The 67,423-nt window shown below is 37.4% G+C and overlaps 2 protein-coding genes and 2 pseudogenes across 2 annotated transcripts; all 4 read left to right on the top strand.

Moving 5' to 3' along the window:
- The first annotated feature begins 8,827 nt into the window (after positions 1-8,827).
- On the top strand, positions 8,828-14,837 carry LOC117904017 (annotated as a pseudogene).
- Positions 14,838-17,846: 3,009 nt separating this feature from the next.
- LOC117904016 lies at positions 17,847-19,214 on the top strand. The gene is made up of 2 exons (XM_034816542.1): positions 17,847-18,692; positions 18,756-19,214. Exons 1-2 carry the CDS (start codon positions 17,847-17,849, stop codon positions 19,212-19,214), a joined length of 1,305 nt encoding a protein of 434 aa, XP_034672433.1.
- Positions 19,215-19,719: 505 nt separating this feature from the next.
- LOC117904015 lies at positions 19,720-28,932 on the top strand (annotated as a pseudogene).
- A 177-nt stretch (positions 28,933-29,109) lies between these two features.
- Positions 29,110-29,807, top strand: LOC117934407 (ubiquitin-40S ribosomal protein S27a-like). The gene has a single exon (XM_034856072.1). It carries the CDS (start codon positions 29,161-29,163, stop codon positions 29,629-29,631), a length of 471 nt encoding a protein of 156 aa, XP_034711963.1. The 5' UTR covers positions 29,110-29,160; the 3' UTR covers positions 29,632-29,807.
- The last annotated feature ends 37,616 nt before the right edge of the window (positions 29,808-67,423 follow it).

The following is a 67,423-nucleotide window of genomic DNA, read 5'->3' as shown; positions in this document are numbered from 1 at the left end:
TATCTACAAGGTTCTTATCCTTAGAACTTAATGTTGTTTCTTTATTCCTTTGTTTTTTTTTTTTTAATCCTATAAAATGAAATGTATGACTTCATATATAATTATTTTTCTTGATAAAATAAGTTTTGATTATTACCAAGAAACTATTAATGAAAATTGAAAAAAAAAAAAAAAGAACAAACGCATACCTGGATGAGATGAGTAGTAAGACTGACCATTTGGGTAGGCCACAAAACTTGATACCCAAGAACCTCTTCGATAGTTGTAATTTGGTTAGGAATGGGCATGGGAAGTGGTGCATTTGGCTCATAAGAAACATCCACAACAACTAAGAAGTTAACACCACATTCAAGTATAATTGTACCAACTGCAACTACATTATCCTTTGCCCCTATAGCCAATTGGCATTTCTAAATGTGAAAAACTAGTGCCATGTTCTATAAGAAAAGTTTTTTCCATAGCTCATTCATCATGTAGGTGGGACAAACCTAGACAATTAAAAGCTAAATTTAAACTCTATAAGTTTCATTCTTAAAGGATGGAAATATCTCTCAATGAGTTGGCATTTGAATAGTTTCAACTAGATGAATGAATTGAAATTTCTAACTTTATGTGTTATTACATAGGAATTATATAACATAATATTAATCACAACATACCTTGTTGGTCATCAACTTGATGTTGTGATTGCTCAACAACTTGAGGCAGGACAATTTGTGTTTTGCTTAATGTTAGAGTTGCTAACATCATATTAAGGTGTGTTAGGCATCATTTGAGAAAGTTAGGCTAAAATGTTTGCCTCAAACTTAGATTGTCACTCTTGAGATTCTTTCACAAATTCCCGCATAGCACGATCCACCATGGAATGGAAATATTGGCTCGGATTTTCCTTTAGCCCGTACTCGACCATTGTATTCAGGAGTGCCCAATGCTTCTGTAAGTATGTCATTATTGCCTCTAAAAATCCAGCCACTCTCTCGTGACTCTTTCAACATCTTGTCCTAAAACACAATAATGTTATTAACTTCAATGTCATATTGGTTAATATAAATAAGGTAAAAATAAATTAAATATATGTTAGAAAATGTATACTTACAATCTTCTCCACCACTGGTATGACAACTTCATTATAAGTGTCATCTTTTTTCTCCATTGTTTTCTTCGATAATATGCTTCTATCAATGATTTTTGTATAGCCAATTGCTACTATCTATTAAGATATTAGAATATACTATAATGAGTCTTTAATCAATTCATGCATAAAATAAAAGAAAACAAGAAACTATCATTAACCTACCTTCTCATCCTCAAGACTAGCATATTCCTTCATACTAAGATGATGATTGTAAATATGCTTCTTCCTTCTTTCTTTTTGAACTTCTTTAAAATCCTACAAATTTTAATTCGTATTTAGTAAATGTGAATATGAGCATAAGTCATGCAGATGAGTTTAAGTTGACCTGAAATTTTTTAGACAATCTTTCCTTCACAAACATAGTCCAATCTTCATCTTTAATAAAATTATATTCAATTGGTGGTTTCTTAAGGACGTTCAGTTGGTCTTTAAAAGGAATAGCATACTTGATAGTCAACATTTTCTTGAATGATCGAAAACATTTGTCCATCGTTAGCATACAATTCCTCCTACTTTTACTATCCAATGTAAAAAAAAGCCTATAAATCATTAACATAGTTATTAGTAATTAAAAATGTTCTGTAAACAGAATTTGAAAAAAGTTATACATTGAAAAAACAATTTTACCTCAATGGTGTCCCATAGGCTATCCTTCAATTGTATAGGTACATATCTCCAACTGTTATATCTAATTGGCATCATAGTACGTTCCAATATGCCTAAAAGAATGGTTAGATGCACAGAAGTTTGTCCAACATAAATACCATTAGGATTGCATGTCATCACAAGCTTTACTCTTTTACTTCAGTTCTTGATAATCATGGACTTTCTAGTTATCTCTCTATACCTCCTTTTTGTAAGTGTTTTTTCTCATTGCTCTTAATCCATAGCTATAATAAAGATAATTATAAACTTTAAAAGTAAGTTAATACAATATCTATAAATCCAAACAATTTTTTTATGAAATATCTAACTAAAATTTTAAGTATGAAAACTTCAATTGCATAAGGCATTGCCTAATGAATTGATATGTATAGAACACAATATTGAAAATAGATTTGTCAATGTTTTTCTGAAGCCAATCTAACATTAACTACAACTGAAACGAGGCAAATGAAGTAATAAGCATAAGGTTTACCTTATAGAAAACTATAGTAGCATATCAATTCACCACACCAGAATGAACAACAAGTACTTAGACAAGTACATGTTGTAATAAAAACTAAAATGCATTTTGAAACAAAATAAAAATTTGATCACATCATTATAACAAGGCTTCAATTCAGTTACATATAAGATTTGTTCTCAACCCAAATCCTCTCACGGTTACCTCGTATACAAATTGCATCAGAGTCATCCATAACATCAAATGATTCAACTTGTGGAAAAAAAAGAAAAAGAAATGATTGGATAGTGTTTAGTAGAGTTGCCCATGAGATCATCACCCTCGTCCCTTTCCAAGAAGCCTTGTTGAGGAGTTGATAAAACAACCGACCATCTTATACATAGAAAACTTGCTTAGCCTAGGAGGTTAAAATGAAAGGATTTGATTTATGAGCTATTTTGTTGAAGTCAACTAAGGTAAACCTAAGATCATCAACTTTGATTCCATTCTTACTATCAATCCAATCACACTTGAAGACTGGAATCCTGAACATGGTATAATCAAGGTCTCAAATCTTAGTAATAACCCCATAGAAACAAAGCTCACCAAATACTGGATTTTTATCCTCGACACTAGAAATTTGCATTGTTGTAGCTACAATGTTGACTCCACTATTCTGGGTAGCTCGAAAATCATCACGCTCCTTGATATGGTAGTGACACCCATTAATGACATAGCTATGATACTTAAACACATAGTAGCTAGGACCATGAGCTATCCATTGAAGTGTTTTAGATACAAGTTCTTTATTACCAATGGCAACTTCAACTTGTATAGATAAGTTATATTTATTATTAACATAGTTAACCATGAGTGCAAAGAATACAATAAAATTAACCACCACTTTAGTACATTTTGTTGCAACCAATAAGTAAAAGTACGCATATGCTCATCCTGTAGCCATTTTTGTCTTTTAGCTTGACATGGATATTTCATTTTCAACCATTTCATGTGATCACTATGAAGTCATGTATCTTAATTTTCTAGTTAGTATCCTATATTTATTATAAGTATGATAAATAAATAAAGAAACAAAAGTGTGTCCTACTTACTCAACATAAGTTTGGATGATTGTTGTATTCTCCAACACATAATGATGTGTTTGTAACCATAACTTGGAATCAACCTTCAAGGTGTGACCTCCAAACATAAGTGGCCCAACTTTTTGGTCAATGTTTGAAGTACTAGGAATCCCAATTGCATCTTCATTTGATAAGTACTCTGTACAAAACTTGATGCCTTCCTCTACAATATAACATTCAACGATGCAACCTTCGGGTCGATTACAGTCTCGTACATAGCCTTTTAACACTTTCATGAACCTTTCCAATGGGTACATTCACCTAAGGTAGATTGGTCCACAAAGTCTCACCTCTCTTACAAGATGCACAGTAAGATGCACCATGATATCAAAGAATGAAGGTGGAAAATACTTTTCAAATAAGCACAATGTCACCACAACCTCATTTTGTAATTCATCTAATGTAGAAATATCAACCACTTTACAACAGAGAACATTGAAAAAGGAACTCAATCTACAAATGGAATTCCTCGCATGCGTTGGAAAAATAGATCATAATGAAACTGACAATAATTGTTGCATTAATGTATGGTAGTCATGGGATTTCAAGCCATAAAGCTTCAAGTCTTCCATTGATACAAGGTTTCGAAGGTTAGAGAAGTATCTATTAACCCAAGCATTCTTCTAATCGTGTTTTGATAATAAAAAAAACCATGGTTAAGTTGCTAATTGGTTTGAATTATAAAGAATTTCAGGTTTTAGTTTGGAAATTCAAAAGGATATCCGAGAAATTCATCAAAGAACCCAATGGATGCAAGATAAAAAAAAAATGGAAGACCCTTTAATCATAAGAAACATATGTAAGATGAATGCATGGGTGCACTTAGGATTTTCATATCTTTTCATGCATCTTTAAAAACTTGGTTTATGCATTAAAGTTACATTTCCATTAAAACTCGAGTTTTATCAAATGAACCTTAGGCAAATCATTTCAAAATTGGCAAACTCATTGACCTAAAGACCTTGCCTAAGTGTTAGAAGTGAAAAAAAGAAAAAAAAGAAAATGATAGGTTTTCATGACAAAACTAGTGAACCAATTGAGGCACTAGTCAACCGGCTCAACTGGTTAGTGTACCGGTTGAGGTCCAGTTAAGAGATGCAATAAATATTCTCTCTCTCTTCCATTAGCCTTGCATTCTAGTTCGATGGCTATGCCTTCTTGGCTGAGGTCTGGTTGAGGCCTAACGATCACTTAGCATGCATTTATTGCCCAACGGCTAGTTAATTGATCGACCCTAGCTCGATCGATTGAGATTGTTTTTTGGCATTTTGGCTCCTGAGGCTAGAAATCTATAAATTGAGAGCTCTACTTCATTTATGAGCATAAGAACACCTGTATTTATTTATTTACCTATTTGTTCTTTCCTTAAAAGCCTTCATTCTTTCCTTGGTGCTTTAAACCTCCATTTGCATATTCCTTAGTGCACCTTTGTTATTCATCCTAGCATTTGAGCTGTATTTGAGCTCATGTTGAGCTAGGTTGAGAGATTTAAATTTATTATTTGAGTGTTAGAAGCTTCAAGTGTGTAGAGACTTGAAGAAATTATGTAAGAGCCCATTGGAGTTGGAATCCAAGTGTAAAGGTGTTAGAAGCTTGGTTGAAGCTTCAAGTATAGTGAAACCCTCACTTGATTAGGAGCTTGAGGAGAATGGACGTAGGTAAAGGGTTTCAAACCATTATGAAATCTAAGTTTGCTCTCTCTAACCTTATATCTTTATATTTGTCCTTCTTTTGCTTGAATTTATTGTGTTTGAAAAACATAATTTAAAACCCAATTCATCCCCCCCCCCCCCCCCCCCCCTGGGTGTTTTCCCTATTAAGATTAGCCTTTATTTTCTCAGCTTCAATTGTGAACGAGTTTGGCAAAATACCTTTTTTCCCATTTTGGAAAGTGTATAACATGTAGGAGGGAGATATGTTCTCTTTGATTCAAACCTTGGTGCCAATTCACTCCTTAAACCCATGTCTACAATATCTAAATGACAATTAAGTCCATCCTTTATCTTACCTAGAATGTTGAGTAAGGTACCAATGATGCTTTCACAAATATTTTTCTCAATATGCATTACATCCACATTATGACGAACATGAAGATATTTCCAGTACTCAAGATCAAAGAATATGGACTTCTTCTTCCAACAATTTGCATTGCTAACTTTGGATTTACCACGATTAACTTTTTTTTTCCCCATGAATTAAAAATGACATTAATTTTTCTGAGAATATCCTCTCCGCTTAATATTCGTGGAGGAGGCCTAAACTCTTGTTCACCATCGAATGCTTTCTTTTGTTTCCTAAATGGATGGTTACATGGACAAAATCGTTTATGTCTTGCATATAAGTTCTTTTTTCCATGTTTCAATATAAGAGAATGTGTTTCTTACCCGTATATTGGACAACCAAAATATCTTTTAACTATGCACCCGGACAAGTTTCCATATGTAGGGAAATCATTGGTTGTCCTCAATAGAATAGCTCTTAATGTGAAGAACTCTTGTTGATGTGCATCGTAAGCTTGGACTCCGACCTCCCACAATGTTTTAAGATTTTTTATCAACGGTGCTAAATAGATGTTAATGTCATTACCAGGTTGTCGTGGACCCGAAATTAACAAAAAGCAACATCATAAATTTTCTCTTCATGTACAACCATGGAGGAAGGTTATAAATTATCATGAGAACATGCCAACAACTATGTTTGCTACTTAATGAACTGTGAGGATTTATCCCATCTGTGAAATAGCAAGTCTTAGGTTTCTAGGTTCTGAGGAAAACTCAGGCCATCTATGGTCAACCAGCTTTCATGATGGTAAGTCTAATGACACATTTTCCCATCAAAATCTCTTTCTTCGGCATGCCATATGAGCTCTTTTGCGATTTTTTATTATTGAAACATTCTTCTAAATCTTGGAACTGGAGGGAAATACCACATTACTTTTGCAAGAACTCCTTTCTTTTTTTTAGTTCTTATCTTATTTGTCTTTTACCTTGAAGTTCTACAAGTAAGACATGAGGATGCATCTTTCTACTCATTCCTATAAAGTATACTATCACAAGGACATGCATGTATTTTCTCATATTCTATTCCCAATGTATTTAATGTTTTTTTTTTGTTTCGTACATCGACAAAGGGAACTCATTATTTACAGACAACATATTTCCAAGCATTTCTAAAAGCTCTTATCAGACCACCCATGTTGTAGTATGTGGCTCATATTGAGGGAAAGACATATATGGAGAAAAATGGGCAAATTCCAGAGTGGAGTGAAGTGGGAACAACGACATTTGCCATTCAAGCTTGTATTTTTATTATTAAGGGCGAACGATAAGTTGGGGGGTACGGGGGGCAATGCCCCCCCGTAGTACCGTTCAGGGGTATTTTTGGAATTTCATTACCTGAGGGTTAGTATAAATACCCTTTTATGTAACCTAATTTGACATATAGTGAAAGTCTTCTTCCTTGTTCCTATGGACTTAGGCAATCTGCCGAACCATGTTAAATCTGTGTTTTTTTTTCGTTTTTTTCTCTAATTTTTCACCAGGAATCATTGCACGAAAATCAACAATTGGTATCAAAGCGCCAAGTTTGATGTCTAGGATTTCTTTTGCGAAGTTCAACATAGTCATGTTCGATGGATTTAGAAATTTCGGTCTATGGCAAAGGAGGGTTAAAGATCTGTTAGTGCAGCAAGGTATGGTGAAGGCATTATACGGAAAACAACCAGAAGGAATGAACGACATGGATTGGAAGGATTTGGAAGCGAAGGTTGCGACAACTATCAGGCTTTGTTTGGATGATGACATGATATACCATGTCATGGATGAGGAATCACCGACGACAAATTGGTTGAAATTGGAAAGTCGGTATATGTCGAAGTCATTGATGAACAAGTTGTATCTTAAGCAGAAACTGTATGGTCTTAAGATGGTAGAGGGCTCAAATCTAAGCCAACATATCAATGTGTTCAATCAGATCATTAGTGATTTGAAGCGAATTGATGTGAAGTTTGAAGACGAAGACAAGGCATTGATGTTACTGAATTCCCTACCTGCTTCTTCTACGTATGAAAATCTGGTTACAACTCTGATGTGGGGGAAAGAAACCCTTGATTTGGAGGAGATCACAAGTGCTCTTTTAGGTTTCAATTAGAGGAAGAAAGCCAATGATGAGAGTTCTCAGGGTGAAGGGCTTGTGGCAAAGAGTAATCAGGAATGTGGGAGAAACAAGTTCTGGAGCGAATCGAATAACAATAAATCTCAATCTAAATCCAAGAAGAGAAAGGACATACAATGTTATAAGTGTGGAAAAAAGGGGCACATGAAACGAGATTGTCTAGAGAAAAAGAAAGGGGGCTCGATATCGGAAAATAAAGAGGGTTCATCAAAGTCTACGAATACAGTGGCAGAAGAAGACTCAGAGAGTGGTGATGGTGATATGTTATCGGTTTCATCTAGCTCAGATCATCTTATAAATTCTTAGATTTTGGATTCAGCATGCTCTTATCATATGACGCCCAATAAAAGATTGGTTTAACACATACAGGTCAGTAAATTATGGTTTTGTTCTGATGAGTAATGATGTTTCATGTAAATTTGCTAGAATAGGGAATATCATAATTAAAATGTTTGATGGTGTTGTTAGAACGTTGGTGATGTTAGACATGTACCTGATTTAAGGAAGAATCTAATTTCTTTGGGGACTTTAAACTGTAACAGGTTTAGTTACAAGTCTACAAGTGGAATAATGAAGGTGAATGTGTTATGACAGTGATGAAAGGGAAGAAGCTAGTGAGAAATATTTATAAATTGTTAGGTACCATAGTTGTAGGTGGAGTTTCAACATCAAAGTCTGAGTCAGACAGTACAGTCTTATGGCATATGTAGTTAGGGCATATAGGTGAGTGTGGGATGATGGAGCTTCATAAGAGAAATTTGTTAAAGGGAATCAAAATATGTAAACTTGATTTATGCAAGTATTGTGTTTTTGGGAAACAGAATAAAGTGTAGTTCAAGACAGTTACACATAAAACAAAGGGTTTTCTTGACTATGTCCATACAGATGTTTGGGGACAAATGAGGGTAGTATCATTGGGAGGAAATATGTATTTTGTGAGTTTTATTGACGATTACTCGCGAAAGGTTTGGGTGTACTTCATGCGACACAAGTTAGATACGTTTGCCAAGTTTAAGTTGTGGAAAACTGAAGTAGAAAACCAGACAGAGAGAAAGATAAAAATGCCTCAGGTCAAATAATGGTACTGAGTATATAGATTCAAAGTTCACAGAATTGTGTGAGCAACATGGGATTAAGAGACACTTCACAGTACGCAAGACACCATAACAGAATGGTGTAGTAGAAATGATGAACATAACAATAGCTATAAGAGCTTAGTGTCTTAGATTGAATGCAGGGCTTGAAAATAAATTCTGAGCAAAAGCAGTGAACATGGCATGTTACTTGATCAACAAGTCACCAAGGGCAACATTAGATGTGAAAGTAGTAGAGGAGGTATGGACAAGCAGTCTGGTAGACTACTCTGGTTTGAGAGTATTTGGGTGCCCAACCTATGTACACATTCCTAATGAGGAGAGATTGAAGCTTGGTGCAAAGTCTAGACAGTGTATTTTTCTAGGGTATCAAGAAGGAGTGAAAGACTTCAAGCTTTAGGATCCAAAGGCAAACAAGGTGGTGATTAGTAGAAATGTGGTTTTTGATGAGAAATCCATGTTACAGTGTACTCCAAAAGAAAAGAAACATGAGCTAAAGAATTGCAGTAGAAATGAGTAGTTGATACAGGTGGAATTAAAGACCCATGATATAGAGGATTGTGCTCAGAATGCAGGGAAGTCTAGTTCAGAATATCAACAACATCACAGTATAGCCATAGACAGACATAGACGCACTATCAAGCCACCCACCAGGTATGGTTTTGAAGATTTGGTTTCTTATGCACTAATTACTAGTAGCGGGGATCCTACTACCTTTCAAGAGGCAGTACACAACCAAGAGAAAAGTAGATGGATGGGGGCTATGGTGGAGGAGATTCAATCTTTGCATAAGAACCAGACATGGGAGTTGGTGGAGCTTTTAGAGGAGAAGAGAGCAATAGGATGTAAATGAGTATACAAGAAGAAAGAAACAGTTTCAGAAAAAGATGGTGAAAAGTTCAAAGCTCATTTAGTAGCAAAGGGTTACTCATAGAGAAAAGGGGTTGACTATGATGAGATTTTTTTTCCCCCGTGGTTAGACACACTTCCATCAGGATAGTGTTGGGTTTGGTAGCACATTTTGACATGCAGTTAGAGCAAATGGATGTAAAGACAACTTTTCTTCATGGTGATTTGGAGGAGTTGGTCTACATGAACAGGAGCACTTGGTCTCTAAATTGAGGAAATCACTTTATGGGTTAAAGCAATCCTCAAGGCAGCGGTACAAGTGATTTGATTCTTACATGATCATGATTGACTACAAAAGATGCGAGTATGATTGTTGTGTTTATGTAAAGAGCTCAGATGATGATTCATTTATTTTTTTTATTACTCTATATGGATGACATGTTAATTGTTGCAAAGAGTATGATTGAGGTCAATAAGTTGAAGTCTTTGTTGAGTAAGGAGTTTGACATGAAGGATTTAGGTGCGGCTAAGAAGATTCTTGGGATGGAGATTCACATGGATAGAGCTTTAAGGAGATTATGGTTATCTCAACATAGCTATGTTAAGAGAGTGTTGGAAAGGTTCAACATGGATAATGCAAAACTAGTAAGTACACCTTTGGCGAATCATTTTATATTGTCTACTAATCAGTTTCCAAAGACAGATGATGAATTGAAAAACATGTCAAAGGTTCCATATGCAAGTGCAGTAGGATGCTTGATGTATGCTATGGTTTGTACAAGACCAGATTTGGCACATGCTGTTAGTGTGGTGAGTAAGTTTCTATCAAATCTGGGAAGATTGCATTTGGATGTAGTCAAGTGGATTTTTAGATACTTAAGGGGTACTAAAGACTATGGCATCATGTCTAGCAGACAACAGAGTGATCCTTTAGTTAAGGGGTATGTTGATGCAGACTATGCATGAGACTTGGATGACAAGAGGTCTACCACAGGTTATGTATTCACCCTTGGTGGGGGACCTATTTGTTGGAAGTCTATGATACAGTCTCTAGTTGCACTATCTACTACTAAGTCAGAATATATAGCAATAGTTGAGGCTACAAAGGAATCATTGTGGCTTACAGGTTTGGTTAAAGAGTTGGGTATTCAACAAGGTGGAGTTCAATTATATTGTAACAATTAGAGTGCCATTTATTTGGCAAAGAACCAAGTGTATCATGCAAGGACCAAACACATAGATGTGAGGTTTCACAAGATCGGGGAATTGGTTTCTTCTGGTGAATTGTTACTTCAGAAGGTTCACACCTCTGAGAATGTAGCAAACATGTTGACAAAGCCAGTTACCACAGAAAAGTTCAAGCATTGCTTGAACTTGATTAATGTCTCTAGATGTTAGATAGTAGATGCCCCAACCTATTGTCCTAGGTGGAGTTACAAGCTATGTTTCTCACTTCCTAAGGGGGTGAATATTCGCCAAGGTAGAGATTTGTTGTAGTATATGGCTCATATTGAGGGAAAGACATATATGGAGAAAAATGGGCAAATGCCGGAGTGGAACAGTAACATTTGCCATTCAAGCTCGTATTTTTATTATTAAGGTTGAACGATAGGTTGGGGGGTGTTGGGGGGGGGGAGGGTACAGTTCAAGGATATTTTTGGAATTTCATTACATGAGGGTTAGTATAAATACCCTTTTATGTAACCCTAATTTGACATATAGTGAAAGTCTTCTTCCTTGTTCCCGTGGATGTAGGTAATCTGCCGAACCACATTAAATTTGTGTGTTTTATTTTCATTTTTCTCTAATTTTTCACTAGAAATCGTTGCACAAAAATCAACAACCCAAAGCGTACTTTCAAGTTGTACAATTTTATCAATGCAGACAACTTTGTAAAGTTTCTACATCCAGGATATAAAGGTTTTTTTTTTTTTTTTGCATCTTTAAGTAATCTTTGAAATGATTCTGGTTCATTTTTACAATCCTCCTATGTAGTTTGAACCATTTCTATTGTACCATGCACATCATCAAATTGAACTCTATCATAATGTTATGCTCTTGTTGTTGGTGGTCCACTTGGAGCTACCTCATAAGGAATTTCAAGCAGATTTGAGGCTCATACCTTTGGGTGGATGCGATATGGTATTGGGAATTCAATGGATAGTTGAATTGGGACCCATACTGCTGGATCTCAAGAATTTGAGAATGGAATTTATTATTGATGGAAGGAAATTCATATTGAGAGGTGTGACTATAGGTCGCAAAAAGTTAGTTTCAACAGATCAAATTCAAAAGGATTCAAGGCATATGTCTCAAGCATCTACGATTCAAAATTTCTCTATACAAGGGGATGAGGAAAATAAAGTTGAAAAGGAACAATAAAGCAATTGTCCAACTCATTTCCAAAAGGTGGAACATGGGAAGATGCTTACAAGATTCAAAAAAGTTTCCACAATTTTAGCCTTGAGGACAAGGCTTCTTTTGATGGGAAAAGGAATGTTACAACCCAAATAAAGGATCCCTAGGATCCCTCAATCTTTGGTTTTTATCCCTTAATCTTTGGTTTCTATTCCTAATTAGTTTGGAGAACAAAAGATCCTTAAGATTAATTTCTATTTTATTTAGTTTTTATTCCTAATTAGTTTCTATTTTAGTTCAAGGAGTAAAGGGTCCTTAGGATTAGTTTTTATTTTATTTAGTTTCTACTTTATTTAGTTCCTATTTCTATTTAGTAGCTTGTATAAAATAGGGAGTGTAATGGGAAAGGCATGGAAAAATAATCTCAATAAGAATAATTTGTTCTCTCAATTTTGCATCTTCTCCTTAGGTCATAAGAAAATATAACTAAAATTTTGTAAAATTTATATGTAATGTTATAAGATGTATTATTATAATGGATAATATTGTTTGTTTTATAATAATATATAATGTGATATTATGTAATAATAATAATAATAACCTATGTTATATTGTTATATATTATTATATTATTATATTATATTTTGTATAACTCAATGTTATGTTGCATTTGCTCATTATTTTCTAATTTTTTATTTTAAAATATTTGAATAAAATATTCTAGTATATTTATAATTAACCAACTAAATTATTTTAATATGAAAATATATTCATTTATAATAATCTAGTCTAATAAATAAACACAAATATTTATAAAGTATATAATATTTACTTTCAAATATATATTAAATAATATTTTAAATTTAGGCATACTTCAAATAATTAGTCTAATAAATAAGTTTTAAAGAACATGTTTATGCCCTACTACACTTTGTAAATATTGGGGAACTATTGTAAATTAATTAAAATAATATAATGATTTATTGTAATTTTAAAATTAGAAAATATATTAATATCACTATAGACCCCCACTTTGGGAGGTAATTGTTGCAGCTCTTTTTGCCAGGTGGAGGGCTCTTAAAGAGCCACGTGTCGTCTCATGCTTGGTGGACAGAGAACCAGGTAGTGGAATCAAGGAGCAAATGAAACTTCGACACGTGTCTGAGGAATCTGCAAAAAGCTGCTTGGTCTCTCTTTCCAGGCCGTTAGGAGATATTTTGAGGAGGAGACATTTTTAGCTGGCAGCTGCTAGGGAGGACACTGGGGGGAGAAAACAGAAAGAAAAAGAAATCCGAGAAGATGAAGGTGGCAGAGATCCTTTAGGGGGGAGCTTTTTGTTTGGTTATTTTTGGTGAGAAAACTGGTGGGAGAGAGGATAGGCCTCTAGGGACAACTGTGAGAGAGGGGGGGTGCTTTTGAGAGAGGAAAAGAGGAGCAAAGCTGCAGGTGAGGGGGTGCTTTTCGGAGAAGGAAGCTGGCTGGAGAGAGGGGTGAGGAAGAAGAAGGGTGTTTTGCTGGGTTCTGGTGGATCTGGTTGGAGACAATCATTTTCAGAAAGAGAGGCGAAATCTGCAGAATGAAGTTTTGGCTGCTTTGTTTATCACTTCTGAGAAGCCTGAGGAGTTGCCTGCAAGAACAGCTAAACCCAGGCCAATGAGAAAATCTGGAGTTGCTGGAAATCTGGTGCAGTCCCATCCACTTACATCTTGTAGCAAGGCAAGGGTTTGTTCGCTTCCCTTGAACTCAATGACGGGTCCTATCCGGCGAACCTTCAGGTCATAGTTGACGCCACCGTAGCGCCTCTGGGCCAGCTCATGCAGATCAGCACGTGCATGCACGTGGAGAGCTCGCTCAAGGTTCTTCCTGAGGGGACGAAGCAGAGGGTGGAGTTTAGGGTTGAGAAGGTCCATCACGTTGGTCCTGTGGATCCAGCCAAGTATTCGTTGCCTAAGACCAGGCTAACCCTCAAGTTTCTAAGAGATTTTGTTCACTTTCGGTCAAGAACCCACATGATTTCCGTGGTTGCTAGAATCCGTAATGCATTGGCTTAGGCTACCCACACATTCTTCCAAAATCATGGTTTTCTCCATGCGCACGCTCTAATTATCACCACTAGTGATTGTGAGGGTGCTGGTGAAATGTTTCAAGTTACAACCTTAATTAGTGACGTGGAAAAGGTGAAAAGGAACTTATTAAGAATCCTTCTCCATCAGAAGCTGACATCGAAGCTGCCAAGGCACTTGTTAAGGAGAAAGGAGAGGTTGTTGCCCAACTCAAATCTGCTAGAGCAAGGTTTATACATTTGGGCCAGCTCTCCGAACTGCACACTCTCACACATCAAGGCATTTGGCAGAATTCTGGATGGTGGAGCCTGAAATAGCATTTGCAGATCTTAAGGATGATATGAATTGCGCGGAAGCCTATGTGAAACTTCTTTGCCAGTGGTCACTTGACAATTGTATTGATGATATGGAATTCATGGCTAAAAAATTTTGATAAAGGCTCCATTGATCATCTAAGAATGGTTGCATCAATGCCCTTTGAGCGAATTTCATACGCAGAGGCAATCATACTTCTGGAGGAAGCAGTCCAGAAAGAAAAGAAATCTGAGAATAAAGTGGGAATGGGGGATTGATTTAGTATCTGAGCATGAAAGGTTCTCGACAGAGGTATTATTTAAGAAGCTTGTTATTGTTCATGACTACCCAAAAGGAATTAAGGCATTCTACATGAGGCTTAATGATGACATGAAGACTGTAGTAGCTGATAAGCCACTGAGGCAGGAAGTGAATATACCTTACAATAGCAACAGGGGCAACGACAGTGGCAATAATAGCACAGAGGAGAGCTCCAGCCCCACTGACTTTGACCTCCATGAAAGCTTGAAGCCCATCCTCCTTAATCAAGCCTCATTGGTGAAAGCTTTGCACGGCCATCTTTGGGCCATGGTGCCATTTCCCATTTCACCTTCTCTAATTTGAAAAATATTCTTTTAAATCCATCTCTTCAAATAATTTTCTAGATCTTGGTTTGTTTTAAAATAATTTCAAACTCATCCATTTTTCATCCTTAGAGTCTTTAGGTCTTAAAAATCTCATTTTCCAATAAAATTTTGGCGCCATTTTTCTTCATGGCGAGCAACTTTCACATTTTCTTTATTTTTAAAAGGTTTTTAAATAAGCAAGAATCAAATTTTGTAATTCCTAATGATGGAATTTACGGATTTGATTCATGCAAAATAAACGGGCTTTGGTGGGGGCCCTACATATGAGATTTCATGATTGATTGATTATTTGGTTGACTTGTTTGCCATGCATGACTAACTTATTTCTATTCCTTGACATGCGCATAAATTATATATATTCCTTGTTCACTAACCTTGCCTCATGATAGCGCATTTGTCACTGGAGATCTAGGTACGCATCCACTTCCACCTCGGTTATCCTCTATTATATATTCTGATTCTCATACATGCATGATTGATGTGAGTATTCATTGATTTTATTCATCCATTGCCATGTCAGCTTCATTTTATTAGTAGAGACCCGATTTTAGGGACTTAGAGGGGTGCTACGGTCTTTATCGTACCTTCCCGATAAGTAACCTGACCCCCGAACCCGATCCGGTTTTTCGTAGATCACCTTTTTCGAAATAAGGAGTCGTACTTAGGGTTTTCTTTCTTATTTTGTTTACCCTTTAAAAATAAAACAAAAATAAGTGGCGACTCCAAGTCATTTTCAAATAATAAATAAAAATCATTTTTTTCAAATAAAAATCGAGCTCGTCATCTAGTGGGAAACGCATTGAGCCAAAATGCGGGGTCCACAAAATGGCGACTCCGCTGGGGATAATTTAGAGGGTCAAGCTTGAACTTAAAGTGAAGCAAATGTGGCGTTTGGTGAGTCGATCAGTGAGTACTCATCTCTTGATTGCACATTGAGATTTCCCGAGTTTTCACTTGGGACATTGACATGTTGATCGTATTGGTCGATTATTTTGATTAGGGATTTTGATATAGCCAGTTTCTTCACGCTTCATTGATATATTTGTTTGAGATATTTGACATGCTGGTTATGATGATTGATTCTTCTTGATTGAGGATCCCGAGATAGCTATTTTCTCTGTGCTTCATTGTCATCATTGTTGAAGATATTGACATGCTGATTGTATTGATTGCCTATCTTATTTCGCTTAGTATAGTGATTCTGGTATTTGCCATGATTATTCTGATCGCCTTGCATGTATAGATTCATTGTTGGTTTGATTTGACATGTCGATTCTCTGGCTTATATATCATCTTGATCGTCTTTGAGCATGGTGTTCTTATCACTATTCATCCTGATTCTCATAACTTGTATGTATACATGAGTGATATATCCTGTACTCTGCTTGACTGCATGTCGCATGACCTACCTTCTTCTGCATGATTGCATGTTGCTTGCCTATGTGGGCCGCACTTCTATCCCCTTACCTCCAAATCTCTTGGTTTCGGTCATTTCCTTCATTTCGGTTCTCACTTTTGCAAGTGTGAGGCCTTTTGTGTGCTTGTTCTCTGACCGAGCCAGAGATTAGGAGTAGGGTCTAGCGAAGGGCTATATCGATGTACGGGAGCATTCTGGAGGAAACCGACATATCGATGCTGATTGGAGTCTGATCATTGAAGACCTATATAGCCCCGAGCTAGGTTTCATGGATAGTTGTGCGACCAGTGTGTTTCCTCTTCTGCTCTAGATTCATAGGGTTTTCGGATGCACCCACACCATCACTGTGCACTCTAGTTGACTATTGAGCGTTGAGAGTTTGAGAGGTTTCACCATAGGAAACCCCCTGGGATGTCGAGGTAGTGCATGTGTGGAGGTGATGACCACCTTGCATGGAAGCGCCCCGTCTCTTCGGAGGCGTGCAGAGGGTTGCGTACCGCCGGAGGGTATGATCGCTTCTGCTAGGGATCTTTTAAAGTCCACCCATATCCATTTAGAGCCACCTTCACCTCGTAGGTTGAGCCGTAGATCCTTCGATTAGGACTCCCTCCCTACACGTGGGTGCATCTGAGGGCTTTCAGAGCCTCTGAGGTTACACTTCGGATTTGACACTCCCTCTTTTAGTCTCCAGTTGAGAGTGTTCGGAGATCAGTATGAGTTTGAGTATCGGTTGGATCACATTTCGTCTTGTCGCCTTAGTTTGTGCTTTTCACTTGATGAGTTTGGCATGTTTTCTCCTTAGGGCTTTCGTTCTCATTTCTTGGCTCGACACACCTCTTCACTTTGTTGTCACTCACTCGATACTTTGGGATATGTTCATGATCATCTTTTTACACTGTACACCTATCACGGGCTCAGTACCTCATCATTTGTTTGATCCATGGTTCGATTTTCGACTCGATGCTCATATTTTCATTACAGAAAGGTGAAAGGCACATTTTCATATTCACACATTTTTCGAGAGATTTGCCTTGATCACCTTATCATTTTTTCTCTTATGGAGCTCGAGTTGAAGGTTGAATCAAAGATATTTTGGTCTAGATTAAGTATCGATCTCGTGATAGTGTTGTTCTTCACACCCCATTCACTTCCTTCACACCTCGATCATTTTCTGGATCATCAATAGAAATTCTTTAGTCATATTTGTGGTTATCTCACACTAGACACTCATGTGACTCTAGAGATTCTATCGTATATCCAGATTTCTGATTGTCACCATATGATTGTGTATCGCACCCTGTCATGTATTGGGTTGTGTTGTATCATGCACTAGTCATTGTTCGTTGCATCCCATGTCATTGCATGAGTCGTGTTTGAGTCGTTTTATTTGGTTCTTTTGTAGGGGTCTATTTGTAGTCCCAGTCTTGGTTCAGTGCCCTGGGTTGAGTGGGAGAGAGGTTGATTCGTATTGTTGAGCTGCTATAGACGGATTCATAGTCAGTTTCGATTGGTTAGCTTATCGCTTCTGTGGTTTCGATTCAGAGAGCGTTGATCAGTTTGAGTTAGAGGATGGATACTCAGCAGAGTAGGCATGTAGTGCTCGAGGACACGCCATCTGATTTAGTGACACCACCTGTTCTACCTGTTCAGATGCTAGCTACACCGACTTTGCATACTATTTCACATGATCAGGCTGTTGTCATTCCACCCATTGTCACACCAGTTACCATTATTGAGGATCCTCGTTCTCGTATGGACAGACTCGAGCGGAGGATTAGACAAGTGAGAGATCCTGATGAGATGATTTCGTGGGATGACCCTGACGACGTGCCAGTGGCCACTTTGCCAGTCAGTTTCAGGATGCCTGATATAAAGAGATATGCGGGTGTTGGATGTCCTCGCATTCATCTCAGACTTTATAGCACAGTTATGAGGGCCCTTGGTCTAGATGAGGCACAGTTGCTCACTTTGTTCCCATTGTCATTGAGCGGCATGACACAGAGATGGTACGCTTCATTAGAGTCATCTCGTCGGAGAACTTGGGAGGACTTAGCACAGGAGTTTCTGAGACAGTATTCATTCAGTAGTGACACGAGCGTTACACGTAGAGAGCTTGAGTTTCTTAGACAGGGATCAGATGAGTCTGTTTCTTCTTTTATCTCCCGCTGGAGGGAGAAGGCTGCGGAGATGATTGAGAGACCTACCGAAAGAGATCAGATGAGCATGTTTTTGAGGAGTTTGCATCCTAGGTTCGCTCGACATCTGACAGGAGTCCCATTCCAGGATTTCAGATCATTGGTTCAGGCTTTGTTCGATGTAGATGATGGCATATCTAGAGGATTATGGTCAGATATTATTCCTTCCCCAGATACTGAGGGGAAGGGAGTTGGTGGATCATCTGAGAGCTATGGAGATGTATGTTCTGTGGACTTTCATCATCGATGACCTGGTTATCATCCCTATACGAGATCATTGCAGATACCCAGGAGTGATTTCCCACCCTTACAGCATCGTCATCCTCAGTCAGTTCAACATTGTCCTTCTGTGCATCCTCATACTACCACGGTGCGACCTTCATTCCAGTTTCAGCATCCACATACTAGTATCCCACGGCATGAGCAGTCTCGTCCCTATCGGCGACATCAGAGGACTTATTCTGATTTGGGGATGCCTTTGGATAGAGCTTTTGAGCGACTCAGAGCTACTGGTTTTTTAGCACCATTGGCCCCTAGGCCACCCCCGAGTACTTTACCTCCGCGTTTTCGTGCTCATGAGTTCTGTGCATTTCACCAGATGGCAGGCCACCGTACTGACTATCGTGCTTCTCTACGTCATGCCATACAGGATCTTATTGACAGTGGTGCGGTTAGCTTCCCTTTATCGACCACAGCTATTGATCTTGGTCCAGATATGACTACTGATTCCTTTCCAGCCTAGTCCACACATGCAGTTCCTCCTCCTTCGGGCTTATACCATCGCGTTTGGACACCCAGGGCACTAATATTCACAGGACACTTTGCAGACCTTGTTGGTGTATTTTGGGACTACTTTGTTAGTTGGTCATTTGGGTTTTTGTTCTCTTTTATTTTATATTTGAGTCTTGTGTTATAGATAGTGAGTCGGGTTCGTACCCTATGTTTTGAGAGTAGACCTTATTGTCTTATTATTTTGCATGATGTACTCTCATTTCACTTAGTGATATTGTTGTTTTCTTGGGTATGTGTTTCTGTCTTCTTTTTATTATTATCATTGTTTCGTATCATGCATTTTGTGTTGTTATTTTGAGTAGCACTGTGTGTTGTTTTGCTTTGTCTCTTGCATGTGTTTGTTTTAGAGTCTTGGACAGTTTTAGTGTCGTGACTGGTCCTTGAGCAGATATTGATGGTATGATGGTTGTGATACAGAGCACATTGAGATTAGACTTCTTCAGTTGAGGTTCACCATGTCGGACGATATCGCACCCATTACTCTTACTACTCTTTACGGGATGATGGTGGATTTGACACGGAGGGTTGAGAGGATTGAGTTTATTTTGTCGGAGTATCCATCGTCATCGAGAGGAGTTCCAGGAGTAGCGATGCCTTCATTGCCACATTTGACTCCATCGATGTTTGCTACTTTGGGTGCCTCACATCCACGACCTCGCCCACATTCAGTGCTCCAGCAGCATTCCTCATCCATTTCATTGGCTACGTCGACACGACCTCCATCCCAGGTTTGCGGCCCTCCGGTCGTTACAGTTCCTCAGGGGCAACCTCACCCTCATCGACGATGTCGGAGACACTTTTCAGATTTGAGCATACCCCTGAGTAGAGCTTTTGAGACGTTCCAGGCCATGGGATTTTTGGCTCCTTTGGCTCCTAGGGCACTTCCGGATCCTGTGCCTTCACAGTTTCGACTTGATTTATATTGTGCGTACCATCAGTCAGTAGGACATCACACTGATCGTTGCACTGCTCTACGACATGCCATACAGGACATTATTGATTCTGGGACATTTGGGCATCCTCAGTCCGACATGTTTCCTATTCCTACCTTAGCTCAGGCCATGCATGCAGACGCTCCTTCACCAGCAGTCCCTAATTTTATTGACTTGGGCGATTGACTCATGATTGGCTTACCTTGGTACACTGGTGCTCAGATTTTGTTCCCTCTGTGGCCAGAGATGTGATGACAGGACCAGTCACTGTTTTTGTTTTTGTTTGTTTAGTCTTGTTTTACTTTTGACTTTTGGATACTATAACTCGATTCTTGAGTATTGTCTTTATTATCCTTCTTTTGCATGATGTACTCATCGGTTTATCCCATTGGATGCATTTTCCTTTATGGACATGTGTTTGTGTTTTGTGATATGTGTTGTACTTTTGACTTGAGGCATCTCTTCACTTGCACATTGTGATCTTGAGGTTTGACCTATCATGGAGGATATTGAGCCTATTAGCCTAGGATCAGGGATTTGACCTAAAGAGTTCGAGACTGTGATCCATCTTCTTATGATCAGACCAATACCTTGCTCACTTCCCACACCTTGACTCTGTTTTGACTTACATCCATTCCTTGTGAGCTTTGCACAGCATTACCCTTGAGACCATTATATGACCTTTTCATCATCGGCTTTTCTAGCTTTTCACATCCCCTCTCCGATTCGGTCGGGTAGAGTGTGAGGAGTTTGAGCCTAGGGTTGATCTTGCATGGAGAGGGTTATCTTATGATCTTTGGGTGGCTTACGATGAGAGGATTGGTCGATTGCTTGATGAGATTGTTACTTATTTGGCTGTGAGTATAGAGATTGATATTGTATGATGAGAGTTTGGCTTGTGATGGGCAGTCGCGCCTGATGAGATCACCGTTTACTTTGCCTTGAGAGGATCATCTTTGAGATTATTATAGAGCATTTGGAGTACAATTGGTGCATGATTCCAGAGGGTTGATGTGGTTATATTGGATAGACATCGATCTCTAGTATTGATCATTTGAGGGCTTGATAGCACGATGTTTGAGACCATGGTCGTAGGATGGGTGGCCTTCATTTCAGTTAGCTCACACCCTATTACCTCTATTGACATCTAGACCATTGCTAGCCCTTTTGAGCCTCGCATGAGCATCATAGCCTTTTATTTCTTATAGCCTTGCTCACCTTCTACACCGGGATAGGGGCCTTTCAGTGTATTCATGCATTGTTTAGGGGTTTCATGAGCCTTGGACCTAGGGGCACATTCTTCTCATTATCTGTTCTCATCACTGCATCATTGGATTTCATCTCATCTTACTGTTCGTGTTATTCATTTCATCCCCCTCATCCTATCCAGTGTTCGTTTCACATCATTTTCTTTCATCCCGAGGGGTGACCATCTTCAATTCATTACATGAGGGGTAGTCATGTCATTTCCACTATTTATCCCACGGACACTGATCCAAGGATCCTTAGCTTGAGTGGGTCACCTCATTAGAGAGAGTTTATGGTACATTGACATTTGAGAGTATGTTTATTTGTTTTGATCCCGTATTTGGGTCTTCTTTGTATGCGTTCAGAGCATGTACAGTTTATATATATGTAAAAAAAAAGAAAAAAAAAAAAAGAAAAAAAAGGAAGCCAGGTGTGTATTGTTATCAATCACTGAGTGTATGTATTGATATTCGAGGGTCACTTGATCAAGTATGTTTGTTGACGGGAGTTCGTATGTGAGCTTCCCGGGATCCCTCAGGCTTTGTATTCATTTTGTCATATATCTTGTGAGCGAGATGAGTGACTTTCTCTTAGGAGCTCTGGGTCATTGTCCATTCCATCATTGTGTTCGTAGTTGATGTGACTTCACTCCATGTCTAATCTGAGTCGATCATTACTCCTTTTGGTATTATTTGCTTCATCATCATCCCCGTTTTCACTTCTGATTCATCATTTTTATTTCACCTCTTATTCTGTTCTTACAGTGACCTCATTTTCGGGTTTGGTACTCTCTTCACACCATCATTATACATCTCGTCATCAGTTCGGTTTTTCTTCATTGCATCATCATTTGTTACCATGCTCACAGTAGGCATCTTCAGGTCCATGGCTCACGATATTTTCTATATATGTTGCATTTTATACATGAGGGCATGGGTTTTGATCATTGGGTATTTGGGCCTAGTTTCCCTTCATTTCTATCACCCTATCACCTAGCCTTCATTACGTCCTGAGTCTTAAGACCACCCTGAGGTCATGACATCACACATTGTGTTTGATAGCTCTTATGTGAGCGATACTTGGGATTGATTCGGGAGCATTCTGTTTGTGATGGACCAGGAGTTATGGTATGACCCTACACTGGGGCATAGCCATCTCAGAGAGTTCTATTATCGGATGACCATTATGTCGAGCCATATTCTTCTCAGTTGATGACAGATTTTTGAGCCATGTCCATTCCTTGGAGGATATCAGACGTCATTTTTCCGCATTGGAGCATGAGACATGATTGGCATATTTCATATGGTGTACTTTACACAGGGGCATACCCCTTTCGGTTGATGATGGTTTTTTTTAGACATAGTTGTTCCTTGGAGGCGATCAGATTCCTTTCACATCGGAGTACGAGATATGATTAGGTGATTTCTTTGATGTGATCACATGAGCATAGCCTTCTCATCATTGTTGACGTATTTTTGAGACGATTGGATCAGGACACGGACACTTATGAGAGCATGCAGCAGAGTTTAGTCATTTCAGGGTTTGCCCTATACTGGGGCATAACCCTTTCATTGGAGGTTGATCTTAGAGACACCAGTTTACATTGGGACATGCTCTTTCTTTAAAGGAGGTCAGATACTCTCTTCACATTACCACGATGACTTTGAGGAGCAGAGATTCATTTTGATCAGATGATGTATGATTGGTTGTACTCTTCTCATGGATGTTTGATTCGGAGATGCTTACACTGGGGCATAGCCCACTCATCGATGATGATTTTGTGAGATGACAGTTTATGGCAGACACATGCTTCCCAGAGTTTATCTTGCACTGAGAGCTTACCCATTTTGAGATGATACATTCATACCGGGGCATAGCCACCTTGTTGATTTTGACATTGAGACTCCACCTCCTATTTATGATTGCTGCTTTCGATGGATCATAGAGTCATTGACACCCTGGGCTCAGTCTTCTCAGCATACCTAGTTTGATTGGGATATTCACTTACCTTTGTTACACATCCATACATCCTACATTAGACATCGTTATACTTGCATCCATCTTATCAGAGCCTTACATCTTTTGAGCCCACACATTTCATCGTCTTACATGACCTTATCCTTTTCTCTTGATCAGAGAAAGACACAGACTAGTCTTGAGCTTTCAGGTTGAGTTTTCACATGCCTTTGGGCATTAGGTTCAACATCTTTCGTGATGGTAGGGCCTGTTAGATTGTTGATGCATTTGGGATGATGTGCTCATATTGATAGTTGAGACGTCACGTCTTGATTTGCTTACATTTTAGACCTAAAGTTTTGGTCAGCATTTGTTTGATCCATTATTTTAGTTTTGCTTCGTCAGCATAGTTTCGGTGATGCTTGGACTTGTTTTAGCATTTGTTCATTGAGGCTCTGTATGTGTTTTCTTCATTGCATCATCATTGAGCATATCCCAAAGTGTCTTGTTTGGTGACATTCTATGTCTTATGTTGGTTACTATCTCACACTGGGGCATACCCCCATCCTTCAGTTCATTAGATATTTTGCGGACTTTCTCACTGCTCAGTCTATTTCTTGACCTTTGTGAGTTGTCATACCGGGGTATACCCCTACCCTTGAGTCCACCAGACCTTTTGTGATTTTTCTCATCCCTTGATCCACTTCTTGATCTTTGTGAGTCATCATACTGGGGCATACCCCCTTTAGCGCTTTTCTACTGGGGCATACCCCCTCTCTTTGGGTTTGCCATGTCTCGTGTTGATTTCATGATTGTCAGACCCATTTGCCGATCTTTATGAGTTATCACCTAGGGCATCCCCCTACCATCAGCTTGTTTAGGGCATCCCCCTACCGTCAGTTTGTTTAGGGCATCCCCCTTTGTTTCAGATTTCACCATCATAGATTTTCATCTATGAGCATTTGTTTCAGATTCACCACCAGGGATTTTCATCCTTGGGCTTTGATCAGTTATATCACCACCATAGATCGGATATCTATGGGCATTTCAGATTTATCACCACCATAGATCAGACATCTATGGGCATTTCAGATTTCACCACCATGGATTTTCATCCTTGGGCTTTTGAGATTATCACCACCAGGGATTTTCATCCTTGGGCTTTCGAGATTATCACCACCATAGATCGGATATCTATGGGCATTTCAGATTTATCACCACCATAGATCGGGCATCTATGGGCATTTCAAATTTCACCACCATGGATTTTCATCCTTAGGCTTTTGAGATTATCACCACCAGGGATTTTCATCCTTGGGCTTTCGAGATTATCACCACCATAGATCGGGCATCTATGGGCATTTCAGATTTCACCACCAGGGATTTTCATCCTTGGGCTTTCGAGATTATCACCACCATAGATCAGACATCTATGGGCATTTCAGATTTCACTACCATGGATTTTCATCCTTGGGCTTTCGAGATTATCACCACCAGGGATTTTCATCCTTGGGCTTTCGAGATTATCACCACCATAGATCGGGCATTATGGGCATTTCAGTTATTTCACCACCATGGATTTTCATCCTTGGGCTTTCGAGATTATCACCACCATAGATTTTTATCTGTGGGCATTTGAGAGTTTCACCACCATAGATCAGGCATCTATGGACATTTTTATTATATCACCACCATAGGTCTTCACCTATGGGCCTTCTAGTTTAGCGTTTAGAGTTAGCTTTTTGGTTTGGCTTCCAGAGCTATTATTTTCTCAGTTTGGTGTTTAGAGTCAGTCTCATCATTCAGAGTCACAGCTCCTAACATTCATATTCTTTGGCATTGCACGTCTCACCTTCATGGATTTGCATTTATTCTCACTCTCCTCACCTCATTACCCGGTGCTTATTGCCTATTCATCTCGTAGTCCACATAGAGCAGTCTCCTTTAGACACATTCTTGTTCATACTCCAGGGTGGTTTGACCGTTACTCAGCTTTAGCATTGGTTCTTCGAGTCACTTTTGGAGACGTTTTAGAGGGAGCCTGGATCCTTAGTGTAGCTTCAGAGGCACTTTGAGATATGTTTTCTTTTAGGATTAGAGCCTTTGTGTTCGTCTACTAGCCTGGGTGACTTTGCGTTTCACCAGTGTCCCTATGGGGGTCTCTTTGATTCTTCGGTAGAGTTCACTTCATTCCACTCACTATTCACACTTTCTTTTCACTCCATTGTTCATGATCCTTACACTCGTGAACTCTACCGAAGAGGGGCATATTTGTAGACCCCCACTTTGGGAGGTAATTGTTGCAGCTCTTTTTGCCAGGTGGAGGGCTCTTAAAGAGCCACGTGTCGTCTCATGCTTGGTGGACAGAGAACCAGGTAGTGGAATCAAGGAGCAAATGAAACTTCGACACGTGTCTGAGGAATCTGCAAAAAGCTGCTTGGTCTCTCTTTCCAGGCCGTTAGGAGATATTTTGAGGGGGAGACATTTTTAGCTGGCAGCTGCTAGGGAGGACACTGGGAGGAGAAAACAGAAAGAAAAAGAAATCCGAGAAGAGGAAGGTGGCAGAGATCCTTTAGGGGGGAGCTTTTTGTGTGGTTATTTTTGGTGAGAAAACTGGTGGGAGAGAGGATAGGCCTCTAGGGACAACTGTGAGAGAGGGGGGGTGCTTTTGAGAGAGGAAAAGAGGAGCAGAGCTACAGGTGAGGGGGTGCTTTTCGGAGAAGGAAGCTGGCTGGAGAGAGGGGTGAGGAAGAAGAAGGGTGTTTTGCTGGGTTCTGGTGGATCTGGTTGGAGACAATCATTTTCAAAAAGAGAGGCGAAATCTGCAGAAGGAAGTTTTGGCTGCTTTGTTTATCACTTCTGAGAAGCCTGAGGAGTTGCCTGCAAGAACAGCTAAACCCAGGCCAATGAGAAAATTTGGAGTTGCTGGAAATCTGGTGCAGTCCCATCCACTTACATCTTGTAGCAAGGCAAGGGTTTGTTCGCTTCCCTTGAACTCAATGACGGGTCCTATCCGGCGAACCTTCAGGTCATAGTTGACGCCGCCGTAGCGCCTCTAGGCCAGCTCGTGCAGATCAGCACGTGCGTGCACGTGGAGAGCTCGCTCAAGGTTCTTCCTGAGGGGACGAAGCAGAGGGTGGAGTTTAGGGTTGAGAAGGTCCATCACGTTGGTCCTGTGGATCCAGCCAAGTATTCGTTGCCTAAGACCAGGCTAACCCTCGAGTTTCTAAGAGATTTTGTTCACTTTCGGTCAAGAACCCACATGATTTCCGTGGTTGCTAGAATCCGTAATGCATTGGCTTAGGCTACCCACACATTTTTCCAAAATCATGGTTTTCTCCATGTGCACGCTCCAATTATCACCACTAGTGATTGTGAGGGTGCTGGTGAAATGTTTCAAGTTACAACCTTAATTAGTGATGCGGAAAAGGTGAAAAGGAACTTATTAAGAATCCTTCTCCATCAGAAGCTGACATCGAAGCTGCTAAGGCACTTGTTAAGGAGAAAGGAGAGGTTGTTGCCCAACTCAAATCTGCTAGAGCAAGGTTTATACATTTGGGCCAGCTCTCCGAGCTGCACACTCTCACACATCAAGGCATTTGGCAGAATTCTGGATGGTGGAGCCTGAAATAGCATTTGCAGATCTTAAGGATGATATGAATTGTGCGGAAGCCTATGTGAAACTTCTTTGCCAGTGGTCACTTGACAATTGTATTGATGATATGGAATTCATGGCTAAAATTTTTTGATAAAGGCTCCATTGATCATCTAAGAATGGTTGCATCAATGCCCTTTGAGCGAATTTCATACGCAGAGGCAATCATACTTCTGAGGAAGCAGTCCAGAAAGAAAAGAAATCTGAGAATAAAGTGGAATGGGGGATTGATTTAGTATCTGAGCATGAAAGGTTCTCGACAGAGGTATTATTTAAGAAGCTTGTTATTGTTCATGACTACCCAAAAGGAATTAAGGCATTCTACATGAGGCTTAATGATGACATGAAGACTGTAGCAGCTGATAAGCCACTGAGGCAGGAAGTGAATATACCTTACAATAGCAACAGGGGCAACGACAGTGGCAATAATAGCACAGAGGAGAGCTCCAGCCCCACTGACTTTGACCTCCATGAAAGCTTGAAGCCCATCCTCCTTAATCAAGCCTCATTGGTGAAAGCTTTGCACGGCCATCTTTGGGCCATGGTGCAATTTCCCATTTCACCTTCTCTAATTTTGAAAAATATTCTTTTAAATCCCTCTCTTCAAATAATTTTCTAGATCTTGGTTTGTTTTAAAATAATTTCAAACTCATCCATTTTTCATCCTTAGAGTTTTTAGGTCTTAAAAATCTCATTTTCCAATAAAATTTTGGCGCCATTTTTCTTCATGGCGAGCAACTTTCACATTTTCTTTATTTTTAAAAGGTTTTTAAATAAGCAAGAATCAAATTTTGTAATTCCTAATGATGGAATTTACGGATTTGATTCATGCAAAATAAACGGGCTTTGGTGGGGGCCCTACATATGAGATTTCATGATTGATTGATTATTTGGTTGACTTGTTTGCCATGCATGACTAACTTATTTTTGTTCCTTGACATGCGCATAAATTATATATATTCCTTGTTCACTAACCTTGCCTCATGATAGCGCATTTGTCACTGGAGATCCAGGTACGCATCCACTTCCACCTCGGTTATCCTCTATTATATATTCTGATTCTCATACATGCATGATTGATGTGAGTATTCATTGATTTTATTCATCCATTGCCATGTCAGCTTCATTTTATTAGTAGAGACTCGATTTTAGGGACTTAGAGAGGTGCTACGGTCTTTACCGTACCTTCCCGATAAGTAACCTGACCCCCGAACCCGATCCGGTTTTTCGTAGATCACCTTTTTCGAAATAAGGAGTCGTACTTAAGGTTTTCTTTCTTATTTTGTTTACCCTTTAAAAATAAAACAAAAATAAGTGGCGACTCCAAGTCATTTTCAAATAATAAATAAAAATCATTTTTTTCAAATAAAAATCGAGCTCGTCATCGAGTGGGAAACGCATTAAGCCGAAATGCGGGGTCCACAATCACTTATACCATAAATCATCTAATTTTATTTATTTTTACTTGTGTCATGGCCTTGATTGCCTCATGTTCTCCCTACAATGGTGACCTTTTTTAAAAAATAAAAAATAAAAATTACTTTAATGTTACATTTTCAATTCCTAGATGTTTCTAAATTAATATTTCATTTTTGAAAAACAAAAAGAAAAGAAAAAAACCATTTAAAAATTTAGGCATTCAAATTATAGAATGTGAAGCCAAGTCTTTTTCAACAAATTATGGGTTATATATATGTTTGGAAAACTTTAAAATTTTAAGAAAACTATTTAAAGAAAAAAATATAAGATTTATTTTCATTAAAACGTGTTCTTAACTTAGTCTCTATTTAGATTCATTTTTGAAGTTTTAAAAGTTTTATTTTTTAACTCAATGAGAGTTTTTATATTTGTAACTAATTTTGCTCCAGGAATCCTAACATGGAGGAGGAAAAGGGTGTTTGAAAATTTAGAATATATTTTTAAAAACGATGTCGTTTTTATCATCCGACGTGTCTAAAGCCCGCATCCGCATTAACTCACGTAGACCCGCATCGACCCACGTTATAACCCTAACCCTACGCACTCTCTACTATATAAACGCAAAGATAAAGCGCCGAAGCCCTTCTAGGGGCGACTGCGGGGAAGAGAAAAGGAGAGGAGCGAAGATGCAGATTTTCGTGAAGACCCTAACGGGGAAGACGATAACCCTAGAGGTTGAATCATCTGACACGATCGATAATGTCAAGGCCAAGATCCAAGACAAGGAAGGCATCCCGCCGGACCAGCAGCGCCTCATCTTCGCTGGCAAACAGCTGGAGGACGGCCGAACCCTAGCCGACTACAATATCCAGAAGGAGTCAACCCTCCACCTGGTGCTTCGCCTCCGTGGTGGCGCCAAGAAGCGCAAGAAGAAGACCTACACCAAGCCCAAGAAGATCAAGCACAAAAAGAAGAAGGTCAAGCTCGCGGTTTTGCAGTTCTACAAGGTTGATGATTCCGGAAAGGTTCAGAGGTTGAGAAAGGAGTGCCCTAATTCTGAGTGCGGTGCGGGTACCTTCATGGCCAATCATTTTGATAGGCACTATTGTGGCAAGTGCGGCCTCACCTATGTTTACCAGAAGGCTGGCGGAGATTAGGGTTTATAACTTGAACTACTTCTTCTAGTTTCTGTTTTGTAGAATTTCAGAGTTCATAATTTTGAATCGAATGGATTGGAATTTGACTTTGAATTTGAATGATTTGCATGTTTAATCATGAATTTTGCTCCGTATAAGGGGCTTATGATGTTCTAAATCTTTTTATTTTGATCTTATTTGTTTATTATATTTATATATCCTTTGGTTATTCGTTGATTTGTTGAATGGCCGAGGGAGTGTTTTATTCTGTTATTGCTTGGTTATGCCAGTGTGTTCTATAACATCCTTTTTGCTGTTGCCGTATCAGGATGGCATGAATCTACTACTGTCAAGCACATCGTCATTTTGTTGAAATGCAATGATTGTATTTTTATTTTTATTTTTCCTTTTTACATGCTTTTAGAAACCAATATATAAGCTTAAATCACCATCTTGTAATATTCTCAAGCATTGAAAATGGGGTTAACTTATTTCTGTGGTATTTTTGTGTCCCATTCTTGTAGGATCTAATTTATGTCTTATGATTTGCTGACTTATGTTCTCTTCTTGGCTTGGAAGAGAAATGAACAGCCCCTCCAAACTAGAATATCAAGATCTTTTTCTTAGTCCATGAGTTATGTATTTGGCTTCCCCAATTCTTGTCTCCCTCAAATTAATTGAATTGGCCTGATCACCCGGATAATCCTAGAAAAAATTGCAGTTTGCCCAATCTCTCCTCACTAGCCTCATGTGTTAAAGACAATGATCCTTCCAAAGTGTCCTCTAAAACAGGAAAAGCACTGTCTCTCTGTTTGGACAAGAACAACCAACAGGAAAGATTCTTTGTTTTCCTGCTATCCACAAATGGATCCTGTAATTAGTGGGTTGTCCATTTTTTCTTTTTACCATCTTGTTGATTTGGTTATATCTAATATCGATGTAGGGCTTACAGACTTGGCCCAAAATGATGTTCGAATATAAAGGCAGCTTTCCTGCTAAGGAGCTCTTCTACCGTTCAAAGAGTTGCTTCTCTTGTTACCAGTTGATCCAGAAAGGTTCATGATTTGCTTGAAAATATTCAGCACCTTGCTCGAGATAACAAGTTCATAATGTATTTGATTAACAATAAAACCTCAAATAATCATGTCATTATCTGACTTCTCCCAACCTTATCCCTGAAGTCATAATGTCTCTGTAAAAGGATTCCTAATTTATGCGCATAATGGTTTGCTTCTTTTGGAACTTTTGTTTAGTAGTCTGTAGTATAAGATGCCCAGCTTTAGAAGATTCTTTTGTGTGGGGAAGCACATGGAGTTTCAATGGATCTAAGGACTAGCACTGGCTAGTGTATAAGCCTCGACTTGATCTTCCTACAAATAAAAATATTGAAAGCATTGGGTTCTAAAGTTTGCGTGTTTTAATACTCTTAAGGGTTAAAGATTCCTGCATGTCATGGTCCCAACAATTTGTCATGTTATGTTCTCTTCAAAGAAGTCCTTTTAAGAATGGCTTCATCTTCTGGTGGATAGGAAATATAGGCTATCTCTCTCTCTCTCTCTCTCTCTCTCTCTCTCTCTCTCTGAGAGTAGTCTTTGTTTAATATATGGTACAACATTCAGCAATTTAGCACTAGTAAGGTAATTCCCCGCTGCGATGTGGGTGGAAGAGCATGGTTCACTCGTGTAAGAACTCTCCGCGCTCATATTCTGGATTGACAGATTCCTTGGAAGGCCCTGGCTGATTTAGAATTCCCTCAATGTTTTCATAACTTCCAACATTAAGAAAACGAAAACGCCCTTATAAATAACTATCACAAGTAATCAAGTATTATGACTCTCAAGTTTCCTAAGTAATTTAAATAAGGTGGAATTATGTAAAGATGTTGTATTTAGGAATTAAAGAAGAAAACATAAACCAAAAAGGGCTCTTTCATGTATAGTACATTTTTGTCCAAAAAAAGGGAAACTTGTGTTTTTGGCATTTGATGTGGAAAATATATGGTTTTGAAAACCCAAATATATGAAATATGAGATCAAACTATTAATAGGTAAAATAATATCCAAAACGTGCACTATGTCCTGTTTACTTTTCCTCTTCCTAGATTGCCCCTAAATTTCTCCATGTCATCAGCAAATCCTTCCCATGTTAGCATAACAATTTGAAACTTGAACTAATTCTCAAATCTGAAACACAAAGAAATCCGACACGATAACCAAAAGTAGGGAAACTCTCTCACTTCTGGTCATTTTGCCCTAACCCCATCTCAGGAAATTCCCAAATTCGAAGATGGGCGAATTGTGTCTTGACGTCCCGACCAGCTGACGGATATCCATCTTCAAACCTTCATCCTCTTATTTTAGCCTAACCGAATTTCCCCTTATTTCTTCTCCATTATCTCAGCAAGCAAGTGGGGCAATTGATCGCAAGAACATTGAGTAACCAGCTTGCTTCAAGAGGCATAGGTGTGAGTGTGATTCTGCAGCAGCAGAGCGGAGCCGAAGGGAATGCTCATCTTCCCACTCAAGACCCATCCGAACAGAAAGTTTCAAAAAAATATCTAAGGGTTTGAAATCTAAGAGCCATCTTCCTTAAATCTTCAAACAAGAAGGGAAGTTGATAGAATTATGGTACATGGACTCCTTTTGCAAGGCTTGTCGGCCTGGATGCTTCACAATCTATTATTGCAATCGGTTATATTCAAAAGTATGTTAAGAACTTGGCGTTGGCTTATTTTGGTTCCGAGGCCCTGAACCATATTATTCCCAAATAACCATATGGTCCACAAGTTGTATTGAATCCAAATGGAACTTACAACATATCTGGTTGTAAGTCGCATTGTTATTTTGGGGATTGTATCATAGGTACTACCTTAATAGCCCTTAAGTACCACCTTAATCTACCTTGGGTACTACCTTAAGGGACCTTAGGTACTACCTTAGTTAAAGTTGGGTTCTATTTATCGCAAGCCTCAGACCTTCCTTTGTGACCCTTAGATCATGCCATTATGTGATTCTCTTATGGGGGCAAGTGGTTTACCTTTGGTTTTTTGCATACTGTACCTTAGGTACTACCTTAGTTAAAGTTGGGTTCTACCTATCCCAAGTCTCGGACCTTCCTTTGTGAGCCTTAAAGCATGCCATTATGTGATTATTTTGTGTGGTTAAGTGGTTCACCTTTGGTTTTTTGTGGATTGTACCTTAGGTATTACCTTAAGTAACCTTAGGTACTACCCTAGTTAAAGTTGGATTCTATATAGCCCAAGCTTCGGGCCTTCCTTTGTGACCCTTAGACCATGCCATTATGTGATTCTTTTCTATGACCAAGGGGTTCATCTTTGGTTTTTTGAGGACTATACCTTAGGTAATACCTTAATAGTCCTTAAGTACTACCTTAATCTACCTTAGGTACTACCTTAGTTAAAGTTGGGTTCTACCTATCCTAAGCCTCGAGCCTTCCTTTGTGATCCTTAGACAATGCGATTATGTGATTCTTTTCTGTGGCCAAATGGTTCACCCTTGGTTTTTTGAGGACTGTATCCTAGTTACTACCTTAATAGCCCTTAGGTACTACTTTAATCTACCTTAGGTACTACCTTAGTTAAAGCTGGGTTTTACCTATCCAAAGTCTCGGACTTTCCTTTGTGACCCTTAGACCATGTCATTATGTAATTCTTATATGTGGGCAAGTGGTTCACCTTTGGTTTTTTTAGGATTGTACCTTAGGTACTACCTTAATAGCCTTTTTGTACCACCTTAATCTACCTTAGGTACTACCTTAAGGGACCTTAGGTACTACCTTAGTTAAAGTTGGGTTCTACCTATCCCAAGCCTCGGAACTTCAATCCCAGACATTACTTGTTATATTTTAAAATCTGTAGTTTATCATTACTAATACTTTGTATTTTGAAATATGATATTATTTTAAATTGAACATGTTTTTTTTTTAGAATTTCCCTTAATTTCTCTAAAACATATTATTAAGTAAATAAATTTTTAATCAAATTATTAATTTTTAAAAATAATTTGAAATTCAAATTTAAGGTACTTTTTTATTTGAATAACATAGAAAATCATGGAATTCAACAACATAATATTAAAAAAAAAAATCATAAATTAAAATTCATTTTGAATGACTTCACTAGTTTCTTCTTTATATATAATTATATTTTTGTAAATTTTTTTATTTGGAAAATAAACTTTAAATCAAGCAAGACTTTGTGGATTGGATTCTTTAACGGATCTAGTAATTTTTAAAAATAAGTTAAACTCAAATAGTGATCAAATTAATATAAGAAATCTATGAACAAAAATTAATAACTTTATTGTTTATTTTCTATATAAAATCAAATATGTATTTTTTAAAAATTTTGTTTACTAAAAAAATAAGCTTCAAATTAAATAAATTTTAATGTGTTGGATTTATTAACAAGTCTGAGTAATTTTAAAAAATAATTTAAAAATCAAATTGTAAACCAATTAATACCATAAAATTTTGGATAAAAACTGATCTATTCTTTTATTTATTTATGAACATAGTTATATTTTTATAATTTTTTTCACTAGAAAAATAAACTTCAAATCAAACAATATTTTGTGTTGAATTTATTTATTTTAAATAATACTATTAATCATTCTTATTTTTATAATAATATTATTAATTTTTAATAAAAAAATCAATTATTATTTTACAAAGATGTCAATATCCATATTTCTATAATAAAGAGTAAAATAGTATAATAAATTCATTTTAAATAATATTATTAATAATTATTATTTTTAAAACATTGTTATTAATTTTTAATTAAAAAAAACAATTATGCTTTTACAAAGATGTCAATATCCATATTTCCATAATAAAGGGTAAAAGGGTAAAACTTTTATAAAAAAAATATATAATTTTGTGATTGTAATATAATATTACCAATTCCTATTTTACTAAAGACTATTTATTGTTTAATTACAAAACTAATTTTATTTTCAATAAGAATTTTATTAAATTTAATTAATATTATATATTGAATTTTTATTAAAATTTAATTAATATTATATAAATTTAATTTACAATGTTTTTACAAAATCAAAATAAAAAATAATAATTTTAAAAAACAATGCATCCAAATAAGTTTTTTATCTTTAAATTAAAAAATAACTTACCAAATACCCCTATTTTTATGAAATACTAAAAAACTTATTTCAATATATAATATATATATATATATATATATATATATATATATATATATATATATACAAATGGACAATTTTGAACCCATGCTACCCTTCACTAAAATGAGAGCAAAGAGGGACAGTTTGCCATACGAATCCCTCTCTACCTAATAAGAATCAGGAATGGATTGAGCTTTGTATGGAATCATTAACAGCATCTAATAAAATCTAAATCATTGTATAGTGATACAAAAGTATCAAAGTATATAAGGAATATGACTAAAAACAAATGATAGAACCAAAAACAAACAATAGAACCAAAATGCATTCTCTGTCTCTCTCTCTCTCTCTATAATATACATATATTTGTGACCTTCAATCATAGATTGGGGTTTTTACAATTTTTTCTTACTTTTGTCTGATTTCCTTTTGAATACATATGATAAACCAACAACCCCTCTTAGAGGGCATGCAAAAGTGAGATTGATTGTTTTTGTTTCAATGTATGCAGTCTTTTGTGTCTTTAGGAATGACTTGCCATCATTAGGCTTCAATTGAAGTTGAATTTGGAATGCCTATGCTTAGAACAACTGCTATGATAATGCAAAAGAGACATTGAAACAACATTTTATGATAACATTTCATATTTACACAACCAAATTTAAAAGATTCCAAGGAAAAACAAAGAACAAAATGTTTTGAAATAACATCAATTATTCTATCCTCTCCTGAGATTGGTGTCTTAAAAGACGAGGACCAAAGTATAGTGCCACTCAGACCAACCAACTCCAAAACCAGTATTACACTACACACCACATTCCCCATCAATCTCTCAATCTCTTCACTGCACTACAATACAAGCCAGTGGGTAATTTGAAACCATATAGAAAATTGTTCTCCAGAGAAATTCCATCCCAGTTAACATCTTTTCAATTGTTTGGAACACAGAAAACAGAAATTTGAAATTGAAGATTTCATATGTTTCCATACTTGGTGAGACTTTTAAGGAAAGAAGCAGATCTTAATGAAGAGTGCCAGACCCATTTGCAAAACAAATGAAGCAACAATCACCAGACTTATGTCGTTACCTTGTATGTAGGACCTTAGGTTCAAGGCAACAAAGCAAGTTGATGTGCCACCTTCAAGGATTATGATGAGCCATCGTAGAAACTCAACCAGAATAACTAACAGGACCTAAAAATATTCCAGGAGAACACATTAGATGTTCACAAGACTACTGCTTAGAAACCCAGAAACTGAAAATTACATTGTTAAGCTTCTATGTACACACACACACAAACATAATAACATTACTTCTTTTCTTTCCCACATAAATTCCTCTCCAAAACCATAGAGAGCTATTTCTTCGATCAAGGCAAAACACAAGAAACACAAGACAAGGAAAAAAACTAAAGACTGAAGAGGCTGGTCTACCATAATCGTCATCCTTTTGCATAAACAACACCAATTAACAATAGTACAACCCCTACAAAAATGCCACTTAGTCAAATGGGAGAGCCTGCTAACCTCAACTCCACCCCACATATAACCCTTTCAAACTATAGGTAAATTTAAGTTATAGGTATGTAACACTTTCATTAACCTTCCAAATTAATTAATTTTGTCAAATTCAAACATCAAGTATCTAACAAGTTCTCAAATCAACCTTTTTTTTCTTTAATATATTTTCATTTACTCAAATCTAATTGTTATAAACAAAAAAAAAAAAAAAAAATACAATGATAATCCTAAGCACAATCAAATTGGAAACTTATGCATCTTAGTAAATTTTTTAATTGCATTTCCACATAGCTAATGAATCAAGAATATAGAAGATGTTCCTTGTTAACAATCATAGTGGTAACTAGAAAACAGTGCCACAAAAATGGAAATCACAATTCCCATCAAATTCACAATTGGAAAGAACATCATCATAAGCTAAAATAAGAAACAAATAAATATTATTTATCTTCAAAATCATTAATTTCTTCATCAATTAGTATTCACTTTCTCACAAGAATCATATACAATCCCCCCTCTCCACTTCTTATCTAGCAAATAGAAGGCTAAAAAGGACAAGTATATGATGAAATAGGAATTGAATTTGAATCATCATCAAAATTTAAAAGCAACAAAGACAAAAAAAAAAAAAAACAAAATTTATAACCTAAGAAGATCTTTTGGATTTTGGATTGATTCTGTTAGCCCAAGGGTTCTCCTAATCAGGTTTTGATGATAACAAACCATGGTTAAGTGACTAATTGTTTTAAACTGTTAAGAATCTTAGGCTTAATTTCAAAAATTCATCAAGGACCAAACGAATACGGGATCGAGATCATTTGGAAGACTTGTAATCATAGGAAATGAATGTAAGATGATAGCATGAGTGCACTTAGGATGTTCATACTTTTTCATGCATCTTAGAAAACTCGGTTTATTCTCTAAAACTTGATTTTCTTTAAAACCCGAGTTTTATCAAATATACCTTAGGCAAATTGATTCAAAATTGGCATATTAACTCACCTAAAGACTTTGCCTAAGTATTGGAAAAGAAAGAAATAAAAAAGGATAGGTTTTCGGGGCCAAAAGGCTCAACCGATTGAGGCTATGGCCAACCGACTCAACCGGTTGGGGAACCGATCGACCGGTTGCCCTTGTCCGGTCGAGGTCCGGTCGAGGGAGACACAAAATTTTCTCTCTCTCCCAGTAGCTTTCTTTTCCTGGTCGAGCCTCACCCTTGTTTGGTCGAGGTTCGGTCGAGGCAACGGTAACCTGCCATGCATTAAATGCACCAACGGCTAGTGATCCGGTCGACCCTTTGCTCGTCCGGTCGAGGCTACTTTTCTGCTGTTTTTGTCTCCTGAGCTTAGAAACCTATAAATTGAGAGCTCCTCTTCATTTATGAGCAAGATAACTATTGCATTCAAAGCCTACCTACCTGTTCTTGATCAAAAAGCTCTCCATTTCTTTCTAAGTGCATCAAACCATCACTTGCATATTCTTAGTGCACTCTTGCAATTCATCCTAGCCTTCTCTTGTACTTGAGCCATCATTAAGCTAGGTTGAGAGTTTCATCCTTGTGTAAACTGAGTGTGAAAGCCTTCAAGTGGTTCAAATCTTGAAGAGGTTGTGTAAGAGCCCATTGGAGCCGGAATCCAAGTGTAAGATGATTGAAAGCTTGATTGAAGCTTCAAGTTAGTGGAACCCTCACTCGGTTAGGAGATTGAGAAGAGTGGACGTAAGCAAGAAAGGGCCGAACCACTATAAACCTGAGTTTGAATTCTCTAACTTTATCTCTTTCCTTTATTTATTTGTGCATATATTATTGTGTGGAAAAAGATTTTGAAAAACCTAATTCACCCCCCCTTTTGGGTATTTTCCTTAATTAATTCATAGCCTTTGTTTTATCAATTGGTATCAGAGCTAGACCTCTTGCTTAAGACTTAATCGTCTAAGAGGAAAATGGCTATTCCATCAAGCTCATCTCAAACTGAAAATTGTTCAAAACATAGAGCTCCATTCTTTACGGGAACCAACTATCCCTATTGGAAATCTAGAATGACTTGGTTCTTACAATCAACTGATTTAGATGTATGGGATGTCATTGAAGATGGCTCAACTCTTCCCACTAAATTAGTTGATGGAGTTTTGGTTCCAAAACCCAAGAAAGAATGGAATGAGCTTGATAGAAGAAATTTTCAATTAAATGCTAAAGTCGTTTATACTTTGCAATGTGCTATGGATAGGAATGAATACAATAGAATATGCCAATGTAAATCTACTAAGGAAATTTGGAGATTGCTTGAAATAACTCATGAAGGAACTAATAAAGTGAAAGAGTAAAAAATTAATATACTTGTCCATAACTATGAATTGTTTTCAATGAAAGAAACTGAAACTATTGTTGAGATGATTACTAGGTTCACTGAAATTGTCAATGGCCTTGAAGCATTGGGAAGGGTCATAAATGAATCCGAAAAGGTGATGAAGATATTGAGGTCTCTCCCCTCAAAGTGGCATACAAAGGTCACCGCTATTCAAGAAGCTAAAGATTTGACCAAGCTACCTATGGAAGAACTCTTAGGGTCATTAATGACCTATGAAATAAGTTTGACAAAGCAACTACAAGAAAGTGAAGACAAAAAGAAGAAAAGCATAGCTCTCAAGTCTACAACCAAGGCAGAAGAAGATGTTGAAGAAGAAAAACCAAGTGAAGAAGATGATGATTTAACTCTCATCACAAGAAAGCTAAACAAGTACATGAGAGGTGAAAGGTTTAGAGGGAAAAAGTTTATCTCTAGAAGAAATCCCTCAAGAAGAGAATCCTCATCACATGAGGACAAGGAAAAATGGGAAGAGAAAGGAGATTTGATATGCTTCAAATGCAAAAAGCCGGGACACATTAAATATGATTGTCCTCTCTACAAAATTGAAGCCAAGAGAAGAATGAAGAAGGCAATGATGGCCACTTGGAGTGAAAGTGAAGAATCTTCCGAGGAAGAAAAGGAAAAAGAAGTGGCAAACATGTGCTTCATGGCAATAGATGATCTTGATGAGGTAAACTCTAACTCTAGTGATGAAGATATGCATGCTATTTTTGAAGAACTATATGAGGATTTTGAAAAACTTAGTTTGAAAAATAATTCTCTTAAAAAGAGAATTCAAGAACTTGAAAAAGAACTTGAGGAAGTGAAAGAAAAGTTTTCGATTGATGAAATCTCTAAAACTCATCTTGAAAAAGAGAATGAGATTTTAAGAAATGAAAATGAAATTTTGAAAAAGAAAAATGAATGGTTGACCTCCTCTCTTTCAATTTTCTCTTGTGGACAAAAGTCCTTTGAAATGATCTTAGCAAGCCAAAAATGTGTTTTTGACAAACAAGGACTAGGATTCAAATCTTCAAAGAACCAAAAGTATTTTAAAAACTATTTTGTAAAAGAATCCTCAAGTGAATGTCCTTCCACTATTTGTAACTTTTGTGGAAGAGGAGGGCACATTAGTAGTACATGTCCCTTAAGAAATGGTGCTCAAAAGAATTCAAATGCTAAGGTTAAAAAGGTTTGGGTTGAAAAATCCAAAGTCACTAACCCTCAAGGACCCAAAAAGACATGGGTACCTAAATCAACTTGAATTCTATTTTGTAGGGATCAAAGGAGGATAAATGGTTCTTGGATAGTGGGTGCTCAAGACACATGACCGGGGATGAATCCAAGTTTGCCTTCCTTACAAAGAGAAAAGGAGGATATGTCACCTTTGGAGACAATGCAAAAGGAAGAATCATTGGTCAAGGTAACATAGGTAATGGTACATCCTCCCTTATTGAAAGTGTTTTATTAGTAGATGGTTTAAAACACAATCTTTTGAGCATTAGTCAACTTTGTGACAAAGGTTTTAAAGTAATTTTTGAAGCATCTCATTGTATCATCAAGGATATTCAAAATGACAAAACCATCTTCATGGGCCATAGATGTGAAAATGTATATGCTATAAATATTTCAAAATATGATGGCCATGATAGATGTTTTTCAAGCATGCATGATCAAAGTTGGTTGTGGCATAGGAGGTTGGGACATGCTAACATGGACCTCATTTCCCAACTCAACAAAGATGAACTTGTTAGAGGCCTTCCCAAAATTAATTTTCAAAAAGACAAAATTTGTGAAGCTTGTCAAATGGGAAAGCAAATCAAAAACTCTTTTAAAAACAAAAATTTCATCTCAACATCTAGACCTCTTGAATTGCTACACATGGATTTATTTGGTCCTTCTAGGACACCTAGTCTAGGAGGAAAATATTATGCTTATGTCATTGTGGATGATTTCTCTAGATACACATGGGTCTTGTTTTTAAGTCAAAAGAGTGAAGCTTTTTATGAGTTTTCAAAATTTTGTAACAAGGTTCAAAATGAAAAAGGCTTTTCAATTACTTGCATTAGAAGTGATCATGGGAGAGAATTTGAGAATTTTGACTTTGAGGAATATTGCAATAAGCATGGTATCAATCACAATTTTTCGGCTCCTAGAACTCCTCAACAAAATGGGGTAGTTGAAAGGAAAAATAGAACTCTTCAAGAAATGGCTAGAACCATGCTAAATGAAAACAATTTGCCAAAGTATTTTTGGGCCGAAGCGGTAAACACTTCTTGCTATGTTTTAAATAGAATATTGTTGAGGCCCATTCTTAAGAAAACTCCCTATGAGCTTTGGAAAAACAAGAAACCCAACATTAGCTATTTCAAAGTCTTTGGATGCAAATGTTTTATTTAAACACCAAAGATAATCTTGGAAAATTTGATGCAAAATCCGATGTTGGAATTTTTCTTGGCTACTCAACTTCAAGTAAAGCTTTTAGAGTTTTCAATAAAAGAACCATGGTTGTAGAAGAGTCCATCCATGTCATTTTTGATGAATCTAACAATTCTCTTCAAGAAAGAGAAAGTTTTGATGATGATTTAGGATTGGAGACCTCCATGGGAAAATTGCAAATTGAAGACAAAAGACAACAAGAAGAAAGTGGAGAGGATCCTAAGAAAGAAGAATCACCTTTGGCACTACCTCCTCCTCAACAAGTGCAAGGTGAATCAAGCCAAAACCTTCCAAAAGATTGGAAGTTTGTCATCAACCATCCACAAGATCAAATCATTGGTAATCCATCAAGTGGGGTAAGAACAAGATCATCCCTTAGAAATATTTGTAATAATCTTGCATTCATCTCTCAAATTGAACCTAAAAACATAAAAGATGCTATAGTTGATGAAAATTGGATGATTGCTATGCAAGAAGAATTAAATCAATTTGAAAGAAGTGAAGTATGGGAACTAGTACCAAGACCTTCAAATCAAAGTGTAATTGGAACCAAATGGGTCTTTAGAAACAAAATGGATGAAAATGGCATCATAGTAAGAAATAAGGCAAGATTGGTAGCCCAAGGGTATAATCAAGAAGAAGGAATAGACTATGAAGAGACTTTTGCCCCCGTAGCTAGAATGGAAGCAATTAGAATGTTGCTTGCTTTTGCATGTTTCAAAAACTTTATTCTATATCAAATGGATGTGAAAAGTGCTTTTCTAAATGGTTTCATAAATGAGGAAGTATATGTTGAACAACCACCGGGTTTTCAAAGCTTTAACTTTCCAAACCATGTTTTTAAACTCAAAAAGGCACTTTATGGTTTGAAACAAGCACCTAGAGCTTGGTATGAAAGGCTTAGTAAATTTCTTTTGAAAAAGGGTTTTAAAATGGGAAAAATTGACACAACTCTTTTCATAAAAACCAAAGAAAAGGATATGCTCCTAGTTCAAATATATGTTGATGATATTATTTTTGGAGCTACTAATGACTCTCTTTGTGAAGATTTCTCTAAGTGTATGCATAGTGAATTTGAAATGAGCATGATGGGAGAACTCAATTTCTTCCTTGGACTTCAAATCAAGCAACTAAAGGAAGGAACCTTCATCAATCAAGCAAAGTATATAAAGGATCTTCTCAAGAGGTTCAACATGGAAGAAGCCAAGGTGATGAAAACTCCAATGAGCTCATCCATCAAGCTTGACATGGATGAAAAAGGTAAATCTATTGACTCAACTATGTATAGAGGCATGATAGGATCTTTGCTTTATTTGACCACTAGTAGACCCGATATCATGTATAGTGTATGCTTGTGTGCTAGATTTCAATCTTGTCCTAAAGAATCTCACTTAAGTGCCGTTAAAATAATTCTTAGATATTTGAAAGGGACAATGAATATTGGTTTGTGGTACCCTAAGGGTGATAATTTTGAATTGATTGGTTTCTCGGATGCTGATTTTGCCGGTTGTAGAGTTGAAAGAAAGAGCACTAGTGGCACTTGTCATTTCTTAGGACACTCACTTGTCTCATGGCATAGTAAGAAGCAAAATTCGGTAGCTTTGTCAACGGCGGAAGCCGAGTACATAGCAGCCGGTTTGTGTTGTGCACAAATCCTTTGGATGAAACAAACACTTAGTGATTTTAACTTGTCTTTTGAGCATGTTCGTATCAAATGTGATAACACTAGTGCCATAAATATTTCAAAAAATCCCGTGTAACACTCTAGGACCAAGCATATAGAAATTAGACATCATTTTCTTAGAGATCATGCACAAAAGGGTGACATTACACTTGAATTTGTAAGCACAAAAGATCAACTTGCCGATATTTTTACAAAACCTCTAAGTGAAGAACAATTTTCCGATATTAGAAGACAACTAGGGGTTATTTCTCTTTGATCTGATGTTTGTATAATGAATTCTTGTTGGAAATGCATTATGATTGCTCAAATTTCATCTCATACGCATCATATAGCAATCCCTTAGGAAATAGGTCAAATTTTGACCAAAAATACAAATTCCCGTGGCATTGGACATCAAAAATTGGGGATTTTAACTGAAAAGGGCAGGGGGAGGATCACAAGACAAGAAAATGCAAGAAAAATTGGAAAATGAGAACGTTGACCGTTGACCAAGTGGTCGACCGGTTGGGGAACCGGTCGACCGGTTCGTCGGGGCTGGGAATTTAAAGACCCCCGCGCATCAGTTTTTTCCACTATTCTCTGGTATTCCTTGAAGCTTCTTCATCTTCCCGCCTTTAGAGACCTGTTTGGACTGTTTCTTGGACCGATTTCGGGGTTTGGAGTGACTTTTGGAGAGATTTTGGGGCTAGGGTTCCATCTCTGGACGGATTCGGACTTCAGATCTGGACTGGCTCCTCTCTGATTGTGTGCCATCTTCTGGTTTTGCCCCTTTCCCGCGCGCCTAGGGCTGATTCGGGTTGGTCTTCTCTCTTTGCCTGCTCTCTTCATTTCTCCCAAGTTTATCTTCATTTTTGGATTTGGATGGCTCCTTGAAAGGAGACGGGTACTTCCAGGGCTCAGGGCAAGCGCCCTGCTGAGCCCTCTCGGCAGCCTGAGCAGACCGAGGCTCGTCGAAAGGCGAGGTACGACACCGCCCTCTTCGGCATTTGATGCGACTCATGGTAGCTTAGCTTTAAAGGCGTATCAACAAAATTTTATACCTTAGATACTATTACTAAAGTAGCCAAGCTACTATAGCATAGTGGTTCTAGGATCGTTCACTGGGAAGGGTTTTCGCAAACACAAGTGATATTCAAATTAGGAAAATAGGTGATTTTCTTATGGATGTTAGCTTTAAAAGAAGATGTAAATGTTTTAGAAAGATTTAAACTAATTTAAGCTAACATTAAAGACTAAAATGAAAGGGTGTAAAAACAAGTTTCTCAAAGATAAGATAGCTATGCTCTGGCTCTTATGCAAATTGGAAATCTCAGGATAGGCTCCTCGCGTTGGGGTTGCAACTATGGTGATGCTTGCTTCCCGAACCGGTATGGATTTAGCAAATCAAGTTTTAATCCTTTAAAATGGCAAAACAGATGGTAGTGAATTTCATCAATGGTTATTCACCTTAGACTTCCTTTGAATGGCTCGTAAGAGATAACTAATGGTCTAAAGCCAAAAGCTTACCAAATATTGGCAACTCAAAGTCATTCCAGGTGATAAACTCACCTTTCAATGGCCATTGAAATTGGTTCTAATGGATTAATGCAAAACTTGGAATTGAAAACCTCACCTTCCAATAGCTCGTAGGAGATAACTAATGGATAGAAATCCAAAAGCTTATCAAGTATTGGCCGTTGGAAGTTGTCTAATGGAAATAAAAACTAAACTTTGCATTAATGAACCATTAATGAAAAACGACTACCTTACCTTCCGGGTGCGAGAAATTTCCATGGGAATGCATCCAAGCCATCACATAACATCCATACTTTGAGAAACTTAAAAGGTTAGCCTCTCATCCTTGGGGATTTCATCCACCAAGGATGTTTGGCTACTAAGAAAATAAGAAAGAGAAGAGAAGGAGAAACAGAGCAAGGCTCTGTGGTATATTTCAATATATATGGGTATATTACATATCTTCCATCAACGGATGCAAAGGAGTTTATATAGAGAAGTTTTTCCAACCTTCCTAGCTAAGAAATCTTATGATTGGTGGATTACAAGGAGAAGAATGGAAATTTATACAAAAATATCTAAAAGAAAAGATCTCAAGTGGAGTCGGCAAAACAGGGGAGATTACGCACAGGGGTGCGAAATTCGCACAAGTGTGCGAAATTCGCACACCATTCAGGAGGTGTGCGAAATTTTCGCACACCTGAAGCAGTTTTCTTCCGAAGGTCATACCTTCCTCGTTTCAGCTCCAAATCGTGCACGGTTTGAAGCATTGGATTCTTGACTTCTTGAGCTTTGAAACGGTATATAGCATGTAAAAAATGGACTTCGGGAAGTGCTCCAAAAGTGCCAAAGAAGACTGCAGCTGCTGTCCTCTGTTTTCCTCCTTGCTTCTCTTTGCTTCTCTTTTGCTTTTCTTTGCTTCTCTTTGCTTTTCTTTGCTTTTCTTCTTTGGTTGGCTTGTCTAAGTAGCTCCTCCATCATTTGGCATGCTTGAATTGATTCATAAGCTGATATAAACATGTAAACTTGCCACAAAATGGTTAAAACCAATTACTAAGGACGTTAATGAATTAATTGGGTTAAATGAATATGATTACTACTCAAAGGTGCTTAAAATCATTATAATTAGGTCTATAAAATAGCACTTTTTGGTAGTAATCACACCCCCCAACCGACTCATTGCTAGTCCCTTAGCAATGGAGGAGATAAAAACTAAGTAAACACTACAAGAAAAATGGGAAACAATGACGTTTTTTAAGCGTCAAGAAAGGTACCAGATGACGCTTCTCTAAAGCGTCCTTTCCGCCTCTGTCATTGTATGTCTTAGGCAACAATGACACTTTCAGGAAACGCCATCTTTGGCTGAAAACAGCCCACCAAAATAAAGGTTCTATTTTTGGCTGAAAGATGACTTTACAAAACTCTAAATCCGATCTTCACCGTTCAAATTTAAGATTAATGACTTATGAACCTCTCCTCCAAATTTCAGCTCAATCAGACCATGAACAAAGCGGCATCGGACCTTTGATGAAATCTGGGCATGATGTAAAAAACCGTTGTTTTTCTCTCTTCTCCTCTTTCTCTCTAATGACTGTCCGAAACTCCAAATCCGATCTCCACCGTTAATATTGAAGATACATGAGCCACGAACCTCTCCTTCAAATTTCAACTCGATCGGACCACGGACGAAGCGGGATCGGACATTTGATGAAATCTGGGCATGATGAGAAAAACCTGCGTTTTTCTCTCTTCTCCTCTTTCTTTATAATGACTTTTCGAAACTCCAAATCCAATCTTCACCGTTCAGATTGAAGATAAATGAGTCACGAAACTCTCCTCCAAATTTCAGCTCAATCAGACCACAGACGAAGTGGGATCGGACCTTTGATGAAATCTGGATGAGAAAAACTTGTGTTTTTCTCTCTTCTCTTCTTTCTCACTAAAAACGGTGGCTCTCTCCCTTCTTTCTTGTCTTCCAAAAGTTAGGGTTTTCAATGGAGACTTTATAACAAATTCTAAAATACCATGCATGTCCTTTTTCAATAAATTAAAAATAGTATTCTTTATTTCATCTTTCAATAATAATTTTTATATATTGAACTCATAATGAATTTATATTGTTTAATTATTTGATATTTTAGTTTGATGTTGGTTTAATTTGAATATTGATATTTAAAAAAAAAAAAACTAATTTAATAGAATGAGCTTAATAGATTGTATTGATACAAACTATAAAAAAATTAATATAAAATAATAAAAAAATAATTTATTAGGATTTTATTTTATTTATATCCATTTTTTTAAAAAAACCTTAATGTAGCAACTTTATGTCATTAATATTAATGTCAATTTACCATAATTAATTTATAGAATAAAATTCTAATATCAAAATTTGTATAAGTTAATTTAAAAACAAAAATTTTAAAAGTCAATACAACTATGACACTTATTAGGAGCGTCATTACATACCCATCAAATAATGATGTTTATAATAAGTATCAAGGTAAATAATAAAACTATGATGCTTCTTATAAGCGTCATTATATACACAGTTATAAGGAAAAAGATGACATCAAATAATGACACTTATAATAAGTATCAAGATAAATAATACAACTATGACACTTCTCATAAGCGTTATTGTATACCCTCAATAATGACGCTTTTAGAAAGCATCATAAAATAAAGCGTTATTAATTTCAATTTTTGTAGTAGTGAAACTATAATATACATAAAAGGGATCATGCAAATCACTCCAAAAAATGATATGAGTGGCATGATTGGATCAAACTCTCACATGGCAAGTCAAGGATATAAAACTCAATCATCAACAAGAGTCATCAAATAACTTACCTATCACAACATGCAAAGAGCGGGCATTATGCAAATTTGAGTATCAAAATAATTTCCACTCCCAAAGGACCAACACTTAATCTTCCACAAAAATCTATGTGTTATTTATTAGTTTCCGAATATAGTATGTCAAACTAATCTCTCCCCTCAACCTAGTTCTTTTCAAAGCTTAGCAAACTAATCAACCTCCAATAGGCTAAGAACGCACCTCTTTTCTTTCACAATTTTTTTCTTGTAGGAGTGCAAAGCTTAAAGGCATTCTTTTCTAAATTGTCCATGTAACGGGGGTCCATCGACGACTCCCAACCAATCAAGGTTTAGGGCATCAAGCTTTAAGGATTTTTCAACCACTAACTCCTCGGATTTTACCCCGGACTTTTGAGAATAAATTTTTAAATACCCAAGCACCTACAGTATGTTAAACTCCACCTATCCACCCTTGTAACGAGCATTGAGGTCGGTGACTCCCAACCAATGAAGGCTTAGGGCACCAGGTTTTAAAGATTTTCACCATATACCCCTAGGACCTTGCTCGGGTTTCAAGGCAAGCAAACATTTTTCTTTCTTTTTCTTTATTTTCTTCAAAGACTCATTGGCCTTTTACAAGGTGTCCCAACATTATTAAATGAGGTCAAAGGTACCAAGTTTAAAATTTTCCTAAGTCAAGAGGGAAATAGTTCTTCATCTTATAATCGGAACCTATTGTGTTTAGTGTGTGGATAGCTTAAAGTGGAAGAACTAAGCTTGAATTCAAAAGAAATTTCAACAATTCATCAACTTTAGTAAGCATAATACAAACTCTAAGACTATGGCAATAAGATAAGAATTTAATTTATCCCATTTACTTTTGAGAATTTTTCCTTAATAACCATGGAGAGTAGAATAAAAACTTAAAAAATTTTAAAATTAAGCAAAAAGCAACTAAATTACCAAAATAACTTAGCATTAATAACAATACTTCCTTCCTCAACTCTCCCCCCAACCAAGCTGAACATTGTCCTCAATGTGAAAAGCGATTTAAAAAATAGGGAGGAAGTGGTACCTCCTGAGTGATATGAAGTATGAGTCATGTAGGAGAAACCACATGTTTCAAAGAAAACATAAGAGTTAGTGAGTAGAGGAAATAGAAAAATGCTAAGTTTTAAACAAAAAATGATGTCTATATATGATGTATCATCAGTAATACATCCAATATAAAGCATCAAAACATGGAATTATCTATACTAATATAATATGTAAAAACAAAAAGTAAAGAGATGATCAAATAATGGAAGGGTCCTGTGGAGTTGATGCATCTGTGGTGGCCTTCTGAGTAGGTTGGATCAAGACTTTGGCCTCTGTTCTGGTATTCTCCTTGGATGGCATAGTCTCCTCAACTGGAGCTCTCAGTTGGAGCTATGGGCTTTGATGGTTTAAGGAGGTAAGAAATGGAGTGAGAGGCTTCATGTGTGTGATCCCAGGGTACGCGGGGCTCTTTGACTGCTCTGGGGAGCTGTGGTATAGCCTCTTCGGGTCTTAGGCATAATGGAGCAAAGAAATGAGGCTTAGAGGCTTAGGATTGGGAGGGTAGGGATGAAGAAACTGAAATTTTCGCACAGGGGGGGGGGGGAATTTCGCACACCTCAAAAGGGGTGTGCGAAATTTTTGCATAGGGCACTATTCACCCGCGCAAATGCAAAATGGTGGCTCCTTCAAATGGCCATAACTTCTTTGTTTCAAATCCAAATCGCACACCGTTTGAACCACTAGACTCCTGACTTCCTAAGCTTCAAAACGACATATGGAATGCATAATTTGAGCTCCAAAAAGTGCTCCAAAAACGTGTCCAACAGTAGTAAAAATGGGTGCGGCTGCAACATTTCCGTTTAAGCTTTGCACAGTCATCTTCAAACGGCCATAACTTCTTCGTTTCAACTCCAAATCGAGCACCGTTTGAAGCTATAGACTCCTGACTTCCCAAGCTTTGAAACAAGATATAGTACGCATGAAATGAATTTCGGGAAGTTTTTCGCACAGGGGAGGGGGGGTGTGCGAATTTCGCACACCTCAAAGGGGGTGTGCGAAATTTTCGCATTCCTGTGGTTCTCCAAGACAGAGAGCATGGTTTTGAAAATTGGCACAAAAAACGAATTCGCACAAGGTTCGCACAAGGTTCGCATTCCTGTGAAATTCGCACTGAGATTTTGGGAAGGGACCGAGAGCATGCATTTTTTTTTTAAATTGGTGAAAAAGCAAATTCGCACAGGGTAAGTGGTGTGCGAAATTTTCGCACAAGGAAAAATGGTGTGCGAATTTTGCTGAGTCTTGCCTTTTCTCCCCTGTTTTCTCTTGTTTTCACCAAGACTTCATTCTTCAAGCCTTCCTACCTACATGAACACTTCAAAACTCATCTCAAAAACATATTAAAACTAAATAAAAGCTAAGAATTCAAACTAAAACATGCATAAATTTAAAGAAAGCATAGAATTTAAATGAAGCTAATAGCATGTACCCCAAAAAGGAGATGAACTATTTAGCTCATCCTCACTCACACACCCACGTCATGCTGAATTCCCCCTGGATCCCAAACAAAATTGGCATCCTTCGCATTTGGTCCAAGGGAATTCGTTTCTCTTCTCTTCCTTGTAGAAGTGGATGCTTTAAAGGATTCAAGTAACCCTTTATCATCTTGAACCTTATGATTTTCAATGGAAGGTTGGTCCATAGAGTTGTCATAGCAATCCCCCACCAAAGTGTCGATCTTCAACACTTTCCTTAATCTTTTTGTATTGGTTCCTTGAAGGTTATGGTGGGGTTGAGGAGAAAGCTTCCTTTTCCCCCTTGCTATGTCGAGATTGGTGAGCTTCTCAATGGAGTCTTGAACTTTTTCTATCCTTAGTGATAGATCATTATAAACCTCCTCCATTCTTACATTTATTGAACTCTCCAAATTATCAATCTTTTCATTAAGATGAGAGTTGATCTTTTGTTGCTCACCTACAAAGTCCTCCATGACTTTGCTTATCTTCAAAATGGCTTGCTCCAATGAAGATGTACTCATTGATGGTTGAGGTTGAGGTTGGGTTGTAAGGTTGGGATGGTTATTCCAACTTGAGGTGTAGGAGCTTTGGAAACCGTACATGTCTCTCATAGTTGGAATGGTAGGGCACTCCCCTACCGTATGCTCATATGAATCATCTCCATTCAAAGCATACTTACTACCCCATTGGCTTTGTTGACTTTGCCTTTTCTCTAATTCAATCCGATCCCTCATGGATAGGTATGCGAATTTGTCCTTCGGTTGATGTTGAGAGCTTTGATCACTACCCCATTGGCTTTGTTGAACTTGCCTTTTCCCCAATTCAATCCGATCCCTCATGGATAAGTATGCAAATGTGTCCTTCTCATGATCATAATGAGAGCTTTGATCTTCATGTGGAATTTCCATTTCTAAAAAAAATGATATTCAACTAAGGCTCTTTTCTTCAACTTGTACCAGGGTTCCCTCGTGGTCTCGAATCCAACAAGGAATGCACAAATTGAAATTAAAACAAAAATAAAAGAAAAGAGAATAATAAAAAAAAATTTCACTAAAGAAAAACTAAACTAAAAAAAAAAAAATTATAAGAAAACTCACCAAACTTGTGATGAAGATCACAAGTTACCTTTAATGGTTGCTTCACTGTGCTTGTGGCACCTTCCCCGGCAACGGCGCCATTTGATGCAACTCATGGTAGCTTAGCTTTAAAGGCGTATCAACAAAATTTATACCTTAGATACTATTACTAAAGTAGCCAAGCTACTATAGCATAGTGGTTCTAGGATCGTTCACTGGGAAGGGTTTTCGCAAACACAAGTGATATTCAAATTAGGAAAATAGGTGATTTTCTTATGGATGTTAGCTTTAAAAGAAGATGTAAATGTTTTAGAAAGATTTAAACTAATTTAAGCTAACATTAAAGACTAAAATGAAAGGGTGTAAAAACAAGTTTCTCAAAGATAGGATAGCTATGCTCTGGCTCTTATGCAAATTGGAAATCTCAGGATAGGCTCCTCGCGTTGGGGTTGCAACTATGGTGATGCTTGCTTCCCGAACCGGTATGGATTTAGCAAATCAAGTTTTAATCCTTTAAAATGGCAAAACAGATGGTAGTGAATTTCATCAATGGTTATTCACCTTAGACTTCCTTTGAATGGCTCGTAAGAGATAACTAATGGTCTAAAGCCAAAAGCTTACCAAATATTGGCAACTCAAAGTCATTCCAGGTGATAAACTCACCTTTCAATGGCCATTGAAATTGGTTCTAATGGATTAATGCAAAACTTGGAATTGAAAACCTCACCTTCCAATAGCTCGTAGGAGATAACTAATGGATAGAAATCCAAAAGCTTATCAAGTATTGGCCGTTGGAAGTTTTCTAATGGAAATAAAAACTAAACTTTGCATTAATGAACCATTAATGAAAAACGACTACCTTACCTTCCGGGTGCGAGAAATTTCCATGGGAATGCATCCAAGCCATCACATAACATCCATACTTTGAGAAACTTAAAAGGTTAGCCTCTCATCCTTGGGGATTTCATCCACCAAGGATGTTTGGCTACTAAGAAAATAAGAAAGAGAAGAGAAGGAGAAACAGAGCAAGGCTCTGTGGTATATTTCAATATATATGGGTATATTACATATCTTCCATCAACGGATGCAAAGGAGTTTATATAGAGAAGTTTTTCCAACCTTCCTAGCTAAGAAATCTTATGATTGGTGGATTACAAGGAGAAGAATGGAAATTTATACAAAAATATCTAAAAGAAAAGATCTCAAGTGGAGTCGGCAAAACAGGGGAGATTTCGCACAGGTGTGCGAAATTCGCACACCATTCAGGAGGTGTGCGAAATTTTCGCACACCTGAAGCAGTTTTCTTCCGAAGGTCATAACTTCCTCGTTTCAGCTCCAAATCGTGCACGGTTTGAAGCGTTGGATTCTTGACTTCTTGAGATTTGAAACGGTATACAACATGTAAAAAATGGACTTCGGGAAGTGCTCCAAAAGTGCCAAAGAAGACTGCAGCTGCTGTCCTCTGTTTTCCTCCTTGCTTCTCTTTGCTTCTCTTTTGCTTTTCTTTGCTTTTCTTTGCTTTTCTTCTTTGGTTGGCTTGTCTAAGTAGCTCCTCCATCATTTGGCATGCTTGAATTGATTCATAAGCTGATATAAACATGTAAACTTGCCACAAAATGGTTAAAACCAATTACTAAGGACCTTAATGAATTAATTGGGTTAAATGAATATGATTACTACTCAAAGGTGCTTAAAATCATTATAATTAGGTCTACAAAATAGCACTTTTTGGTAGTAATCAGCTCAGTTGAGGATTATCAGAGATACAAGACGTATTTTGCCAAGAGAAAGGTGGTTCCAGGGAGAAACATCAATTTCTCCCAACTTCAGAGCCTCGGGTTTGAGGGACTCTTCATCAGGATGGGATGGCTGCCAGTTGTGATGATTTCTGAGCCTATTTATCCGACCTTAGTGCGTGCATTCTACTCCAGGATGACCTATGGACTTGGAGGACTGATTAGGACCACTGTCCGAGGAGTTGAGATTGACTTGAGTCCAGATAGCATCTGCCGCATCCTTGACATTCCCCCTGTTGGTCTCCCAGTATATGAGGCCAAGGCATGGCCTACTATCCCAGGGTTCGAGCCTAGAGAGGCCATTCAGAGGCTGTGCGGACTTGCAGTTGCCCATGGGACGAGCAAACCTTCAGCACATAGTCTGACCGTGCTTAGCTGAATACTTCACCATATGATATGCTTCATCTTATTGCCACGTGGAGGACATCGGGATGAGGTATCCTACTATGAGGCCTTTCTTGTTGACTCACTTCTCACTGGGAGGCGGATACACGTAGGATATGTGATGATGAGGCATATGATGTCCTGCTGTGAGAGCACCACACGAGTGCTTCCCTATGGCCGCTTCCTCACTCATGTCTTCAAGGATGCGGGGGTAGACTTGAGTAGAGAGATAGAGTTTGAGGCACCCAGCATCTATGACACGTATGACGAGCATTCTCTGGGGCGCATGAAGCTTGAGAAGGCCCCCGATGGCTCCTGGGTTAGGAAAGCCGAGCGACAGGCCCGGGGACATGATCAGATACACCCCGGAGTAGAGGAGGAGGACGAGATCAGAGAGATGGAGGATGGGTTGGACCCTCAGAGGGACCTTGAGCAAAGCGGGCCCGAGCTTGACATTCCGCCTCCACATCAGTCAGAGGGCATTCATGTTGAGGCTACCTTCTCTGAGCCTATGATGACTGAGCCATCCTTCACCGCAGGCTATTCATCTCAGCCATCGTTTACCGAGCTACCATCTCAGGCTCCTCATGCTCTTGATCATCCACCTTGGATGGATTTGTCGGCACAGATCAGCTCTCTCAGGTCTCGTATGGAGGAGTTAGCAGTGGTTCATGATACTTGCTTTTATTCCATGGAGGATCACATTGATCAGTATCAGGCCGGCTTCACCTCTTAGTTTGAGCATCTCGTACAGAGGATTGAGCATCTTGAGAGCCGCCAGGAGAGTCAGCACGAGGAGATGATGGCTTACCTCCGTTCAGTGTTTCCACCACCACCTCCTCAGCCTTGATTTTGTTTGGGATCCCCCTTCGTTTCTTTTTTATGTTGCCAAAGGGGGAGATATGTTAGGATAGGGACATTAGGAGACTTTTTCATTTCCATGCATATCATACTTATGCTTTCATGTACTGTTGCTCATGCTTATATATGATATGACACTCTTATTGATTCACATTGTCTTCTCGCTTTAAATTTCTTAAATTTTGTGTTGATTATTCAATGATTGGTTTGAGGGGGAGATTTCTTTGTCTCCTAGATAACCAAGGTTTGTCATCATCAAAAAGGGGGAGATTGTTAGCCCAAGGGTTCTCCTAATCAGGTTTTGATGATAACAAACCATGGTTAAGTAACTAATTGTTTTAAACTGTTAAGAATCTTAGGCTTAATCTCAAAAATTCATCAAAGACCAAACAAATACGGGATCGAGATCATTTGGAAGACTTGTAATCATAGGAAATGAATGTAAGATGATAGCATGAGTGCACTTAGGATGTTCATACTTTTTCATGCATCTTAGAAAACTCGGTTTATTCTCTAAAACTTGATTTTCTTTAAAACCCGAGTTTTATTAAATATACCTTAGGCAAATTGATTCAAAATTGGCATATTAACTCACCTAAAGACTTTGCCTAAGTATTGGAAAAGAAAGAAATAAAAAAGGATAGGTTTTCGGGGCCAAAAGGCTTAACCGGTCGAGACTATGGCCAACCGGCTCAACCGGTTGGGGAACCGGTCGACCGGTTGCCCTTGTCCGGTCGAGGTCTGGTCGAGGGAGACACAAAATTTTCTCTCTCTCCCAGTAGCTTTCTCTTCCCGGTCGAGCCTCACCTTTGTCCGGTCGAGGTCCGGTCGAGGCAATGGTAACCTGCCATGCATTAAATGCACCAACGGCTAGTGATCCGGTCGACCCTTTGCTCGTCCGGTCGAGGCTACTTTTCTGCTGTTTTTGTGTCCCGAGCTTAGAAACCTATAAATTGAGAGCTCCTCTTCATTTATGAGAAAGAGAACTATTGCATTCAAAGCCTACCTACCTGTTCTTGATCAAAAAGCTCTCCATTTCTTTCTAAGTGCATCAAACCATCACTTGCATATTCTTAGTGGACTCTTGCAATTCATCCTAGCCTTCTCTTGTACTTGAGCCATCATTAAGCTAGGTTGAGAGTTTCATCCTTGTGTAAACTGAGTGTGAAAGCCTTCAAGTGGTTCAAATCTTGAAGAGGTTGTGTAAGAGCCCATTGGAGCCGGAATCCAAGTGTAAGACGATTGAAAGCTTGATTGAAGCTTCAAGTTAGTGGAACCCTCACTCGGTTAGGAGATTGAGGAGAGTGGACGTAGGCAAGGAAGGGCCGAACCACTATAAACCCGAGTTTGAATTCTTTAACTTTATCTCTTTCCTTTATTTATTTGTGCATATATTATTGTGTGGAAAAAGATTTTGAAAAAACCAATTCACCCCCCCCCCCCCCTTTTGGGTATTTTCCTTAATTAATTCATAGCCTTTGTTTTATCAGATTCGAATCACGCAAACAAACAAAAGAAGCAAATAGAAAATAAAGTCATGACAAATAATTGCAGACCTGTATTACCCAAATCAAACCTTGTTACCCTGACCCTTCTTTGTACATCAAAATCCTGCTTCACGATTTGATTTCACTCTAAACTCGTATGGACATGAACAAAAACAGAAAGAGAATCCATATCAACATATTCCTCGAAATAGAAAAAAAAATAAGCAAAAGAAATTGAAAAAATAAATCCAAAAAAACAAAAGGGAAAACTGGTGGCTTTAAATTCAGAAAGAAACCAATTCAAAAAGAGGTGGGTCTGTCTGAAAATTTCTTTAACCAAAACAAATTTTCCCTCATCTTCATTCATGCGAACATTAATCAAAATACAACAAACCCCAAAATATAACACCTTCAACCCCAATATTTTCTCAACAACCAAACGAATCCTTAAATGGAAAACTCACCTGTGATTGATTAATCCATAGCAAGAGGAAGCTCCACTTCGGTTTCCAGAAACCTTAAAAAAATTCAACCTTTGATGAAGAAATATGAAGATATGCCTCGAATATGGGTTTTTAAAAGATGAAGGTTTTCGGAAGATGCCTAGGGTTAAGCCAAAATTAGATAAAGACGACTTTCGGAAGATGGGTATCCATCGTCTACTTAGGACGTTAATAAACAGATCAGATCCCTACCTTCGTGTATCAAATGAGCTCTGAAAATGGGATTTTTTTTAGATCGGGTTAGGGCAAAATGAGAGGAAGTGACAGAGAGAGTTTCCCAACTTTCAAATGTTTATTGGGTTAGGTGTTTTGTGGGTTTCAGATTTGATAACTTCAAGTTTCAGATTTTGGTGTTTATTAAATTGTGCACCTGCCTACTGACATGGAGACCGGTGGCTGTTGACTGGGAAACATTAAAGGGCAATTTTGGAAATGCAAACCTAAACAGTATATAGTGCATGAGAAATATAATATTTTTTTCATTAACAACCACATCTCATATTTCAGATACGTGGGTTTCCAAAACCATATATCTTCCATATAGCAACTTGCAAACATAACTTTCCCTATAAAAAAAATCCATGTTTCATGCACTGGAATAGCGTCCTCCCCACATTGGCCAAAAATGCCCTTAGGGTGCCTTTTTGGTTGTCACCGATACTAGCCAACAAGGTAATGCCCTTGCCAGGCCAATCTTTTTCATTGGTAGAAAAATAATTACCCAACCATCTGATTAAATACTTATTCAAATATAATTACCCTTTTAAATTAAAAGAATACATGTTAAACCAAACCTCAATTTTAAACATACATAATTCTCCTAGCCTAAATTAAACATACATTAAAATGAAAACTTAAATGAGCAATTAAACCTAACTACTTAGATTTCTCTAATGGAGCTGTAGACCCTCAATTTTGTCCATCGACACTTGCATGTATCTTGGGGGTGTCGCCTGCACCCAATTTTTGTATGTCATGGCCATAGAGCCCTTGTTGGGCTTAATCAGTTTTTGGACCTCACATGAGTTCACTTATGGTTCGATTGATGGTTTTTTTAGATTAGGTGAGTTTTTAGCTTGATCTTTTTATTTGGCTTGCTCAAGAGGAACTTTCGATGTTTAATTGTGTCAATTGGGTATTTTGCTTTATTTATTTATTTATTTTTTAATTTTTTAATTTTTTTATTATTTTTATTTTTATTTTACATTTGTATTTTAGCTTAACATTTAGGTTGTTGTTGTGTGCGTGTGGTATTTATTTATTTCCTGTTTTATTTATTTATTCATCCATTTATTTATTTTTTAGAAAATTGCAAGTGTTTGAGGACCTTATATTGTTGTTACTATTATTACAAGTATTATTAGTTATTATCAGTATTTTTTAGTCTTATTATTATTATTAGTATTGTTATTGTTGTTAGCATCATCATTATTATTAGTAATCATTTATTCTATGCTCTTTTTATTATTATGTTATTCATCTTATTTTATTTTCATTTTTTTTATGTTTATTTATAATTATATTTTCTTATTTTGTTAACTAAAAATAAATAAATGAAATAATAATAAGCAAGTGGAGAGACATAGGAGCCGATCGACTGCATTGAAAAAATAAATAATAATAATAATAATAATAATAAATAAATAAATAAATAAAATAAAAAGAAAATGAGAAAAATGGTTGAAAAGAAAATTTAGGGGTCGGCATAATGCATGGGAAGAAGGGTATTTTTGAAAAAACTAAGAGTGGAAAATAGAGTTGGGAGGCAAACTTAGAGGGGAAGAAAAGAAAAAAAAAATCTGAGGGGGGAGGTTTCCGAAGAGGTTTACATGGGAAAGTGAAGAGAATAGATTTTCAAGATGGGATGTAGCTAGTTTCAAGAGAAGGTATAAAAAGGAAACTTAGAGGGGAAGAAGAAAAAAAAAAAGCTGAGGGGAGAAGTGAGAAGGTTTTTTTTTTTTTTTTTTTTTAAAAAAAAAGAACGAGAAAAGAAGAAGAAACAGAGAAGAGAAAGGAGGAAGCAGAAGGGAGTTAGGAGAATTTCTACTGGGTTTGGGTGACGGCACCCAGAGCTAGAAGAGGCATATAAGTGCTTGAGGAAAGTTTTACAGATATGGTTAGCAAGCCTCTCATTTTCTACTGTTCATATTTTCCTCTCTGTTGATCTATGGATATTATTTGATGCTCTAATATGGATTCTAGATGCCCCACTTCATTTTGTTGATCATTGGTTAGCTACGAGCTGCTGCTTGCAAAATGAGTGTTATTGGAGTGTAAGCATGGCGGCAAGGGTTCCTTTAGGAATATAGGGGGAACACGCTAAAATAAATAAATTAAAAACATGCTTTAAGACGCAGTACACTATGCATCATCAAATAATGTTGTGAGATGACATTCAAACATTCATTCTGTTGGTTTTTTTTTATTATTATATATTCATTATGTTGGTTAGTTAATGCTTGTTAAAATCTTTGTTTATTATATATTCGTACTATTGGTCTTTTAATGTTGCCAAGATTTTTTTGTTTATTATATATTCATTATGTGGGTTTGTTAATGCTTGTTAAAGTATTAGTTTATTATATATTTGTGTCGTTGGTTTTTTAATGTTTGCCAAGATTTTTTATATTCATTTTATTGATTTCCAACCACACGTGGTATTGTCCTTAGTTTGCTAAAATCTAATTTTAAAATATCACATTTAAATCCCGGATTCATTTTTCATTTTTTAAAAATTCCCATTCCAAGTTTCCGAAAATTCCAAAAACCTGGATTTTTTATTTTTAAAAATTCCAGTTCCAAGTTTCCTAAAATTCCAAAAACTCGGATTCATTCATTTTTAAAAATTCCCGTTCCAAGTTTCCAAAAATTTCAAAAATCCCGGATTCATTCATTTTTAAAAAAATTCTCATTCTAAGTTTCTGAAAATTCCAAAAATCCCGGATTCATTCATTTAAAAAAAAAAAAAATCTCATTCTAAGTTTCCGAAAATTCCAAAAATCCGGATTCATTTTTTAAAAATTCTCGTTCCAAGTTTCTGAAAATTCCAAAAAATCCGGATTCATTTTTTTAAAAATTCTCATTCCAAGTTTCCGAAAATTCCAAAAATCCGGATTCATTTTTTAAAAATTCCCATTTCAAGTTTCCAAAAATTCCAAAAAATCCGGATTCATTTTTAAAAATTTTTGTTCCAAGTTTCCGAAAATTCCAAAAATCCAGATTCATTTTTTTTAAATTCCTGTTCCAAGTTTCCGAAAATTTCAAAAAATCTGGATTCATTTTTAAAAATTCTCGTTCCAAGTTTCCGAAAATTCCAAAAATCCGAATTCATTTTTAAAAATTCCCATTCCAAGTTTCCAAAAATCCGGATTCATTTTTAAAAATTTCCATAAATTACAGAAATCTCGGATTCATTTTGTAAAAAATTCTCGTACCCAAGTTTCCAAAAATTCGAATAGTTCCAAATAGCATTTTAAAATCCTTGTTTTTTTTTTTTGTTTTTCTTTAAGTTTTAGTCCTTTGAAAAGTTTCCAAAGTTGCGAAAGTCCGGATATACTTTTTTTAGTGTCATTTCTAAAAATTCCCAAAGTTTCCAAAATTTCGGTTATGAAGGGATGAAGTTCAAGCGGGAAAGATGTTAGTCCTCAGCTGAAAACCAGTGGAATGAGAGTAACTAAATTTTAGCCACATGGTCCAGAGTCATGGGCCGCGTTCGGTGGCCATGGGGTAGAGTCTAGAGATTACATGTATATGGTTTGGTCCTGGCTGGAAATTTTAGCAAATTTGGAATTTAAATATATTATGTGCTTGTGCTTACTGACTAACTTTTTTTTTTCACAGCGCACAGCTAGGGACCTCAGGTACATGTTACGGCCACCTCGACCACGGCTTCCAGCACGTTTGCCACGAAGAGCTATGGTGATTCTTTGTTGTAACAAACCTGATCAAGAGAATAAATATGGTTTTAATTCGAGGAAAAACCAGACCTCCCAATAGCAAATTGCTATATAATATTCTGATTGTCCCCATTGATGTGCCGTGAAGCTCTATAAATAGCTTTACAAAGTTAAACAACTCCAACATCCCTAAACTACTCATCACCTAGATAAGGATAAACAGTATTCCTAACCAAACTCTTAATACTTCAATCTGATAACAATTCAGATTACTATTATTATCCTAAAATAAGATAATTAAATAAAAAATGAGATAATCCTAACACAATCCTACTCAGCAACTCCTCTGCCTCATGAATACAACAACTCCTCTTGCTAGTGGACATAACATTTCCTACCCCTTTAAATTCGACCCTTGTCCTCAAGGGTGATATCAGGAAAACGAAGCCTCATTGTGCGGGCATCTTCCCAAGTAGCCTCTGCTGGTGACAACCCTTTCCAATGGATCAAAACTTCCTCTTTGTTTCTTCGAGTTCGCCTATCCAAAATAGCTTGTGGGAAAGGACCCACAACACCACTGCTCCCATCCATTTCTAGCAAGGAAGTACCCTATTGGTTGTTACCACCTAGTGCCGGCTTGAGGTTGGAAACATGAAACACCGGATGAATCTTAGAAGTTTCTGGCAAATTAAGCTTATAGGCAACCTCACCAACTCTTTGTGTGATCTGAAAAGGGCCAAAGAATCGGGGGGAAAGCTTCAAATTCCAACGCAAGGCCACAGATGAATGGCGGTAAGGTTGTAACCTCAAATACACCCACTCCCCTACTTCAAATGATTTTTCCTTGCGCTTTCTATCTGCATAAAGCTTCATCCTTGACTGTGCTAATCGAATATTCTCATGAAGCTCCTTCAAAATCGCATCTTGTGCTATCAATTCCTTCTCCACTGCTTCATTTCGAGTTGTGCCTGCAACATATGATAGTAAACTCGGTGGAGGCCTGCCATACACAACCTCAAATGGGGTCTTTTTGGTGGTTGTGTGGATGCTCGTATTGTAGCAATATTCAGCCTAGGCAATCCATTTAGCCCACTCCTTGGGTCGAGGGCTAGAGAAACTCCTCAAGTACATTTCCAATGTGCGGTTCACTACCTCTGTTTGCCCATCCGTTTGCGGGTGATAAGCATAACTGAAATTGAAGCTAGTCCCATTAAGGCGAAACAACTCTTCCCAAAACTTACTTGTAAATGCAGGGTCACGATCACAGACTATCGATTCAGGCAGCCCATGCAATCGAAAAACATGATCAAAAAATTCTTTGGCTACACTTTGAGTTGTGTATGGATGAGAAATGGGGATAAAATGGGCGTACTTGGAAAGTCGATCCACAACCACAAAAATGGTTGATTTACCCATTGAAGTGGGTAATCCATCTACAAAATCCATTCAGATATCAGACCACACCTTAGTGGGAATCGGCAAAGGTTGGAGAAGACCGACTGGGCTGGTACATTCTGTCTTATGTCTCTGGCACACATCACAATGGTGAATATAGTCTCCTATTCGTTTCTTCATTCCCACCCAATAGAAGACTGATCGGATCCTCTGTAGTGTTTTATGTATGCCCTCATGAGTGTTTGAATGAAACTCTTGGATGATAACCGAAAGTAACAAAGAATCCGAGTTGAGATAAATCCGACTTTTAAAAAATAATACTCCGTCCTTGAATTCCCATGGACCAACTGCCTCCCCTTTGTGAACAAACTTGACAAGGTGCTACAATTTCGAGTTAGTGAGCACCTCCTCCTTAATGGTATCAAGCCATCTCGGAACGGGGGTGGAAATTGCCACCAATTCTGCCTTTTCTTCCTTTCTTGAGAGTGCATCAACCACTAAGTTCTCTGCGCCTTTCCGGTATTCAACCTGAAAATCATATCCCATCAACTTGGACAACCATTTTTGTTGAGCATACGTTGTGATCCTCTGCTCCCATAAAAATTTAAGACTACGATGATCGGTTCTCACTATAAAGGTTCGACCAAGGAGGTATGGCCTCCACTTCTGAACAGCCAACACTAAGGCCAACATTTCTTTATCATACGTAGAGAGTAGTAAGTTCCTCCCTTGCAACGCTTGACTGAAAAAAGCAATGGTCGTCTCTCTTGCATTAGAACCCCACCAACCCCGCTCCCTAAAGCATCGCATTCTACCACGAATGCATTTGCGAAATTAGGAAGAGCCAACACTGGTGCTTGAGCCATCACCTCCTTAAGATCTTGGAAGGCCATTTCCGATGCGAAAGTCCATGCGAAAGAATCTTTTTTTAACATGTTGGTCAGTGGCGATGCAATTTTCTCATAATTGCGAATGAATTTTTGATAGTAACCTGTAAACCCCAAAAATCCTCGAAGGGCTTTTGGAGTCTTGGGTTTCGGCCACTCCATCATAGCAGCCACCTTTTGCAGATCCACCGATACCCCCTCTACGTCTATCAAATGTCCCAGATACTTGATTTGTGTTTGCCCAAACTGACATTTTTCCCTCTTTAAGAACAGATTATGGCTTCGTAAGATGTCTAAAACAAATTTGACATGTTGCAGATGCTCTTCCCAAGAGTTGCTATATCTCAAAATGTCATCAAAAAACACCAATACAAATTTCCGAAGGTACCTTTTAAAAATGTTGTTCATCAAAGATTGGAAGGTGGATGGCGCATTGGTCAGTCCAAATGGCATCACAAGAACTCATAATGCCCATGATGAGTGCAGAAAGCAGTTTTCGAAATGTCAGGAGGATGGACCCGTATTTGATGATAACCGGAACGCAAATCCAATTTAGAAAAATAGCTTGCGGCATGTAACTCATCTAGGAGTTCATCAATAACCGGAATTGGGAATTTGTCCTTCACTGTGATGCGATTGAGTGCTCGGTAATCAATACACATTCTCCATGAACCATCACTTTTTTTTACAAGCAAAACGGGTGATGAGTATGGACTGTTACTTGGCCTCACGATACCAGACTGGAGCATCTTTTCCACTTGTTGTTCTATCTCTGTCTTTTGAAAGTGTGGATACCGATATGGCCTTACACTAACTGGTCCACTTCCGGGTACCAATGGAATACAGTGATCATGAACTCGTAATGGTGGTAGACCCTTGGGCTCCTTAAAAAGATCCAGGAAAGAATTGATGAGGCTAATGAGTTTCTGAACTGTAAGGGTGTCGGTCATTTTTTCCTTCTCCCCCATAGCAATGGCGTGAAATTGTATAAAAGCACCATGCTTGCTCCCTTTAAGTATTCTTTCCACCTTATTCCCATTAATCTGCTTGTGTGGGTTAGTCATCACCTGCAAGGAGATTCTTTTCCCACTATATTGGCATCTCATGAGTAATTTAAAGAAATCCCACTCAATCATCCCCAAAGTTCGAAGCCATTGTGCTCCTAAAACCACCTCGTATCCTTCTAACGGTGAAAGATAGAAGTCTATATCAAGAGTAACCCCTTTGTATCCGAACTTGCACTCCAATGCACCTTCCTTTGCATGAGATCCGTTCACCACACGCAACCTTGACATTAAATCGTTCTTCCTTGCTACATGTCAATCCCAATTTTTCTGCTAACCTCTCTTCAATAAAGTTGTGGGTGCTCCCTGAGTCTATTAGCACAATCAAAGATTGTTGGTTGATGACCCCATGGATTTGCATGGTTTGAGGAGCTGGGGAACCAGCCATGGCATGCAAGGAAATTTCCAATTTGTCGTTGTCTTCCTTTTCTTCGATATCTCCAATTCCGTCACCGCTATCCTCCTCTGGTCAGCATCCTTCAATCAAAAAAAGCTTCTTACACCGATGCCCAGGGGCAAAATTTTCGTCACAATTGAAGCAAAGGCCCTTATCTCTACGTTCTTTCATCTCCGTTGGTGACAATCTTCGAATGGCGGGAGTAGATGAAAGTGGGCGACTGGTGACTGTTGAGTTCGTTGATACAATCTTTTTTGGATCAAGGTTGAAACTGGATCGCTTATGATATTTAACCTCATAGAGCCGAGCCAAACCTACTGCTGCAGACAACGTTGGTGGTTTCATGGCTTGAACATCTATCCTCACACCTTCCTTCAGACAACCAATGAAACAAGCAACCTGTTGAGACCAATTTAACTTCCCCACTCAACTGAGGAGTTTCTCGAATTGGCTTTGATACTCCCGTACTGAACCAACCTGTTTGAGCCTTGTAAGATCTCCAAAAAAATCATCAAATTCCGTTGGCCCATACCTCGAATTCAACCCTTCCTTGAGCGTGAGCCATGTAACTTCCCCTTCTTCCTTCAGTATTTGATACCACAATTGTGCCTCGCCTTCTAGATGATACGTCGCTAGCGGAACCTTCTCTTCCTCGGCAATTTTCTGAAATTTGAAGAATTGCTCTACTCGACAAATCCAACTCGTTGGATCTTCACTGCCATTGAAGCGAGGAAAATCAAGTTTAGTGACCCTTGGAATTACCGCACCATAAGACTCAGTGGAGTCACGAGGGCCTCTATAATTGAATCACCGAGACCCCCCACCATCGTGTGAACTCTCTCCTCGTTCCAAACTTTGGTTGCCCGATATTTGATCTAATCGGGTATTCATTGACGTTATCGCTTGCATCAATGTTTCTTGTAACTCCCAGAACTTCCTATCTTGCCCTGCTGCTATAGAGCCTATCTCTGTCTCCAAACGATCAATGAGTGATTCATCCATGACCTGCTCTGATACCAAGTTGTTACGACCACCTCGACCACGGCTTCCAACACGTTTGCCACGAGGAGCTATGGTGATTCTTTGTTGTAACAAACCTGATCAAGAGAATAAATATGGCTTTAATTTGAGGATAAACCAGACCTCCCAATAGCAAATTGCTATATAATATTCTGATTGTCCCCATTGATGTGCCGTGAAGCTCTATAAATAGCTTTACAAAGTTAAACAACTCCAACATCCCTAAACTACTCGTCACCTAGATAAGGATAAACATTATTCCTAATCAAACTCTTAATACTTCAATCTGATAACAATTCAGATTGCTATTATTATCCTAAAATAAGATAATTAAATAAAAAATGAGATAATCCTAACACAATCCTACTCAGCAACTCCTCTGCCTCATGAATACAGCAACTCCTCTTGCTAGTGGACATAACAGTACATAACTTTGTTTTGGTCATTAATCTCTTGTGTGTGTTGAATATGAACTAGAATTGTGAATCTTGTCATTCATGTAGCCCGAGGGAAAAAAATTGGTTGATCTTCGACCTGTATGCTCCAATGTACCCAATTCACTAGTAGAGACCGGATTCCGGGCCTAAAGGGGTGCTATCTCGTATGAGGTACCTTCCTAATAGGTAAACTGATTCCCAGACCTAGAAATCTAGTTTCGCAGACTGCTTTTTCCCAATTGGAGTCATCAAGGGGTTTTTGTTCTTACTTGATTTTCCCCACTTCAAAAATAAAAATAAAAGTAAGTGGCGACTCCAAATGAAAACCATTCCTCGTCGGGATGGATTTTTTAAAACTCAAAAACCATTTTTTTCTCCACATTCACATCATTTTGTTTTAAAACAACGAGTCGCGTCGGTCAGTGGGTTGGGTGATGGTCCACAGGAGCCTTAACCCAGACGAAAGATCTTTTGTGGTGGAGCCCTAACCCTAACATGTTCAAGAGGCTGGCCTACCCATTGCTCCATCTGTGCTTAAGGTTCGCTATAGTGTTGATATCGTGTTGGTGGGAAAACCCTTCCCCCCTCAAATTCTTTACCGTTGTTACCAAGATAAATCACAGTCCTACTGTTGTTCGGAGGGGAAGGCACCTTTTTTTTTCCTTGCGTCGAGTCTCCTTATGTTTGTCTTTCTTCGACATTTAATCAGCTGTGTTGGACTCTTCATCAGTTGGGATGAAGGGATTTTGGGTTATAATGGATTTGGAATGGCGTCAATGGATTTGGGTATTATGATGTGAAACCAATTACTACGTTAGATTGTAAAGTTCGGTTGTTTTCAGTTCTTGGTTGGAACTAGAGAAAAAACTCCATAACAATTTCTAGTGGTTTGGATGTTTTGATTTTGATTTAAAGTTTAAACATAAGTAACACTCCTTTAACTATTGTTATTAAAACCATTTTGTTCCTTCTTGTTTCTTTCTTCCTTCTCTATTCATGATTTGGGTAAGTAATTTGGAAGATGTATTGTTGCAGTTCGAGTCATTATAAGATTTGGTGAAGAAGATGATGCTTCCTTACTTCTCTTTAATCTCTTCATATTCCCATTCATATTCATTGCAATAACTTTTCTGAATCAATTATGGTTCAAAAACCATAACCCTTATACTAAAATAATAAAACAATAATTTCAAAAATGAATTCAATTTTAATGCTTATAATCAATAATAAATGAGACTTTAATGTATAATGAATAAACAAATTAATTTAATATATATTATATGAGATGTAATTTTACAATTGATTATATATATATATATATATATATATACTTAGGGAAGATTTAAATAAATATATTTTTTGATGGGAATGCTATTAGATTTTCTAAACAGAATTATATGGAAATTATAAAAAAATTTTAACATTAGAAGTTTTTCTATAAAAATATAGAATAATAAGAGTTATTGATTAAAGAAAATTTAAATAGTAATCATTTCCATGGGAGAGTAAGTATGAGACCAATGTTGACAAGCAAAAATAATAATTTTTATGGTTGCTTAAGCATTATATTATGCAACCTTTTATTATTCATTTCTAGCCATATTTCACAAGCAGAACAAACATAGCCTAATTTACTCATTTCTATATATATATATATATATATCATATGAGATGTAACTTTACAATTGATTATAAATAAATTTCTTATTTCTTTATATAAAAAAATACTTAAGAAAAGATTTAAATAAATATATTTTTCGATGGGAATGTTATTAGATTTTCGAAACAGAATTATATGGAAATTATAAAAAAAAAATTAAACATTAGGAGTTTTTTTATAAAAATATAGAAGAATAAGAGTTATTGATTAAAGAAAATTTAAGTTGTAATCATTTCCATGGGAGAGTAAGTATGAAACCAATGTTAAGAAGCCAAAATAGTAATTTCTCTGGTTGCTAAAGCACTATAGTATGTAACCTTTCATTATTCATTTCTAGCGATATTTCAAAAGCAGAACAACCATAGCCTGTTTTGATGGCCTTTTAATACTCTTGTTGTAGGGGTGCACTCTTTGTCATAATTGGTGTTTGTCAATATATACTCATTCTTGGACTATCAGAATGAAGGATAAACTGTTGAGAGGTTGTATCCACATCAATTCTCCCCAATTTAAAAGGAACTTAATATCAAGTTAGTTAACTACTACAGTCCATTGGAATCTCTAGCTATCTTTTTTTTCTTTCTTTTTTTGTTCTTCCATGTCAATGAATCGATAATGCATAAGATATATCTCTTTCTTAGAACTCCTTAGCCTTTTAATTGTTTAATAAATATTTTCTCTAACAATGTAAGTTTTTTGTTTCAACAATATCCCTTGTATATGTCTTGTGTGCTTGTATTGTCGTTTTTAATTGGCACTCTTAATATTATTTTGTTTTGCCCTAGATCAATGGATGGTTGGATTGGGTTCTAGAAAATATAAGGGAAGGTCTTTTTTTTTTTTTTTCAATTACATCTCTTGTATATATCCCCGCGTAATTGCTTTGTCATTTTTTATTGACACTATTAATATTATTTATGTTTGCCTATT

This window comes from Vitis riparia, chromosome 17, assembly GCF_004353265.1.
Source record: "Vitis riparia cultivar Riparia Gloire de Montpellier isolate 1030 chromosome 17, EGFV_Vit.rip_1.0, whole genome shotgun sequence".
NCBI classification, from domain to species: Eukaryota; Viridiplantae; Streptophyta; class Magnoliopsida; order Vitales; family Vitaceae; genus Vitis; species Vitis riparia.
This window is presented reverse-complemented; position numbering and strand designations above follow the sequence as displayed.

What these genes read in the sequence shown, in the direction of transcription:
- LOC117934407 (XM_034856072.1), top strand. Translation starts at nt 29,161, where the DNA reads ATGCAGATTTTCGTGAAGACCCTAACGGGGAAGACGATAACCCTAGAG.
- LOC117904016 (XM_034816542.1), top strand. Translation starts at nt 17,847, where the DNA reads ATGGATACTCAGCAGAGTAGGCATGTAGTGCTCGAGGACACGCCATCT. An exon ending in CATCTGAGAGCTATGGAGAT is followed by an intron (nt 18,693 to 18,755) that starts GTATGTTCTGTG and finishes AGATCATTGCAG; the next exon opens with ATACCCAGGAGTGATTTCCC.